The sequence below is a fragment of the Aquarana catesbeiana genome, linkage group LG10 (genome assembly GCF_042186555.1).
Source record: "Aquarana catesbeiana isolate 2022-GZ linkage group LG10, ASM4218655v1, whole genome shotgun sequence".
NCBI lineage: Eukaryota > Metazoa > Chordata > Amphibia > Anura > Ranidae > Aquarana > Aquarana catesbeiana.
The window spans coordinates 177,088,343-177,160,431 of NC_133333.1; positions in this window are offsets into that span (position 1 = coordinate 177,088,343).

Here is a 72,089-nt window from a genome sequence, read left to right on the forward strand (position 1 = left end):
AGCCTGAGGCTTTTATTGGCTCTATAAAAGTTGGGCTCGGGACACAGAGCCCACCCACTTGTGACATTAGCGAATCAACATTTGCTATTGTCTTCCTGCTTCTCCTCCCAGCCAATCAGGACAGGAAGCAGCCCGCCACTTGGATGGGTTAAGTGCGGACCTGGCGGGGGGAGGGTTTGTTTGCCACCCCCCAAAAAACGGAGCACCAGCCGCCACTGAATGATAGGGTCCTGAAGACTTGCACACGTCTACAGGTCTTCATTGCTACAACCCTTTGCTTTAGGGTCAGTTCACACTACATGCAGTCCAGTGCGTTTTTTTTTTTTTGGCATAGTTCACACCAGTGTGGTCAGTTCCAGGGCTTTCCAGTTCCAGAAAAAAAAGTAGAACATGCTGCATTTTTCCTGCACTGGACTGTATTGGAAAGCAGCAAAATGCATGAAAATGCACTGGAATGCACTGGAACGCATCAAAAATGCACTGGACCCCAGTACAGTGAAAAAAAAAAACAGGAAAAAAGAAGAAAAAAAGAATCTGAAATCCATCAGGAAATGCATCAAAAACGCACCGGAACGCACCACAAACTCCCTAAAAACATGCATACAGCATCTGGAACAAATCTGGGGTGTGCTTTTGTGGTGTGAACCAGCAGAACTAAACCCATCAATTTAACTGTTTTCCAAAACAGTTACATTCAAGGGATGCCGTAAACGATAACTGTCACAGTTAAATTGGAACTTTAGTCAGAACATTAAGTCCTGCTAGATCACTTCAGGCTGGCCCTTTTTATAGGTATAGTTGTGTAAAACATTAATAATAAGTGTCTATACTGTTTAAAATCCGGTAATACACTGTCTCACTTCGCTCTGCACATGCTCAGTTGCTCTCCATTTTTAAGCATTGCTGGGTTTGTAGAGGCCGATATGCTGACAGCCTTAATGCAGAATTAAACCCTCCTGTCTTTTACAGCCAAGGAAGCTGCTTATGTTAGATCTGCAACTGCCATGGTGCTACACATATGATCAGTAGGGATGAGAGGAACATGCGAACAGGCAAAAAATTTGTTTGAACACGCAAACACCGTTAAAGTCTATGGGACACGAACGTGAAAAATCAAAAGTGCTAAATTTAAGGGTTAATATGCAAGTTATTTTCATAAAAAGTGTTTGGGGACCTTTTGTCCTGCCCCAGGGGACATATATCAATGCAAAAAAAAGTTTTAAAAATGGCCTTTTTTTTGGGAGCAGTGATTTTAATAATGCTTACAGTGAAACAATAAAAGTAAAATATTCCTTTAAATTTCGTACCTGGGGGGGTGTCTATAGTATGCCTTTAAAGTGGCACATTTTTCCCGTGTTTAGAATAGTCCCTGCACAAAATGACATTTCTAAGTAATGTAAAAGTAATAGCAGCTATAGTGAATTGTCGGGTCTCGTCAATACAGTCATTGAAAAAAACGGCATGGGATTCCCCCCATGGCTTTCCTGGGGTGACAGAGAGGGGAGGGGCCACCGGTTACATAAATGGATGGCCCCGCCCCCTCTGACGCCCCAGGAAAGCCATGAGGAAGTCCCTTTGCGTCAGAGGTTATATAATAACTATATAAGACGCATCATACGGCAGATGCCTCCCATGGAGGCGGGTCGGTCGCGGTTTTGTTTTTTTTTTCTTTTTCGGTCTGTCGGCGGAGAAGAAGATGAATGGACTTTGTGGGACATTTTTATTTTTTTATTTCTTAATAAAGGACTTGTCCCAAGCTGTGTCTTGTCTTTTGTATCGTTTTGACACTTTTTTTGTAAAATGGTAGGGGTACATTTGTACCCCGTTACCATTTCACACAGGGGGAAGGCCGGGATCTGGGGCTTGTTGTTAAAGGGGGCTTCCTGATTCTGATAAGCCCCTCACCCGCAGACCCCCACAACCACCTTGCAAGGGTTGTGGGGATGAGGCCCTTGTCCCCATCAACATGGGGACAAGGTGCTTTGAGGGGCTACCCCAAAACACCCTCCCCATGTTGAGGGCATGCGGCCTGGTACAGTTCAGGAGGGGGGGCGCTCTCTCGTACCTCCCTCTTTTCCTGCGGCCTGTCAGGTTGCGTACTCGGATAAGGGTCTGGTAATGATTTATGAGGGGCCCCCAAGCCATTTTTTTTTTTTTTTTGGCGCGGGGTTCCCCTTAAAATCCATACCAGACCTGAAGGGTCTGGTATAGATTTTGAGGGGGACTCTATGACATTTTTTTAGAAAAAAATTTGGCGCAGGGTTCCCCTTAATAGTATGGAATCTGGGGGGACCCCCACGCAATTTTTTTTTTTAAATTTTGGTTTGGGGTTCCCCTTAATATTCATGCCAGACCCAAAGGGCCTGGTAATGGACTGGGGGGATCCCATGCCGGTTTTTTCAATGACTTTTATCTGTATTGCCGAGACCTGACAATTCACTATAGCCGCTATTACTTTTAAATTAATTTCCTTTAGAAATGCCATTTTGTGCAGGGACTATTCTAAACACGGGAAAAATGCACCACTTTACAGGCATACTATAGACACCCCCCCGGGTACGAAATTTAAAGGAATATTTCACTTTTATTGTTTCACTTTAAGCATTATTAAAATCACTGATCCTGAAAAAACGTCCGTTTTTAAAACTTTTTTGTATTGATACATGTCCCCTGGGGCAGGACCCAGGTCCCCAAACACTTTTTATGACAAAAACTTGCATATTAATCTTTAAAATTAGCACTTTTGATTTCTCCCATAGAGTTTTAAAGGGTGTTCTACGGCTTTTGAATTTGCCGCGAACACCCCAAATTGTTCACTATTCAGCGAACAGGCGAACACCCGATGTTCGAGCTGAACTTACCCCTAGTGATCAGTTATGACACCAAGCATTTCATTGTTTGACAGTTTGGTTAAGGACACAAGCAAATGTGACAGTTAGCAATCCCAGCACTCCAGGAACACTTTTTGAAAACTGTTAAATTGATGGGTTTAGTTCCACTTTATGATTTACTTCTGTTGAAGGACTTTGGGCTTCAGCAAAATGGCAGCCTCCAGCAAGAAGAAACAGTTCCTTGCTAAAGAACATTCTTTTATTATCAAGTTGATATGGGTAAAGTTCGGCTTTAAAGTGGTTGTAAACCCTTTACAACCACTTTTTACTACAGGCAAGCCTATAATTAGGCTTACCTGTAGCTACACTGGATATCTCCTAAACCTGCACGATTTATAATGTTATTCCCTGTATTTGCATGTGCCGACGTCTTTGGCACACGCGCACTTAAGCAAACTGAAGCAATGGCATGTACGTGCCGTTGCTTCAGTTAGACTGTGCAGTTACCGGCGGCTCCCGTGCGCACGCATGGGAGTGGCGTCATCATGGCTCCGGCCAAACACAGCGATGGAGCTGCGATACCCGAAAGTAGCCCCTGGGAGCGATGTCAGCCGCCGGAGCGGTGAACAAAGACCACTGCGGGGGCTTCGATCTCAGGTAAGTAATTCATAATGAGATAGTATGCTATGCATACTATCTCATTATGCCTTTTGTCTTGCAGGTTTTTGGGGTTTTTTTGGTATTTTTTTTTAGGGTTTACAACCACTTTAAGCTGGCTATACACTTATAGAATTTCATCCAAAACGAATAGTTTTCGGAAAGATCGTTCGACATTCGTGCAGTTAGTGGACTTAACTTTACCGTTGATTTTGACAGTAGGCCCGGCTAATGTGGATGGATCCGAAGCGAAAACTTTTACCAAAGTGTATATGTTATATTCTAAACAAAAAAAAATCCCCTGTCTTGTATTGTGCATGTCCTTGCAATATAGGTAAACCGGAATTACATATGTGTATATTGTAGATCAGCATCTGACTGTGAATTTGTGCCACATCCAAAATTATTTATACATAACAGCAAAGGGGGTCCCCTAGTGGTGGACTTTTCAGGCACATGTAGCAATCATAAAAGAGGTATACTTGGAGTTTTGAAGCAGTACTTTTTCACCCGATGCGTTTCGGAGTCAATTAAACTCCTTCCTCAGGGGTAGTGTACGCTTTAAATGGTTATTAAACACTGTATTGGCTGATTTGACATTCCATAAAATTTGTGATTAAAAACAACGACGGTGACAAAGTCTGTCTGCCCAGTATGCTCTTGATTCCAATATGAACAAACATCTATGTGTTGGAGATGATGTAAACAGGTAGAAGTGTTTTTTTTTACTCCACCAAGAGTATATATATGTTGTTCTCTTCAAAAAGAAAAGCCCAAGAAATATGGACGTAAACTAAATGCTTGAGGCTCCACTGATCCATAGTTACATAGTTACATAGTTACATAGTAGGTGAGGTTGAAAAAAGACACAAGTCCATCAAGTCCAACCTATGTGTGTGATTATGTGTCAGTATTACATTACATATCCCTGTATATTGCGGTCATTCAGGTGATTATCTAATAGTTTCTTGAAGCTATCAATGCTCCCCGCTGAGACCACCGCCTGTGGAAGGGAATTCCACATCCATTTGCTCTTACAGTAAAGAACCCTCTACATAGTTTAAGGTTAAACCTCTTTTCTTCTAATTGTAATGAGTGGCCACGAGTCTTATTAAACTCTCTTCTGCGAAAAAGTTTTATCCCTATTGTGGGGTCACCAGTACAGTATTTGTAAATTGAAATCATATCCCCTCTCAAGCGTCTCTTCTCCAGAGAGAATAAGTTCAGTGCTCGCAACCTTTCCTCATAACTAAGATCCTCCAGACCCTTTATTAGCTTTGTTGCCCTTCTTTGTACTCGCTCCATTTCCAGTACGTCCCTCCTGAGGACTGGTGCCCAGAACTGGACAGCATACTCCAGGTGCGGGCGGACCAGAGTCTTGTAGAGCGGGAGAATTATCGTTTTATCTCTGCAGTTGATCCCCCTTTTAATGCATGCCAATATTCTGTTTGCTTTATTAGCAGCAGCTTGGCATGACATGCCATTGCTGAGCCTATCATCCACTAGGACCCCCAGGTCCTTTTCCATCCTAGATTCCCCCTGAGGTTCTCCCCCCAGTGTATAGATTGCATTCATATTTTTGCCACCCAAATGCATTATTTTACATTTTTCTACATTGAACCTCATTTGCCATGTAGTCGCCCACCCCATTAATTTGTTCAGGTCTTTTTGCAAGATTTCCACATCCTGCGGAGAAGTTATTGCCCTGCTTAGCTTAGTATCGTCTGCAAATACAGAGATTGAACTTTTTATCCCATCCTCCAGGTCGTTTATGAACAAATTAAATAGGATTGGTCCCAGCACAGAACCCTGGGGAACCCCACTACCCACCCCTGACCATTCTGAGTACTCCCCATTTATCACCACCCTCTGAACACGCCCTTGTAGCCAGTTTTCAATCCATGTACTCACCCTATGGTCCATGCCAACGCACCTTATTTTGTACAGTAAACGTTTATGGGGAACTGTGTCAAATGCTTTTGCAAAATCCAGATACACCACGTCTACGGGCCTTCCTTTATCTAGATGGCAACTCACCAATAGATTGGTTTGATAGATTAGGTTAATAGATTGATTCACTCCAAGGATTCCTCCACAAGCTGCGGGATGTTACCAGCCTGAACAGCCTGAACAGCTACTTGATCCGATTCACTCTCATGTCATCTATCAATAGATACACCTATGAACATCAACTTTTGAGCCACCTTCAGGATTTGCCTCTCAGCCTCAGTGGAGCCTCAAGCATTTAGTTTACGCCCATATTTCTTGGGCTTTTCTTTTCTTTTTGAAGAGAACAACATATATATACTCTTGGTGGAGTAAAAAAAAACACTTCTACCTGTTTACATCATCTCCAACACATAGATGTTTGTTCATATTGGAATCAAGAGCATTGTCAAGCCATCAAAGGGCTGACATCATAATTGATCACGTGTGTGGCATCTTGGCAAATGTAGACCAAACAGACGTTAAGATGGCAGCTGTTAAGGATATGGGGGTTTATTTCCATTTTAAATACAATCATAACAACTAGTGATGTGCCAGGGTTTGATTTGCCAAGGGTTTGATGAATCTTGTTTGAAATTCAGCAAACCCAATTTAGAGATGCATCCCATTGAAGTCTGAATTTTGCTGTAAAGTTCTGGCCATTTTTAGGTCTAATAGGCAAACCACTATAAAAAAAAAGGGGCAAACTAAAAAAAAAACAAAAAAACTGGACAGCTGGGAGAGGATCTTATCATTCGACTTTGAGAGCAACATTGAAAATACAAATCCTTTAAAGAATCTGTGAGTGCTTGTTGAGAAATGTAACTTGGGCTAGTTTTACAGCTTATAGAATCCACACAAAGATAAATACATCAAGTGAGACAGTATGCCTGTTAAATTTGGTGCCAGGTGCTGGGGTCTCCAGTTATGAGAAATCAGAGTGAGTTAAAGCTGGTCTGTATCAGCAGAAAATCCTCCCCCCCCTTCCATTCACAGAGCCCATTCAGGCAAATTTGGTTGGTATCTTGGAAGATATGTTTTGAAGTTCAGAGCTAGGGTAGTGACAGAAGAAGAAAATAGGGATGATCACACTGCATACATCCAAAACTGGAATTGTTTCCTTAATAAATAAATAAATATATAAAAAGACACACTTGCATTTTCTCACAACGTACTGCATGGCAAGAATGTGGTCAGTTGAAAAATAATGTATATTTCATTAGTCTTGTGTTTTGCCAGTAGTGTAAAATGCAGCAAAAAATGAGGCACCACCACTTTGGATTTGTTGGAAGATGACTGGGCAAGAATTAGAAAAGTAACCTTTGATGAGAAATACATTTAAAATGAATCACATACAGTGTCTTCAAGAGTGTCTGAAGTGTCAAAATCCACACGCTGACCCAGTCATCTTTTGTGGCTTTGCCGCCAAGCATTTTGACAAAAAGCATTTGATACTATAAAAAAAATTACTCACCATAATGCAATCGTCAAAGCTATTTATCACCAACCACTATACAACATTATACAGGTGATTGTTTATGTTATTTTTACATCACACCCTTTTTGTGAATCTTCAAATGGATAGAATCATTTGATACATTATTTGTTAAATGTAAACAAGAGGATAATTTGGTGGGATTTTATGGGTGCCAAGCAAATGTAATTAAACATACACCAAAGTAAAATAATATTTATCACATTTTATTAAACATAGAACAAGTTTAAAAGTTGTGCTGGCTATACATAAATAACGCAAACAGCAGTACATATCAAATTAGATGATAAAGAGGGTCACTCAGCATTAATATCCCGGCATGTTTCACCCGCTAGGGCTTCCTCAGGGGATGTTTGTTGAGAGACCAAGGTAGATATGTCACTGCATGAAACAAAGTACAATTAAGGACCATAAAAAAAATGCCATCGACCGTTCAAAGCCAAAAATCCCACTGCCGGCCATTGGACAGTTACCTGCGATAAATGTAGAGCCGAACTAGGAAAACGGACACTGCGCTGCACAAGAAGAAGTTGGCCGAGATGAGCCCAGGAAAAAGGCCATGGGACCAATCTCTGCCCAGTGGAGAAAGAAATAGTGTGATGACCAAAATTAAGGAACGGAGAGAGGGGAGTGGGGGTATGGAAAAGGAAGGGGAAGAGGAAGGGAAGGGAGGAATGGGAAGGTAGGGAAGGAGGGGGAGAGGGCGGGGAGGGAAGGAAGGGAGGGGAAAATTAGTGAGGTGCAGAAAGGAAGAGGAAGGAAAGAAGGGGAGGACACATGGGAAGGGGAAGGGGGGGGAGATATGAGGGGAGGGGATAGTGTAATGATGCTTGGATATATAGATCCCACCAGGGATAGGTGAACAGGAACCAGTGTGAGGAGAGGCAATGACTGTGGAGTGAGGAGGTGATACCTAGGATTAATGGGCAAGTGGGAAATGTACTTACAGGTCACCCGGCTAGGTATAAGAGAAAACGAGGGCTGCCAAGCAAAGATGTTATCTAATTGGGAAGGAATAAACCATAATAAATATCTACTTCAATTAGTGATGAATATAAGAAAACATATGGGGAAAGTACACACTGCAATGATGGGGTTGGTTCAGGGGAGATTAGACTTACAAACAATGTAAGGGGACGTATACATTGGTCATCCACATATAAGAGGACCATAGTCCTGTGTACAGATCGTCTGTCCCCACTTTAAAAGCAAAGGGTGGAGAAAATTACAGATGGTAACAGGTAATTATAATGAATGAATGGTCAGCGTACTAAGTATAGCTAATCAAAAGCAGCAAGGTTTAAACATAAAACACAGGAATTGAAACGGAATCACACCCAGGGGAATGATGAAGACATGTTGAATTCAAAGAATTACCTAACTTACCTTACCTAACTTATCTAACTTATTCCATTCCAATTCACTTTGCATCCACCGCCCTGTGAGCGGAGACAGAGGCGCGCCCACTAATTGGGGCATGTCAGCTGCTCGAGCGCCCCACCCCCATCCGCTCACAGCCCGCGGTGTTCTATGGGTAGTGTAGTTCCCTACTACTCGCTTCACTGAGTTCCTTCGCGCTGTTCACCCCCCCCACCCCCCGCCTCATAGGACGCGGGTCAACACGTCCACGGCGCGCACACACATTTAAACACCTTCTCTCATACACCATGTTAGACACTGGACGTGCTGCCAAACTGACACGTCTCTTCTTACAAGGTAATTCTTTGAATTCAACATGTCTTCATCATTCCCAAGTGTGATTCCGTTTCAATTCCTTTGTTTTATGTTTAAACCTTGCTGCTTTTGATTAGCTATACTTAGTACGCTGACCATTCATTCATTATAATTACCTGTTACCGTCTATAATTTTCTCCACCCTTTACTTATAAAGTGGGGACAGACGATCTGTACACAGGACTATGGTCCTCTTATATGTGGATGACCAATATATACGTCCACCTTACATTGTTTGTAAGTCTAATCTCCCCTGAACCAACCCCATCATTGCAGTGTGTACTTTCCCCATATGTTTTCTTATATTCATCACTAATTGAAGTAGATATTTATTATGGTTTATACCTTCCCAATTAGATAACATCTTTGCTTGGCAGCCCTCGTTTTCTCTTAGACCTAGCTGGGTGACCTGTAAGTACATTTCCCACTTGCCCATTAATCCTGGTTATCACCTCCTCACCCCACAGCTGTTGCTTCTCCTCACACTGGTTCCTGTTCACCTATCCCTGGTGGGATCTATATATCCAAGCATCATTACACTATCCCCTCCCCTCATATCTCCACCCCCCTTCCCCTTCCCATGCGTCCTCCCCTTCTTTCCTTCCTCCTCCTTTCTGCACCTCACTTCTAATTTTCCCTTCCCTCCCTTCACTCCCCGCCCTCTCCTCCCCCTTCCCTACCTTCCCATTCCTCCCTTCCTCTTCCCTTTCCTTTCCATACCCCCACTCTCCTCCCTCCGTTCCTTAATTTTGGTCATCACACTCATATTTCTTTCTCCACTGGGCAGAGATTGGTCCCATGGCCTTTTTCCTGGGCTCATCTCGGCCAACTTCTTCCTGTGCAGCCCAGTGTCCGTTTTCCTAGTTCGGCTCTACATTTATCACAGGTAACTATCCAATGGCCGGCAGTTGAATTTTTGGCTTTGAACGGTTAATGGCATTTTTTCTGAGTATACACTTTTTGTTGCATTTTGTTTTTTATGGTCCTTAATTGTACTTTGTTTCATGCAGTGACATATCTACCTTGGTCTCTCAACAAACATCCCCTGAGGAAGCCCTAGCGGGTGAAACATGCCGGGATATTAATGCTGAGTGACCCTCTTTATCATCTAATTTGATATATACTGCTGTTTGCGTTATTTATGTATAGCCAGCACAACTTTTAAACTTGTTCTATGTTTAATAAAATGTGATAAATATTATTTTACTTTGGTGTATGTTTAATTCCATTTGCTTGGCACCCATAAAATCCCACCAAATTATCCTCTTGTTTACATGTATCATTCAGGGATGGTGGTGCCTCTTTGTTGACACTGTCACCTATCCATACCAATCAGTCATTATTTGTTAAATATTTTTGAGATTTGATACCACATTATCTAGAATAGAATATGGCCTGTTGTTAAATATCAAATGTTCATTATGTGATTTCTTTTCCTGTGTACTGTTTAATTGGATCGGAGGCCCTGACAAAGCGGGTCAGCCTGCGAAACGTGTTGGAAATACAAGTTGGATCCTAAACCCAGGACTACATCACTCTGAATAATCAGTGTGAACTTGTTTTTAAAATAAATAACAAACCCATTTTTAGAAATTGTATAATACTTTGAACAAAGTTATTTGAATTTTTATAATTTTGGTCAGTGTTTCATTAGACCCAAGGAGATACATTTAAAGTCCCAAATATTTATGTTTCATAATATTCACTTTCATAGAGATGGTATCTCCGTAGGGTAAGAATTGCTTTACATTCTATCCCCGCATACTACTTTTTTACTCACCATAATAGAAAATCTCATCCTGTCAGCTTTCTTCCAAATGGCCAGAGTCAATGCTAAAGATACAAATGCAGAGCAGATACTTTCAAAATTTGAACAGATTTGCATTTTGGCAGCTAGAGAGTACATCCTTACAAGCTGGATTGATTCACATCCATCTTACCTGAACAAAAGAATTTCCTCTGTGTTCTTCAGAAACTTATGTATCTTGATAAATTAGACATTATCTGGTCCAAGCAGCCTATAACTTCTAAATTCTTTAAAACATAGACCCTATTCCTTTTTAATTCCACCCCTATATACATTCAATTCAGACTTTACTGAAGCACCCCGGCTGTACCCTTGGTTGGTTGTTGCCACATTATCTTAGTTTATTGATACACATTAAACTTTATTATCAATTGCTATATATGATAAATACATATTAAAAAAAAATTGAAAATGTTTAGGACAGGCCGCTAGCTCGGGATGCATTATATTCTTCTATATTTGTTGGATTCCTTTTTGATGAACCTGTACTGTTTTCTTGCTTTTTTCATGTGTAAGGAATGTTGTCATCTCATTTTGATGTGATACGTCTGTAGGTGTTCTATATTATTACCATGATATTCCTGTATGCTTTGTATCTTGTTTCCCAAGTAAAAAAAAAAAATGAAATAGCGACAACAAGTCCTGAAAAATATGCTGGCATTGCAACACAAACACATAGAATAATGTCTAAGTATAAACTGTACTAATAAAATCTATATGCTGTTTGATGTATGCAGTATGATTGAGCCCTTAGCAATGTCACCACACCATCATACAGTCATATGCTTGTAAAATATTATTTATATTTCTGAAATTTTTTTCAAACTACTCTTGAAACCTTTTTTTTTTAAATGGCATTTTATTGAAGTATTTTTGCAATTTCGACAAAAAGTAAACATTGAAACAACACACCCCTGTTGAACTTTTGTACTACTGCTATTATTGCTTGTACTTAAACAAACATACATCAGTCTTTTCACCAATAGGTTACCTATGTCTTTGTGTGCTTGCAGACTGAGTCTGATAATGCGTGGCACCATCCTATTCAAAATGAAGAAAACAAGTACAGAATGTATAGATGGGAAATGCTTGTTAGTTATATATACTGGGGATAATAATAGGTTGTAGATCATTTTCATTTGGTTTATGCATCCCACTAAGTTAAACGGGAAGGAATACCACGCCTTAAAGCGGTTGTAATCTCCCAGGGTTTTTCACCTTAATGCATTCTATGCATTAAGGTGAAAAACCTCCTGTGATGCAGTTTCCCCCCCCCCAGAGTCCCCATTTTATTTACCTGAACCCGGTCTTTCCAGCGATGGGGATGAGCACATCAGCTCCAGCCGATGTCTCGGCTACTGATTGGTTAGATTGATAGCAGCACGTCTATCGGCTTCTGCTGCTGTCAATCCAATCCAATGATGCGGGAGTCGGAGGGCGGGGCCAAGTCCTGCTGTCTGTGTCAATAGGCGCAGCAGCAGGACACAGGAGATCACCCATAGGAGAGCCCCGAGGGAGAACGGCTCTCCAAAGGGGCACTCAAGAAGAGGAGGAGCCAGGAGCACTGCTGAGGGACCCCAGAAGAAGAGGATCGGGGCCACTCTGTGCAAAACTGCACAGGGGAGATAAGTATGACATGTTTGTTTTTTAAAAAACAAACCTTTAGATATCCTTTAAGTTTGTTAGTCATGTGTTGGGTTATAGTGCCTAGATTCAGTTCATAGTCATTTTAGATTACAATCCCCACGTTTTTGAATTTGTCAACCATTGAAACATGGTGTCTGATGGGAACACTTCCAGATGTGCTGGAATCATTGATCTCCCAGGTTGACTTTTAGACCTAAAAAGGTACTGAATTTTTCCACTAACCTGAGCAATAAATCAATTGTGACTTTGTTGTTCTATTTAGTTATATTAAGGTGTCATACAGTGGGGCAAAAAAGTATTTAGTCAGCTACCAATTGTGCAAGTTCTCCCACTTAAAAAGATGAGAGAGGCCTGTAATTGTCACCATAGGTATACCTCAACTATGAGAGACAAAATGTGGAAACAAATCCAGACAATCACATTGTCTGATTTTTGAAAGAATTTATTTGCAAAATATGGTGGAAAATAAGTATTTGGTCAATATCAAAAGTTCATCTCAATACTTTGTTATATATCCTTTGTTGGCAATGACAGAGGATAAACGATTTCTGTAAGTCTTCACAAGATTGTCACACACTGTTGCTGATATGTTGGCCCATTCCTCCATGCAGATCCCCTCTAGAGCAGTGATGTTTTGGGGCTGTCGCTGGACAACATGGACTTTCAACTCCCTCCAAAGGTTTTCTATGGGGTTGAGATCTGGAGACTGGCTAGGCCACTCCAGGACCTTGAAATGCTTCTTTCGAAGCCACTCCTTCCTTGCCTGGGTGGTGTGTTTGGGATCATTGTCATGCTGAAAGACCCAGCCACGTTTCATCTTCAATGCCCTTGCTGATGGGAGGAGGTTTGCACTCAAAATCTCACAATACATGGCCTCATTCATTCTTTTATGTACACGGATCAGTCGTCCTGTTCCCTTTGCAAAGAAACAGCCCCAAAGCATGATGTTGCCACCCCCATGCTTCACAGTAGGTATGGTGTTCTTTGGTTGCAACTCAGCATTCTCTCTCCTCCAAACACGAGTTGTGTTTATACCAAACAGTTCTACTTTGGTTTCATCTGACCATATGACATTCTCCCAATCCTCTTCTGGATGATCCAAATGTTCTCTAGCAAACCTCAGACGGGCCCGATACACTGATAACAAGTTCAAACAGGTGCCATTAATACAGGTAATGAGTGGAGGACAGAGGAGCCTCTTAAAGAAGAAGATACAGGTCTGTGAGAGCCAGAAATCTTGCTTGTTTGTAGGTGACCAAATACTTATTTTCCACCGTAATTTGCAAATAAATTATTTCAAAAATCAGACAATGTGATTGTCTGGATTTGTTTCCACATTTTGTCTCTCATAGTTGAGGTATACCTATGATGACTAAACACAAACAGAGATACCGAAGGATGGGCTGTGGAGACTCAATAGGTAGAGCAGCGCCAACGTCCTAAATCTAGAAATTTTCAAAAACTACACCCAGGAGAGTGAACACATGGACTTTGTAGGCACCAGTCATACAATATGGTAAAAAAAACAATTTTTATTATACATAGAAATACAAAAATCAACAAACATATATATTAAAAAAGGAGGGCGTTGCAAAGTATAGCAAAGCCATGACTCATACTTTCTCACAATCAAATAGCAGCATATAGAGGGATAACCTTCACCTAAAAAAGGGAGGCTATAATCCTCAATTCAAACAAAGAGACACCAAACTAAAACAAGGCTCTACATGTTTCGCAATTAAATGCTTCTTCAGGAGCAGTTTGAGTCGCCTGTGTTGGAAAGAAAAGAGAAATATTAATGTTCAATTGTGATTTTGTTCATTGCGTTTGAAATAGCATTTATGGACATAGTAGGGCAGCAAACCAGTGGGATTATCAACCAACAAGCATATGGTAGCAAGCAGTCACATGCGGGGACGGTAGAGAAAACCATAAACTGTGTTTGAGCCTGAAGTCATAGTGGAGTGTTAAATCCCAGTGAGCAAAACAGGAAAAAACAAGGAAAAAAGAAATAGAAAAAGGAAGAGACCAAAAGGGAAAAAAACAATGGGGAAGGAAAGAAGGAAGGGTAGGGGAAAGGGAAAGAAAGCGGGGGGGGGGAAGGGGGGTTATGGGAGGGGAAGGGAAAAAAATGAGTGACAGGGAAAGGAAAACACAAGGGAGGAGACAGTGAGGAGGGAAGGGGGGGGGAGTGGGGCGGAATGCGGCTACCCAGCCGCACATGTAACTGAGTTAATCCGGCAAGCTAGTGAAGTCCCAAAGTTGGTATAGCCCAAGTCCAAAATACGGGCCCAAAACGCATGGCCCGTGAACACATCAAATAGGAGTAAAAACATCCATGGTGCAAAAGAGCTCAAATAAACATAGTTTCACCATGTATACATACAGTATATACAGCCGCATTCCGCCCCACTTTGGGGATGAGTTTTGCGGCTATAGGTACAGGCCTGTGATTATTTCTCCCTCTGGCTATAGGTTCTGGCATTCTGTCAGCCTCTGTTTACACCCTCTGGCTTAATCCATCGAGCCCATGCGGTGTTTCTACACTGCTTGCTAGGTGGTACCACCAGGGGGGGCTCTCAGGCCTGGTTCCTACATGGAGGTGCTCCATCCTCCTGTCTGCATCGGCCGCAGCTGACCTTCGGTCACTGCGCATGCGCGGACTTACAGGGATGTGCGCGCAGCCCTGGTCGGCCGAATCAGGTGTCGCACTCTGCGTACACCTGATTGGGGCGGGTACTAAAGGCTCTCAGCGTAGCCGAGTACCACGCCACTCCTGTCTATGGCACTTTGTCATGTGGACGGCTTGTCCATTACTTCCTGAGCTGGGTAAGTGTTTGCTCCCCGTTGCCCTGATTTGAGGTATTATTCATTTTGATGCTATTTTGTTGTCTGGTAATACTGGGCTTCTATGTTACCTCTATAGATGATCTGGTCTGATCAGGGTACAACCACATTGATGGATGTTTACATCACTGCTGCTTAAACCAGTTTATCATATGCTGACTACTTGGGCACTACAATAGCACAACCCATGATCTCTATACTGGACTAGTTCTCTAGTATTTATCTCTACATGGAAGGTGAGACCCTTTCTGTCTGCAGTGCTGGACGCACCTCTTCAGTTATGACTGTGTGGAGTGGTTAGTTAACACTTTTGTGTAAAACTTGGTTGCTGTGCTGCTTGAGGCTCATACAGCTTTAGTAACTGGTGGTATTATTTTTCTATACTATATTGTTTGTATTCAGATTTTTTACCATCCACTGCGGCCAAGCCATTCTGAGGCTGAGTTTGGCTGAGTTTGGCAGCAACTGACGTTCAGCGATCTGCGCTTTTTTATCTGTTATTGAGGTAGGCCTCACCATACAGGAATCCCCATGTCACCAGTCCTTTCTGCCTTCACCCCCCCCACCCCCCCCCCCCCCTTTCCCCTACCCTTCCTTCTTTCCTTCCCCATTGGTTTTTTCCCTTTTGGTCTCTCCCTTTTTCTATTTCTTTTTTCCTTGTTTTTTCCTGTTTTGCTCACTGGGATTTAACACTCCACTATGACTTCAGGCTCAAACACAGTTTATGGTTTTCTCTACCGTACACGTCCCCGCATGTGACTGCTTGTTACCATATGCTTGTTGGTTGATAATCCCACTGGTTTGCTGCCCTACTATGTCCATAAATGCTATTTCAAACGCAATGAACAAAATCATAATTGAACATTAATATTTTGTTGTATGTCTTCTTTCTCTTTTCTTTCCAACACAGGCGACTCAAACTTCTCCTGAAGAAGCATTTAATTGCGAAACATGTAGAGCCTTGTTTTAGTTTGGTGTCTCTTTGTTTGAATTGAGGATTATAGCCTCCCTTTTTTAGGTGAAGGTTATCCCTCTATATGCTGCTATTTGATTGTGAGAAAGTATGAGTCATGGCTTTGCTACACTTTGCAACGCCCTCCTTTTTTAATATATATGTTTGTTGATTTTTGTATTTCTATGTATAATAAAAATTGTTTTTTTTTACCATATTGTATGACTGGTGCCTACAAAGTCCATGTGTTCACTCTCCTGGGTGTAGTTTTTGAAAATTTCTAGATTTAGGACGTTGGCGCTGCTCTACCTATTGAGTCTCCACAGCCCATCCTTCGGTATCTCTGTTTGTGTTTAGTCATCATAGGTATACCTCAACTATGAGAGACAAAATGTGGAAACAAATCCAGACAATCACATTGTCTGATTTTTGAAATAATTTATTTGCAAATTATGGTGGAAAATAAGTATTTGGTCACCTACAAACAAGCAAGATTTCTGGCTCTCACAGACCTGTATCTTCTTCTTTAAGAGGCTCCTCTGTCCTCCACTCATTACCTGTATTAATGGCACCTGTTTGAACTTGTTATCAGTGTATCGGGCCCGTCTGAGGTTTGCTAGAGAACATTTGGATCATCATGAAGAGGATTGGGAGAATGTCATATGGTCAGATGAAACCAAAGTAGAACTGTTTGGTAGAAACACAACTCGTGTTTGGAGGAGAGAGAATGCTGAGTTGCAACCAAAGAATATTATCCTCAAGTTTGGGCTGGGTAAGCCCCTTAAATATTGAGGACTGTCTTAATAAATTAGAAAATAGCTATTTTGCCAATGAAAATAGGAACAGGGATAAAGGGCATCTTTGTCTTATTCCCCCTTTTAAGTTAGATAGTTTGTTTGTGCACACTGTAGCTACTAGATTGCTTTTTCCATCTATTTTATAAATCAAGGTCTAAATCTCATTCTGGTCAAAACCACCCAAAGATTCCACAGAATAATAGCCTTGGGTATGTCGAGGGACCCCACCCGGCAAGCTTCACTGGTCTATTTACACTGGCTGCTGGGGGATCTATTGTTGCAGGAGGGATCTATTGTTGTGGGGGGTCTATTGTTGCTGGGGGGGTCTATTGTTGCTGGTAGAGGGTCTATTATTGCTGTGGGGTCATTTGTTGCTGGGAGAGATCTACTGTTGATGTTAGCTGCTGAGAGCTCTATTGTCGCTGGTGGATATTTGGTTGTGGGGCATCTATTGCTGCTGGGGTAGATCTATTGCTGCTGGGGGGGGGGTCTGTTGTTGCTTGGAGGACTATTGATTGTTGCTGGGGGGGTCTATTGTTACTTTTTTTTTCTTCTGCTTTTCTTGTCATCATTAACAAAATCCATACAAAGTACTAAGCACCCCAATATGATACTTGGTTCTGTATTCTCCAATAGGGGCAGTACTGGGAAGTGGGTAGGGGTGGAACCAAGAGATGGTGCTCGGGGGTGGGTAGCGGTGGAGACAAGTTGTGACTCAGAAGGGGGGTGTACCTGCACCTATTCTCCGAGAAAATGAGCCCTGATCAAAGATGTCTTTGTCTGGTTTGAGGAGAACAATTATTAATGCTTCCCTCCAGAGTCTGTAATGAACCTTGGGTAAGTGCTTTCTGATAGACCTCAAAATGTTTAGAGATTATGAAAACAGTGTTTTTACCACTCACTGGTTAAAGCGATAATAAAGTCTTTTATTTTTTTTAAATAACAAACATGTTATACTTACCTGCTCTGGGTAAGGGTTTTGCACAGAGCAGCCCGGATCATCCTCTTCTCGGGTCCCATGCTTGCTCTCCTGGCTCCTCCCTCCTTCCCGGGTGCCCCCACAGCAAGAAGCTTGCTGTGAGGGCACCCAAGCAGGCATGCTCCCGACCTGCAGTTCCGTGTGTGAATGGTCAGCTCGGCTCGGCCCTGCCCCCTCCGTCTCTTGATTGGCTTACTGGCTTTGATTGACAACAGCGGGTGCCAATGGCTCCCGCTGCTGCCAAAAGCCAATCAGGAGTACGAGTCCCCAGAGAGGCAAGGCTCTTGTGGACATTGCTGGGTCGAGAGGGGACTCAGGTAAGAATTAGGGGGGCTGCTGCACACAGAAGGTTTTTTACCTTTGTGCATAGAATGCATGAAGGTAAAAAACCTTGTGCCTTTACAACCACATTAAGACATTGGGGTCTGACATTTGGTTTGTAGGGAAAAAGCAAATGGCTGTTTTATTTAATTCCCCTGTAAACAGGACCCCAAAGAGGTACTCTGGGCCTCATCCAGCTGTAAGAACTAAATGATGTCTAAAAACCAAGCTAGGTCCTGTTGGGTGTATGATATTTTGATCATATACAGGGCAGAATAAAATGTATTGAATTGTCCTATCACTGGCAGAAGCAGATTAATACTTTATTGTGATGTGTTATAAAGCCAGGGATGTGACTTCTGGGGCACTTTGCTTTTGTCAGAAAAGCAAGCATGCCGTTTTTTTTTTTTTCCTCCATGTTTAAAAATCGAAGCAGCCGGTAGAACAATTTTTTGTGCTAGGGTTATTTACTGAAGTTCTAGTTCCCCATGGTGTTTTAGCAAGTTTTTAAAGGTTATTTTATTGGAGTTGTTATTGTGCTCTATTGCACCCTAGTGTACTTGCTCTGTAAAACTATGAGGGTTTGGCATTATTGCTTACAATACGTATTTATGGATTTTACAAATGATGCCCATGTGTAATCCCTAAAGGCCCATTCAGCAGTAACATTTACTGTTTCCTCTTTCACTGCCCAGTACTGTTGTTGGTATTTGTCTACATTCTCATGTACCTCCTTCATGGTCAACTACAGTGCGCTCACTTTTCATAAACCATCAGTTGCAAATAATGCTGCTGTATGGGCGACCTTAACAATGAAGTGGTTGGAGATAGTTTGAGGGATGCAAGTGCTTAATGTATTCCAGACAAAGCTCTGTAGGTTTTTTTTATTGACAAGAGTATATTTGGTGATATTTCCAGCCCCATAGGTCTGGATAGGGCTTTACACCGATCAGTTAGGAATTGAGGTTTGGAAGGGAGGAGTCGCAGTCTCTTCAATTGGGGATCTAGGGTCAGGTTATAATCCCCCAAAGGGAGCGTGGGTTTGGAAGGAGGAGAAAAGAGTTTGTGCTCAACTTTTTAAAATAGATCCCTATCTAAGTATGAGGAATGTTAAAGTGCAACCAGAATTACAGGTTTGTTATACACCTTACATTGTAGCAATATATAATGATATTTTTAATCACTGAAAACTGAGACATTCAAAGGGTAAAATTTTGTTTATCAGTATTGACACACCCCTGGAGTAAAAAAAAAATGTGGAGTGGAATTTTCTGGCATATGAGATGTGTTTCTTGTAGACAGAAAACATTATTTCTAAACCTTTATACAATTAAATGTTAAATGTCTATGTTATATAAGCCAAGTTGTAATTTAGATTTACATCCTTTAAACTGCCAGTTCACCTATATAACGTTGTCTTACATTAATTTACCAAATATACATTGACCTCTGTTTTCTGTCTCATATTTTCAATTACTTTTTTCACGGTTCTCATACTGTCCTGCAGGTCCCTACCACTTTTTCTAGCTTCTGTGATTGCCACGTGAGGTCTTCACACACAACAGACCCCTTGTAAATGGAGCAAACTGGCCATTGAACCACACTATGTGTTTGAAAGTGCCAATTACACACAGTGAAGTATGCTGCAGCTCATAGCAGCTTCATGAGAGAAGCAGTGGATTCATGAAGATCCAAAAACCTTTCATATGGACCCTGTCCATATGACAACCAAATTAAAATAATCAGAAGAATCTTAAGCAGTTCATTTAAAAGTAAACTCACCAGCCACTTAATTGGGTACACCTTGCTAGTACCGGGTTGGACCCGCTTTTGCCTTCAGAGCTTCCTTAATTCTTTGTGACATAGATTCAACAAGGTGTTGGAAACATTCCTCAGAGATTTTGGTCCATGCTGAAAGTAGCCATCAGAAGATGGGTACACTGTTGTCATAAAGAGATGGATATGGTCAGCAACAATACTCAGGTAGGCCGTGGCATTTAAATGATCCTCAATTGGTACTAAGGGGTCCAAAGTCTGCCAAGAAAATATCCCCCACACCATTATACCACCACCAGCCTGAACCGTTGATACAAGGCAGTATGGATCCATGCTTTCATGTTGTTTATGCCAAATTCTGACCCTACCATCTGAATGTTGCAGTTGAACTCAAGCCTTATCAGACCAGGTAACATCCTTCCAATCTTCCATTGTCCAATTTTAGTGAGCCTGTGTGAATTGTAGCCTCAGTTTCCTGTTCTTAGCTGACAGGAGTGGCACCCAGTGTGGTCTTCTGCTGCTGTAGCCCATCTGCTTCAAGGTTTGATGTGTTGTGCATTCAGAGAAGGTGTTCAGCATACCGTGGTTGTAATAAGTAGTTATTTGAGTTACTGTTGCCTTTTTATCATCTGAAATCAGTCTTCCCATTCTTCTTTGATATCAACAAGGCATTTTCCTCCACACAATTGCTGCGCCACTCACTAGATATTTTCTCTTTTTCACATCATTCTCTGTAAACCCTAGGAGAAGGTTTTGTGTGAAAATCCCAGTAGATCAGAAGTTTTTTTAAAATACTCAGACCAGCCCATCTGGCACTGTCAGGGATCTTCCCGACACACAGGTGTGCGCATGCGCGCAGGCGCATGCACACGCACGGCCATGCACGCCAGTGAGACTGGCGCCAAAGACTTCCTATTTAAACACCCCAGCTGCACAGATACTTTGCTGTCTGATCTGCAGCTTGTACCTGTGAAACCCGTTCCTGAGATCCTGATTCCTGTGTTTGACCAGGCTCACTCTGACTATGCTTGCTCTCTGTTGCCCTGATCCTGGCTTGCCTTGTTGACTAAGTTTACCTCTCTACTGCTTGATATCCTGTTGCCGAACTCTGGCTGTGTCCTGACGATTCTCTGCCTGTTGTCTATATCTGCATCTGATCGTCTGTTACCAAACCCGGCTTGTCTGGCTACGCATTCAGTGTCTCCACAGCTCTGCACTTACCAGCCTGCTTCCTGTTCCTGTCTCCTGCTGCATCAGCTGAACTGACTACACCTGCTGTTTAACCTGCTGGTCTATCCTGGTGGTACATCTACTACACTGAAGACGACGCAGGCACCCATACACTGCCAGTGTCTTGTGGCCACAGTTGCAACATCGGTGGTCCTGGAGTCGGGGTTGTACGAGAAATCCTTCCCACTGCACGTCAGGCTCATCCGTCAGGTAATTGACAGGCACCAACAACCATGTCACGTTCAAAGTCACTTCAATCGCCTTTCTTCTCCATTCTGATGCTTGGATGAAGTTCAGCAAGTGGTCTTTGCCACGTCTAGATGCCTAAATGGATTGAGTTGCAGCCATATGATTGGCTGATTAGCAATTTGTATTACCAAGCAATTGAACAGGTGTATCTAATAAGTGGTCGGTGAGTATAAGAATAACATACATTTTATGTAAATAATATCTATCAAGAGTTGATAAACGTTTTTAAATTCAATTTAGGTAAACTCTAACTTTACAGTAAGGTATAAAGTAGTGCATGCAATACTTCTTTCAGTGCACACCACCACAAGTATTGCATGCACTACTTTTCAGCGCAGTGCGAGTCAATCTACTGCTTTGCATCATGATGCAGCCAATATAACTTAATAAAATGTCATGGTGTGATATTTCAATAAAGTTTGTTTAAAAAAGGTGAACAGTGTGATACGCTGCAGTTGGTGGCACTACTATCATCCCACCACACACCAGCCGCTGCAATTTAATATAGCCGTTGATGTGAATGTGCCCTAAAAGTTCATAAAAGTTATTTTATATTTCTGTTTTTATAAAAAAATTGTTTTTTACATTTAAGAGTGGATGCGTGGTTGTTAGCAAATCCTTTCATAGTTCTGATCTCTGGAGTAGAGTGGTCAGTCACCATTGTCCTCACTTAAGCTTTACACATTCATATGAATGGCTTTGTTTACCTTCAATTCCACTCATACATAATCAATAGATATGAATGTATTCAAAGCCATTCATACCCTCAGAGGTTGATGTTAGATCTAGGCAGCACTGAGGACAGTGCTGTTGTCTTCTACAGTATATACATTTGCACTAAGAGATCAGGTTTTTCTTACCAGCCCTCCAACTACAATTTCTGCTGCCAGTGTGGAGAGGAGGTAGGCAGGTCAAGTAGGATAACAGAAGAAATATGCGGGTGGGTAAAAAAATCCTGCAAAGTTCCAAGCTGTTAGTGCACTTGAATGCAGAAACCAGCATCTGTGTTTACAGGATACAGGAGCACTGCACTGACGGGAGTGTAGGCGGGCGTGAGGATGGGTGGTGGGCACCCATGAGGGAAGGAATGACAAACAGGGGTCCGGTTTAAAAGGAAGTAGATCATCAAGAACAATCCAAATGTAGCACCCTTTACCCTAGGTAGGTGCTAGAAATATATATTTTTTTGAGTGCAGGTAAATTTAGGCAGGCCTAGCTTAAAGCTAGGCCTGTTTGTTTTGATCTGTGGCGCTGGGAGTGACTTAGAGTAGGCTGGTGACTCACAGCTAGTTTCATCTTTCGTTTACCTCCCTTCTGCTTCTAGAAGGAAGGAGGGGGAGAAGGGTGGAGCTGTCTTGGGTGTTCCAAGGAGCCCTGACCAATCCCTAATCTAGATTGGAAGGGGGCAGGCCTCCTTAAATACCTAGAGTCAGCCCAGTTGGGGAGGAGTTGTTTGGGTGGAAGAATTGGAGATGGAGTATTAGGCTGTCGGGGCCTTGGAGGAAGCCCCCCAGTCTGGGAGGGTGACCTTGGACCAGGGGCTCTGAGCTGAACAGGAACTCCACACAACCCAAGGGGTGTCCTGAATGAGAACAGGAGAGGACAGTGGGAAATACTGCCGGGCAAGTCTCCAGGAGGGATCCTTCAGGTGTCGGTGATTGACAGGCACAATCGGGAGAGCTGGGAGAAGCATGCCGGAGTGGACTGGGAGTGTGCAGTCGGAGATAGATGTAAAGCCAGTGGGAGAGACTGATGTTACTGGCAGTGACGTCAGGCCTCTGCAGCTGAGAGAGCTGTTAGGGTCTGCAACGGACTGACTGGGATCAGTCCACCAGAGAGGCCAGCTTGCACCAGGACTTTCTTTGCTACACAATAGGGGCCCACTGTCCCTACCTGTAATAAGGTACTTTTGCTAAGGCCTGACTGAAACCAGAAGTCAGGCCAGCCATGTGCTAGCTGCTGGCTGATGCAAGCACGCTGTTGAGCCGAGGACCATTTCTTTTATTCTGTGATGTTTTTCCATTGACGTATGTAAGTAGACTACAATAGAAACGTGTAATTTACCCATACGGGCTTCACTATTGTTATTTTCTTCTTATTGGGGTATCCTGCTGATGATCGTACCATTATTCATCATCCCATGTGATACTTGAGTTCCTGGTGATATGTGACAATTCAAACTGTCTATTCATTATGGAGTGTGCCAATTGGATCCACTGCTGAGTTTTTTCACCATACAAATACATTGCTTGCTTTTCATATTCTTCTGGTAAGCAGATTGGAAGCACTTGGGTGTGAGGTGCTTATCCCTTGCACACAGAAGTTTTGGTGGAGGTTTCATCTCCTCTCTAATCTTCATTGGCTTCTATGGACTATTATATTTAGTTTTAAGCTATTGTTTTATGTAGCGCTGCATTTTTTTATTTTTATTTCTGTGTTTGACGAATCAACAAACTATGCTGGCTGCTTACCAAATTTATATCTATTTTAGTTATCGCAGATATCGGTTTATATTCATGTGCTAGCTGCGCCTGAAGAACTGTGCTGGAGGGAGAAGGAGAGATTGTCTGCAGCAAGTGTTGTGCGGGAGGAGAGAGTATCCAAATTGTCCCAAACCATACAAGAATCTTTTTCCTGGACATACCATGAATTCCTTAACCCTATCCAATCCCTCAATAAAATACAAAAACAAAGCGGATGGACTTGTTCATTGTCTTGGAGTGACTGGAAGTAAATGCCAGCTGGGTGACAGGTGGGCCACAATCACTTTGCAGCCCCTACGGGGGTACCGCTACACAAACATACTGTAACAAAGTTTGTGCAGATGTTTAAGCTGTTAGAAACACTCACATATGATATTGCAGTACTCGCGGAGAGTGATGCTCATGAACCGACAGCAGCTGACATAGGAGGCCGCATGTAATATGGAACTAGAAGCGGAAAGATTCCACATGGCAGTGATATAGAACAGTCCCTAAACTGTCCCTTCTCCTCTGGGCACTTTCCCTGCACTATGCTCACTATCCAGCGGGTTCTTGTCCCTAGCCTATCCACATGCAAAATGAGTGCCAACTGCTGTGAGCCAGTACTTTTTATAAGAACTGCCCCCACTAAAGATGGCCACAGGGCAGTGGCATCCAATTGGACAGCTGTTCACCTGATGAAATATATGAAGGCCTGGGAAGAACATGAGTTCCTCCTGTCCTCCATCCTCCCAGTATTGTGGTTGCAGACAATGTCACCTGTGTAGGTTGCTCAATCTACACCTACCTACAGGAGGGAGGAGCTGAAGGGAAACAGAGCACACAGCCCTGCTCACTCCTGGCTCTCTCCTCCATTCCTTGTTCTCTCCTCCTCTCCTGGCTCTTTCCTGGACACTTCTGCGCTCGACTGTGCGGGCTGTGTTTTTTCTCCCCCTCTTCCTTCCTGCTGGCTTGTTAATACAGGAGCGCTGCACTGGTAGAAAGGAGGAAGGGAGAAGAGAACACAGCCCATACTGCCTCCTGGCTCTCTCCTTTTCTCCTCGCTGATCCCAGAGATGGGCTGACAGAAGTAGTGATGTCACTGTCACTACTCCTCTCAGCCTTGAAACAGAAGGAAGGCACCCCCATTCCTACAGTAAACCATTGCACCCAGGGCAGTGGCCGCTCCCACCCACCCCTTGCCCCGTCTCTGGACAAACATCCTTTTACATCCAAATACCTCTTACATAGTTACATAGTAGGTGAGGTTGAAAAAAAGACACAAGTCCATCAAGTCCAACCTATGTGTGTGATTATATGTCAGTATTTCCTTGTATATCCCTGTATGTTGTGGTCGTTCAGGTGCTTATCTAATTGTTTCTTTAAACTACCGATGCTCAAGACCACCGCCTGTGGAAGGGAATTCCACATCCTTGCCGCTCTTACAGTAAAGAACCCTCTACGTAGTTTAAGGTTAAACCTCTTTTCTTATAATTTTAATGAGTGGCCACAAGTCTTGTTAAACTCCCTTCTGCGAAAAAGTTTTATCCCTATTGTGGGGTCACCAGTATGGTATTTGTATATTGAAATCATATCCCCTCTCAAGCGTCTCTTCTCCAGAGAGAATAAGTTCAGTGCTCGCAACCTTTCCTCATATTTAATATCCTCCAGACTCTTTATTAGCTTTGTTGCCCTTCTTTGTACTCACTCTATTTCCAGTACATCCTTCCTGAGGACTGGTGCCCAGAACTGGACAGCATACTCTAGGAGCGGCCGGGACCAGAGTCTTGTAGAGCGGGTAAATTATCATTTTATCTCTGGAGTTGATCCCCCCCTTTTTTTTTTTTTTTTTTTTTTTTTTTTGAAAATTGAACATTTTTATTGATTTTCCAAGAAAATAGAGAGTTGACAACATAAAATACAAGGTAATACAATTAGTAGTGTCGTAAGTACTTCTGAGATAGAATCCATAAACAGTTGGTGAAAGGAACATGCAAGTATAAGCTAGTTAGTTTAACAACCATCAAAATGATACATTGACAAGACATTATTCAGATAGTACTGCATTTATACCTTGCATAATTAAACAAATTTAATCAAAGAGAGAGAAAAAGAGAAAAAAGAGAGAGAGAGAAGAAAAAGGAAGGGAGGAAGAATAAGATGATACAAGTGGAGATGGAAGAAGAATAGTAGAGAGTGATGAAGATGAAAGAGCGACCATCCGCCTCCGGAGCCCAGAATCTCTTGAAAGATGAAGGAACCAGTTAAAAATGACCAGGGGTAAGGAACATTAAGTTATGGGATTTTCGAAGAGGACCCCTAGTTCCCATATTTGATTATGTTTCTCAAGAGTGTCATTCATGGAGGCCGTCAGGTATTCCATTCTCTTGACATCTCTGATCCTGGAGTGCAATTCCGAAAGTGAGGGTGGTTCTCTCTGTTTCCATTTTAGGGCCACCAAGCATTGTGCGGCAGTTAGTATATGTGACAAAAGTTTCTTGGACATTTTAGATAGAGACATCGGTGGGAGACCCAACACAAAAGTCTTCGGATCAAAGGACACCTCAGCATCAAAGATGGACCGGAGCAAGGAATGCACCATTTGTCAATACTTAGTGATCAGAGGGCAAGTCCAATAAATATGAAATAGCGTCCCCCTATCTTTACAATATCGCCAGCATCAAGAATCAGCCAATGGATATATGGAGTGGAGCAAGTCTGGGGTCTGGTACCAATGGAACAGAATCTTATATTGATTCTCTTTATATAGCGTGCATACTGAGCTCTTAGAGGGCTGAGACCATATGAGCTGCCATGTGTGCAGGGGCAAGTCTGCACCCAGGGCCCGCTCCCACTTTCTCATATATGCATGACGCGGTCTGGTTGATGAAAAATCAAAAGTCAAAAGCTGATAGGTTTGTGAGATCATACCTTTAGGGGTTGATCCCCTTTTTAATGCATGCCAATATTCCGTTTGCCATTGCTGAGCCTATCATCTAATAGGACCCCCAGGTCCTTTTCCTTCCTAGATTCCCCCAGAGGTTCTCCCCCCAGTGTATAGATTGCATTCATATTTTTGCCACCCAAATGCATTATTTTACATTTTTCTACATTGAACCTCATTTGCCATGTAGTTGCCCACCCCATTAATTTGTTCAGATCTTTTTGCAAGGTTTCCACATCCTGCGGAGAAGTTATTGCACTGCTTAGCTTAGTATCGTCCGCAAATACAGAGATTGAACTGTTTACCCCATCCTCCAGGTCGTCCAGGTCCTGATCTGGAGGAAAAAAAAAAGGGAAAAAGGTTTGTGTCCTTTTCCATTTTCTGGATCTAAGTGTTACAGATCGGAGGTAGGCCACCCATAGATCCAACATGGGTCCAGGAAGCTCTAGTTTTTAAATTCAGAATAAAAACTGAATGGGTGCAAATGTAACAAAAGTGACATAAAATTGATCGGCTCAGATTCAGCAGGGGATCTGTTGTGACATAAAATTGATCGGCTCAGATTCAGCTGGGGATCTGTTGTGACATAAAATTGATCGGCTCAGATTCAGCTGGGGATCTGTTGATGGATCCCCTGCTGATTGGAATGGACAGCACCTTTGTGAAAGGAGTCCAAATCATCTCCATTTGTATGTTATAAAGATTCTGCAGGCCTCACATTGTTATTTGAGATTTATGCCACATTGAAGCATTTGATAAACACTTTTTATTAGACAATAATATGTTGCGTAAGATACTATGGCAACAACAACTGCAACAAATGCTTTGTACTTTGCCCCCCACCAAACATAGCTGACGCACACACACACAAGAAAACAGCTTGTACAGAAAAATATGACATTCTATAAAAATAAGCAAGCTACGAGTTATCCAGCTCACAGTAGCGTTTCTGATATGTGTTTGTTAGGTATTTTGCCATATTTCTGTAATGTCATATAGGGTGAGGGCTGTTCACAGACTTCTGCAGACCCAGACTTCGATAATGGTTTTTTTTCTGCCTTCCTCTGTATTAAATGTGGGTATGGGATTGTGTACTGTATATATGATTGTAAAACAATTTTTATTTTCCCTTTTATCTGTTTAACTAGATGGACTTGTGTCTTTTTTCAACCAGACTAACTATATAACTATGCAATTTCAACAAGTATTTGCAGGGATCTTAACAAACAAAAAAGTCTTGTCGCTAGCAGATAGAGTTGGGTGAACAGCTGGATCCAAGCAAAATTCGTCCCGAACATCGCCTGTTCACCCATTCAGCAAACACTCGAATTTGCGGAACGCTTGGCTTGCTGAGCGCCCCACAATGCACTGTGTGCTGCACAGTCTATTCTAACCTGATTTGGTAAAGCTTTGTCCAATCAGGGCACAGTGAATAGCTGGTCTTAAGGGAGTTGGCCAGGAAGCCGGTCGTGGCATGTTAACAACGGATGAGTCATCAGCTGTCAATGGGCTTTCCCACTGACAGCTGAATGAAAAAGAAACATTGCCAGCAATAGAAAAATGTTTTTTAAAAATTGTGAGGGGGACCCCTCCCAATCCATACCAGGCCCTTTGGGTCTAGTATGGATTTTGAGGGGAACCCCCATCCTAAATTTTACCTTTATCCAAGCATGCAGCCTTGCAGGCCAAGAAATGGGGGGGGTACTAGCGAGCACCCCCTCCTGAACCATACCAGGTCACATGCTCTCAACATGGGCGGTTCTTTTGGGCAGGAGGCTCTGCCCCCCCCACCCCAAAGCACCTTGTCCCCATGTTGATGGGGACAAGGGCCTCTTCCCCACAACCCTGTGCTGTTGTGGGGGTCTGTGGGCAGGGACCTTATCTGAATCTGGAAGCCCCCTTTAACAAGGGGGCCCCCAGATCCCACCCCTCCCACATGTGAATGAGTATGGGGTACATTGTACCCCTAGCCATTCACCAAAAAAAGTATCAAAAAGAAATAAAACACAGACACAATTTTTGACAATTCCTTTATCAAAGATTAAAAAAAAATGCCCCCCGATGTAGAGTAGGTCCATCGCCAATCACAATGCTCGCTGCCACACCAGCAAAAGTTTGGAATTTGATAGGGCTACCAGTCTCCAAGTCACATAGTAATGAAAATTTTGTGAGGCCGTTATGCTGCCATGTGACGTAGGGTTGATTTTCCAGACCTGGACGGAAGCTTGGGTTTCCTTGTATTGAAAGGTTGGTGGACATGAAGGGTGAGAGTTTGAGGCTTTTCCTGACTTCTCTCCAAGCAATAGCTATGTAGTAGTGGTGGAAGGGATTTCTATTTGCACGGGAGGAGGGCTACCAAGGAGTATGGGTATACCATTTCGGGTTCCAGGTGATGATTGGAGTAGCGAGACGTTTGGGCTATCCAGTCCAGACCTGTCCTCAATAGACAGGCTAAATTGTAGATTCTGATGTTTGGTATACACCCTTTGCGTCTGGGAAGATATAACTTCTTGAAAGCTATGCGTGGTCTTTTGTTTCGTCAAAGGAATTTAGAGATGGCAGTATTGAGAAATTTTGTGTCTTTATGGTGCAAAAGCAAAGGAATGGTTTGAAGTGGGTAGAGTAGGCTGGCAAAATTGACCATTTTCGCCAGATGGCATCTTCCCAGGAGCCAAAGGGGGAGATCCATGCAGTTATCTAGTTCCTGAGAGATTTTTGTGAGTAGGGGGGGTAGTTGAGGTGGTAGAGAGAGGAGGGTAGTTTCCCTATTTTTATTCCTAAGTAGGGGATGTGGGATTTAGCGACACTGAAGATGGATTGGTGGGTCCAGGGGGGGTTGGAATGAATGCCTATGAGGAGGATTTCACCTTTGTTGGAATTTATGCAGAGGCTCGAGCATAGTCTAAATTGGTCAAAGACTGATTTAATTGTGAGCATTTAGGGCAAAGGCCTCTCTAAAGTAAAATATAAAGGTAGCAAAGGTGCATATGTACCATCATCCAGAAATCAATATCAAAAAGGCGGTTGGAAGCCTGATCCCCAGTCAGGCGACCAAAATGGGGCATATTGGACTATTACGGTACAGTAATTAAGGGTAACCATATTGGTTACCCTTAATTACTGTACCGTAATAGTCCAATATGCCCCATTTTGGTCGCCTGACTGGGGATCAGGCTTCCAACCGCCTTTTTGATATTAATTGTGAGCATGTCAGAGGTGGGATTCGCTGAGAAAATAAGGACATCGTCAGCGAAGAGTGAAGTTCGTAATTCGTGTTTCGTGCCGATGTTGATGCCATGTAATGGGATTTTGTAAGATAGGTACCTGGACAGGGGTTCCAATGCAATGTTGAAAAGGAGTGGGGATAGGGGACAGCCCTGTCTCGTGCTTTTGTGGAGGCGGAATTCTTCTGAAAGGAGGCCTGACGCTACAATTCTAGCCACCGGGGCCGTGTACATGGTATTGATAAAGTGGGTGAAAGGGCCGGAAAATCCCATTTTAGTCATGACCATGGAAAGCCATTCGAAACGAACGTTATCGAAGGCTTTATCTGCATCTAGGGTGATAATTGTGCGGTCTCCCTTTGGATTGTATTTGGCGTGTTCCAGGGCCATCATCACCTTTCTGATGTTCATGGTGGCAGTCTTGCCCTTCACGAACCCCGATTTGGGCAGGGTGTATCAGAGAGGGGATAATGGAGGCTAGTCTAGTGGCAATAATCTTGGAGAGGATCTTGACATCAAGGTTTAAGAGTGAAATAGGTCTATATGAACCTGGTTCTTGTGGGTCCTTTCCCTTTTTTGCTAATAGTTTAATGATGGCTTGGTTACCCGTGGGTAGGTAGGGGCTGCCTGACCATATGTGATGATAGACTTCATGGAGGGTGGGTTCCAGGAGTGATTGTAGGGATTTGTAGAATTCGCCCGTGAAACCATCTGGGCCTGGGGCTTTAGAAGGGGCTAGGTTCCGAATGGCAGTTGATATTTCAGGAAGGGAGATGGGTGCGTTTAGAGCATCCAGTTGGGAGGGAGAGATTTGGGTGAGGGTTATTTTCTCAAGAAAAGTGAGTGCTGTCGGGTTGTCTATGGAGTCAGCCGCATATAAGGAGGAATAGTAGTGTAACAATGCTTTGTTTATGCCTTTTTGTGAGGTTTTAATGGTACCCAATGTGTCTCATAGGAAAGTAATATAGGTCGGATGGTGGGGGCCCTTACAGAGTCTTGAAAGTAGTTTACCTGCCTTGTTGCCGAATTTGTGGAGGGTGGCATCCATGTGCACTTTTTTGGTTAATTCCAGGGTTTCAGCCCAAGTATCAAAGGATTGCTTAGCTACCTGCCATGTCTTCCTATTGTCAGGGAAATCATCCGTGTACAGGGAACGTGGTGCTTGGTGCAATCGGGAGCTGGCCGTTTTGTAATTTTTAAGTGTGTTACTTTTGAAAGAAGCTGCATAAGAAATAATACATCCCCTAAGTAAGGCCTTGCCTGCTTCCCAGAATACATTAGGGTTGTTTGCATGTGGTGCATTGGTCAAGGTGTATTCAGACCATGCGTTTTCCATGTACAGTCGGAAATCAGAATTGTTTTGAAGGTAGGAGGGGAAGCGCCAAAGTTTGGGACTTGGGTGTAGGTCGGGGTTGTCAAATGTCACCAAGATAGGTACGTGATCGGATATAGCAATGTCGTGGATGTCAGCGTCAGATATCAGTGGGACAAGGTTGTCTGAGCAGAAAAGATAGTCAATTCTAGTGAAGACATTATGGGCAGTGGAGTAGAATGTGAACTCTCTATCAGCAGGGTGATGGAGGCGCCAAATGTCATGAAGGTGGAGGGAGTTCATCGTGGAGGCCAGAAGTGTCAGAGCACTGGGGTCTTGGAGGGATCGATGGCGTTTGGGAGAAGATCTGTCATCGATTAGGTGTAGGGTAGTGTTAAAGTCCCCGCCGATTATGTTTGGGAGGTGTGGGTCATGAAGGAGCCAGGTCGATAGTTCACTAAAAAACTGTTTAGTGGGGTTGTTGGGTGCGTAAATGTTTGAGATTATTAAAACTCTGGTCCCTATTTGAACATGTGCAGATAAAAAGCGTCCCTGAGAGTCTGAGTCAACAGATAGGACCGTACAGGGAAGGTTTTTATGTATGAGTATTAGAACCCCTGCTTTGCGGCCATTTGAGTCAGAGCCCAGGACCGTGCCCACCCAGAGTTTTTTCATACAGTGAAAGTCAGTGGTGGAGAGGTGGGTTTCCTGGAGCAGGGCAATGTCTGTTTTAAGCCTTTTAAGGTGGTGAAGAGTTATCATTCTCTGGGTGGGGAAACAAAGCCCTTTAACATTCCAGGGGACTATTTTCATATTGGGGGGCCATAAGGTAGGTATGGGCTGGCATTGTATGATTTGATTGGAAGATCATATGTAGGTGAGTTGTGAATACAATCGGGAATATGTAGGAATCTACGCTATATGAGAGTACGGAGCTAGGGTCTGTTGGTGCAAATGAGCCACAAAAAGGGAGTACTTGGGGAAGGGAGGGATTCAAACGGAAGGGGGTAAACAGTAGAGACAATAAGGCATTACTGTGAAACTTCACTTTTTTTCCGCATGGAAGTCACTGTTTAGTCCAGCTCCCATTACAAGACCCATTGACTGCAGCTTGGATTGGAGGGTGGTGTATGCTGGCAGCACGGGTTGTGGACGGGAAGTGTGGTCTGATCTACACAGGAAGGCCAGGGGAGAAAATTGCCTTTTAAGAGAAAAAACTATAAACAAGCAATAACATTTTAACATTATGCGTATCAGTAGAAAGGTTTGGCCCACCAGTATATGGAGTATATGATGAGGGGTAGAGAACAAAGCGGAGAGGGGAATAGGTGAGAGTCATCTCAGCCTGGGATGATCCGCAAGGCCGGTTGAGGAGCATTAGCAACAGAAGCTGTAGTGCTGTCGGAAGAGTTCTCTCAATGTGGCGTGGAGCAACATTGGTCTGGGCCAGAGGCTTTTTATCATTTTGGGGAGTCTTTTCGTGGGCTCTTTTGGTCCAGAGCACGGTTGATGGGAGCCGTTCTGGATGTGGGGCTGAGGTGTGAACCTGTGCGTAGTGATCTTAGGAAGGCCTCCGCCTTGGATGGATCATGGAAGGAGAGCTGGTTGCCATTGAGGGCTTTGAGCCGGAGGGTAGCTGGAAAGGCTAAGGTAAATTTGATTTGTTGCTAGTGTAGTTCCGTGCATATTTGTTGAAATGCTTTCCTTTTCTTGGACATTTCTATGGAGTACTCTGCGAAGATCAGGATCTTTATTCCATCGATCTGAAGAGATCTGGATTGTCTGTACTTCTGTAGAATGAAAGCTTTGCCGAAATAGTTCAGATATTTTGCGATAATTGGTCGGGGCAATTTGCGATCAGAGTTAAAGGTTCCCATACGGTGACTGAAGGTTGTAATGATTCTGGGATACCCACGAAACGCAGGTTACTCCTTCTGGACCTATTTTCTAAATCGTCCAATTTCTCTAGAATATATTTGTTTGTCTTGTCTTGGGCTTGTTCTGTGGATTATGCCTGGTAGAGTTCCTCTTCAATGTTGGCTATGCGGTGCTCAGCCTCATTCAACTTGGAGGTATGTTCCCCTAGCTGGGCCTGGAGCTGCTGCATGCCTGCGCTGACTGCCTTCTCCACAGAGGCAGATATCATGGGGGAGAGGAGAGCTGCCACTGTCTGGGCAATGAGCTCTGTGTGTTGATCACCATTTTGCTGTGGGGCAGTATCATGCTATGAGGAGGAGGGGGCCGGGCCGCCACTTACCTCCATGTCAGGCGCCCTTTCTGTAAGGGGATCTGTGTAGGCCGAAGCAGGGACCTCGATTTGCAGCTGTGCCGAGCGCGCCGTCGCGGCCGCGTTTGATCGTGGGCTGGTTTTCTCCACAAACCAGTCCATATTGTGGCCGGGTGTAAGGGGAGAAGGTGCCGGTTTTTGGGGCGAGTTCAGCCGTTGTTATAAGCCGATTCTGGAGCCTAGCTGTGGGAGCTGGTGAGAGAGCTGGCAAGAGAGCTGGCGAGAGAGGCAGCTACTCCAGGTGGCGCCGGAATCGGAAGTCTGCACGTTTTTAATGCCACCCCAACCACAAGTAAACGTGCTCTCTTATGCCGCGTACACACGGTCGGACTTTTCGTCTACAAAAGTCCAACGGACGCTGACGGACTAAAGCTGGCTGGTAATCCGATCGTGTGTGGGCTTCTCCGGACTTTCAACGGACTTTTTTAGCCTCAAATCCGACGGACTTTAGATTTGAAACATGCTTCAAATCTTTACGTCGTAAGTACGACGGACCCCGAAATCCGCTCGTCTGTGTGCTAGTCCGACGGACAAAAACCCATGCTAGGGCAGCTATTGGCTACTGGCTATGAACTTCCTTATTTTAGTCCGGTGTACGTCATCACGTACGAATCCGTCGGACTTTTGTGTGGTCGTGTGTAGGCAAGTCCGTTTGTAAGAAAGTCTGCCGCAAGTCCGCCGAAGGTACGTCGGAAGTCTGTCGGACAGGCTGTCGGACTTTTGTAGACGAAAAGTCCGACCGTGTGTACGCGGCATTAGACATCTCCTTATCACTCACCACCTTGTGACTTGAGAGTGAAATGAGAAGCAGCAGATTGATCTCTCTGTCACTTTGCTCTCTCCTCCTTTGATAATGCAACAGCTTGTTGGGGTGGCACATAGAAGAACTATATGCCCCAATTATTTTTATCTAGTGTTAGCATGATGAAATTGTTCTCTCAAGCACTATAACTGGCCCCACACTAGAAGGCTAACAGTCCTGTCTCTTTGCCTCAAGAGTCTGGAATAAGAATTAAGGCAGGCCATAGATGGTGCAAAATTTACACAATTCCCCCCATCAGCACAGACAGCACTGACAGGGAAATCCCTCCTGCTGAGCAATTGTCTGCTCCTGGCAGGGGGGCAAAGGGCGGGCGGGGTAACAATCGCTGAGGGGAAAAGACAGTGACTATTGCTAGCGGTTATAGCAACAGCTAGCGATAATCGCAAGTGAATTTGGCAGGCTGGTTGTACCCAAATTGATCCATCAACTTGGAACATTCAGCCTGCCCATACACGGTTCTAATCGAACCGTCTATGGCCGGCCTTTTGCAGGTATGAAAACTCATAACCATACTGTGATATAACTACTCTGTTAAAGTATCCCTGAAGCCTGGAAAAACGTGTAGGGTATAAAACTAGTTTTCCTCCTCCAGTCCTTTAATACTAATGTTAAACTCTACATTTGCTCTTACACCCAAAGGGTTGTGAGGCCTGACTACAAGCTGATTGGCTCCTTGTGCTACTTCTCCCTCCCCAAGACTGCTGTACAGGGACTGCAAGATGCTAATGCCAGGTCAACTTCAGATACTTACACTACTTACAGTGCATTTAAAAGATAACTAAAGGGTCATTTTAAAAAAACAAAAACAAAAAACAAACATGTCATACTTACCTCCTCTGTGCAGTTGGTTTTGCACAGAGTGGCCCTGATCCTCCTCTTCTGGGGTTCCTCAGCGGTGCACCTGGGTCCTCCTCCTCTTCTCGAGTGCCCCGTTGGAGAGCCGCTCCCCTGTGCTGCTTCTACGTCTATTGACACAGACAGCAGGACTTGGCCCCACCCCTGGCTCCCACATCATTGGATTTGATTGACAGCAGCAGGTGCCAATGGCTGCACTGCTATTAATCTATCCAAACAGGACCCGAGACACCAGTTGGAGCTGGTGTGCTCGTTCCCATTGCTGGAAAGTAAAAGGGGGGCTCTGGGGGGGCTGCTGCATCACAGGAGGTTTTTCACCTTAATGCGTAGAATGCATTAAGGTGAAAACCATGAGGGTTTACAACTCCTTTAAAGAAAATATGTTTAATGATGTATTAAAGTGGTTGTAAACCCTCACCCATACCCAGTGAATAACCTAAGATGATACACAGAAATTAAACAAATATCCTGTTGTACATGTATATCTGCTGTCTTTCCCTTTCTACGCTCTTTGAAAAGTGCAGATTATGTTAGAAATCTTGTTTCCTCTTTCAGCAGTGGGTGGAGAGTCTGGACTTACACTGTGTGACAGCTGATTTGAGGAAAGGGATACACCCCCTCCACATTGGCAGAGGAACGAAGGAACATGCAGAGCTGTACTCTGAGTAGACAAGCTCTCTGCTTATCTACCTCTTAGCTCCCTCCCCGACACAAATTTTCAGCTGTTGTTATCTCATGTTTCGAAGAACTTATTAGAAGTGACTCTGCTGATAACAGAGGAACGGAGCAGCAGAAAGGAATGGCGCTTAAAGCTTTTGAGAGAGATAAACACTACATATATATGTGCTTAGGTCAAATTTCATGAATGGGGTTTACAACCACAACAGTTGTGAACATACAATCCTATACACACATTCTAATACAATTATAACTATGCAGTCATCATAACTGCATTTGCTCAGTTTCATAAATGATTGTTCTTACTTACTTTTACAAGGTTAAAAAGTTCTGTCATGGGATCATGCATCTCTTCTTCCTGATAGTGGGGGGGGGGGCAGGGTTACAAGGTACTGTATAGACACACGGAGTGCCTATATTCTATAGTCTGTGCAGCCTAAGACAAGACTGATCTGTGATTGGTCAGCGAATGTGATGGCTAAACAACCTATCCAATACAGGTATGCCGTGCATCTACACAGTGTCCTGTTCCTCTGAATGGCCAGCCAAAGGATGAAAACTGATCACAAATACACAGATCAGCTTCTGTGTTTTGCAGGATCAACCAGATACCTCAGACAGAAGACGTACTTGAAAACTAGAAATGTACCGAACGACCCCCTGTTCGGTTTGCGGCAGAACTTTAGAACCTTACAAAAGTTCGGAACCGAATAACGAACCCCATTGAAGTCTATGGGACCCGAACTGGAAAAATCAAACGTGACTATTTTGAAGTCTTATATGCAAGTAATTGGGCATACAATGGTTATGGGGTCTGGATACTGCCATGGGGGAAATGTATCAATGAAAAAAAAGTTTGTAAAAAACATCATTTTTAAATGAGCAGTGATTTACTGATGCTTAAAGTGCTTAAAGTGAAACCATCATAATGAGAACTAACAAAAAAATTGAAAAATTCCTTTAAATAGACAACCTGGGGGGGGGGGGTCCCTTTAGTCTGCCTGTAACGTGGCACATCTGTACCATGTATAGAGCTTGCTGCAGCAATAATGACATTTATAAAGCCAAAAAATTACATTTTCCATTCAAGCTTTCTTTATTTTAAACAACAGTTTGGGGGGGGGGGCAGTCTGTATGATGAGGCTACAATTTATTGCACCCAGAACAAGATTAGAGATTTTTTGGATAAATGTTGGTGTCTCTTTCGCAGAGTTTGGATAGAAGTAACAGGTGCAGAAAAATTGTGCTCTGGGTGTTGGTGGTGCCTTCTCACCGTAACCCTATGGAGACACTCTTGTTGAAAGCAAGAATTGGCCTTGCTGTCAAAAATTGAAATTATATGCACTTGTCAAACAGGTGCGGATAAATTGGTCTTTGGGTGTCTGTGGTGCCTTCACACCATAACCCTATAGACGTACTCTTGATGAAAGCAAGAACTGGCCTCACTGTCAAAATTTGCAATGATATGCACCTATCAAACAGGTGTGGAAAAATTGGTCCTTCGGTGTTAATTGTGCCCATGAAAGCTACACCAAAAAAATTCTTCCAGATGAAATCAACACCCATAGAGCTAGGCAGCCTAGACAGTCTTTCAGAGATTTGAGATCCAGAAAGCACTTAATCAGCAACATCGACATCAGGGCCTTGATAGCTGCTGCTAATCCAGGACTGATTCATTTTGATAAATGTCAGCTGGTCCATGGAGTCTGTGGACAGACATGCTCTCTTATCTGTCACAAAACCTCCAGTAGCACTAAATACCCATTCAAAAAGCACGCTTGATGAGTAGCCCAGCAGCTCTATTGCATACTGGGCAAGTTCTGGCCAGTGGTCTATTCTCATGACCCAATAACCCAGTGGATGGTCAAATGGAAAGCTCTCCATATCTGTTTTCGCCCCTAGATAATCTGATGATGAAAACGCTGTCGATGGGATGTGAAAGCTGACAGCCCTGGGCGCAGAGGACTAAAACAAATTTGAAATGCATCACTGAGGCAGCCCCCTTCTCTGCCGCTCCTCTTTTTACCAACAGATGCTTCAAAAAGATGTTTTCCACCAGACTGTAACCTATCTGTCATGTGCCTGGGTGTATTTGAACCGGGATGTTCCAGGTCCCACAGCTACAGTCTTACTTGTTGTGCCACAGAGGAGCTCTGGAGTTATACCTATGTTCTCTTAGTTTGATGCATTACCCTGGACTCACTAGCCCCACCTGCTGCCAGCTGTGGACAATCTAAAATCAAAGCAGCCCATAAATAGCAGCACTTCCTATCTCTCAGTGCCTGTTTGGACTAGCTTCCTGGGTGTTTTGACTGCTTTTTGACTCTGAATATCGTATTTGAACTTCTGCCTGAATTCCTGACTACTCTCTAGCCTGCTGATTTTGTACTTCACCGCCAGCTCGTATATGTCCTTTGCTTGCCTGACCAATCTCTGGATTTCGATCACGTACCTCTTTGCCTGATCTGTTGCCGTCCTGATCTGCCTAAGTTTTCTCCTGAATCCTTAGCACACAAGCTTCACTTCAGATACTACCTATCACAGGTACCTTACACTACCAGAGGCGGGAAAGGCGTTACATAAACTCCTCTTTAAGGTGTCCTCAAGAGATTTTATCTTCTGCTTCCTCTGTGGGGACCAGATGGGTTCCAAGACTTTCCTCTTGTAACGGTGGTCAAGAAGGGTTGCCAAACAATAGTGATCCTTCTCCTTGTCCTTTCACAGGCTTTGAAGAATAAGGGAGCCCATGCACCCCAAGTTTGCGGAGGCATGAGAAGCAGACTCCTCAGGGTCACTGAGGATTGCAGTATGTGGAACTGCCTCCTCCCAGGCACATACTACACCTAAGGGTTCTGGGGATAAAAAATCATCTGTTAAGGGTTGACATATGTCTTGCTCTGCTTCAATGCATCCAAAGCTGCCAGAATCTTCTTCCTCCTCCCTCTGCTCTTCTGTGTTCTGTGGCATAGGAAGAATGGTGTCTGCATAAAGCGGGCTGTGAGATGAAAGGAGGTCCTCCTCTTCCTTTTGCTGCTCTGCCTCGAGTGCCCTGTCCATAATGCCATGGAGAGTCTGCTCCAGCAGGAACACAAGAGGGATTGTGTCACTGGTGCATGCATTGTCACGGCTCACCATCCTTGTTACCTCTTCAAATGGTAACAGTACAGTTCATGCATCCTTTATCAGCAGCCATTGGTGTGGGGAAAAAAAGCAGAGCCGGCTTGAGCCTGTCATTGTGCCATACTCACATGGATATATACTGCGTTAAACTTACAATAACGCACTGATATATACTGCGTTAAACGTGCAGTAATGCACTGATATATACTACAGGCAACCTGCCCTGAAAAATTAAACTGACACTAAAGTAAAAATGAATGGTCACACTACACTCACACTGAACTATCACTAGAGTCACACTAAACTTATTCTACACTGACAATAGAATCAGAATTGCACACTATAGCACACTAACTCTCTAGTAGCACTGAACAGAGCCCTGTTCTATTTCTCTCCACGCCAATATCACACTGCAAATGGCCTCTATGGGGAGAATATTTTTATAGTGTGGGGAGGGACTAAGAGCAATGAGCCATGATTGGATAGAGTCATCATTACTTTCTCCAATTATGACTCTGGAAGTGCTCTGTGGCCTGATTGCATACTGCTCTGTGGGCAAAGCTTTCATTGCTTCAGCCAATCAGGGCTTCCAATGCGCACTGTGCAGCGGCGCAGTGCAACGTGGTGATTTGGCGGGTCGACATAGGCGTGTGCACAGGGTGTGCCAGGTGTGCCTGGGCACACTCTAATCACGCTGTGCTGCGCAGATTCACCTTACTGCTTGGCTGCAGAGAAAGGGACTGGGAAATCTCTGTCCTCAGTCCCTTTCTCTGTCTCAAAATGAGGCTGTTCAGACCCTTGATATTTCACCAAAGTCCCCCAATGGGGCTCCTAATAAATTGTAAAAAAAAAATATAAAATAATAATAATAATAATACACTATTGGAAAAAATAATACAATGTAAAAAACTTATAATAATAAAAAAATAAAAAATAAATACTGACACCAATCCCTGCCCTACTGACACCATCTACTGCTCTACTTCCATATATATATATATATATATATATATATATATATATATATATATATATATATATATATATATATATAGTGTGTGAGTTTAAGCTTTGGGGTGCACACCCTAATGCAACAGGCTGTGCACGCCTATGCGGGTCGAACAAACAGTTGAACACCCCCATTATTCGTTGAATGGACAAACAGCCAATGTTTGGCCCCAACTTATGCTCGGGCCAAACCATTCGCCCAACTCTAGTAAAGACAATAAAGACTATGAAATATACATATGTGAGAACACACATAGAAAAAAAAATATTTAGGGTAACATACACTTTATTTTATAGAGAGTTGCATTAAAATGTGTATGTAATACAGAAGTTTACAGGTCTCTTTTTGCAAACATGTATTGCAGGACTGAACACAACAAACAAGTGCATATGGATAGTTTATCAAAGCACATAAATTACTTGTTTTCCTAGCCAAAAGGTATTAATTCAGCCCATTTTTCACTGTTTGGTGGAAGTATAAACACTCTATCTGCAAGAGACATTTTCTGGGCATTCCTATCTTTTGGAACACATTATGTGGGAGAGGAGATATGAAGTGTTTGGCAAAGAAATCATAAAATAGACTAGGCACATTTTTCTTACTAGAAAGGAACCTTCCCCACACCTTCCCCAGAAATGCATTACAGGCTTCTCCAGAGAGAAGATGTGATCAATGTATATTTATTCTAGGGAAAGCACACAGCACACACTACTTACACTTTGCTAAGTTGTCATTTTATATTGAAAACTTGTGGTATTGTAAAGCTATCCATGCATTGGAAGTTTATCATCTAATTTTTGTAATCTTAAAGTCTAAAGCAGGTTTTCTCAACTTCTTAACACAAACCCTTGAAATAACGTTTAGGTGTCAGGCAACCTCCCACCCCTGAAGCATTAGCATGAACACTAAGTCATACATACAGTATAGGGATAATTAGAAGGAATGTAGAGTATTTAGGGCTGTACAACTATATTATTTTCAGTAGTAATAATGAAATAAAACAATTGATAATAATTGCAAAAAGAGTAATACAGTAAAAATTGCAGTGTTCTCTTGCAGAAACATGACCCCTGACATTGATGGCCATGGGATAAGTGTCCCCTTACATTGATGTTCATGGTGGAAGTGCCCCTTTCCATTCGTGACCAGTGGAAAGAATACACTTTACACTGGCGATGTTGGTCAATGTGAAGACAGAACTTTACATTGATGGTCAGTATTAAGAATACATCTTAAACTGAGGGATGGGTTTCCGCGCTCACAGACCTGAAGGCTTGCAGCCTCCCCTTACACTTACCCCCGAAGGGGTGAGTTAATTGGTGAAAAGAATGTTAATTTAATGGTGAGTGGCGCTACCTCTACCAGGGTACCTTAAATAATATATATAATAATATATATAAATACCCAAAAAGAAAAAATATGAAAATAAAAATAAAGAATATTCTTAGGTGCAAAAACCTCAATCACTCAAATACATTGGGTAGTGGATGTGAATGTGCAACTCTAAAATAGTGTACCATGGTAACGTGTCAGTCTCGAGACCTACATAAAAGTGTAAAACATGTGACTGACCATCACAATTGATTAATATGTGATATTAGAAATTGATAAATAACAGTGAATTAAAAGATGACAGTAAATTAAATTAAACACCACAGACTCTGACATGGACGGGGATCAGTCCAATAGGGATCCCCCCCTCAAAAAACAGTGTGTGATCCACTTTAAGGACTTAATGATCAACCTGCAGCCTGAGAAGGATTTAGTTCTACTAAACTTTTTGCAGTGAGCCAGAAGGTACCAAAGGATATACTGACGGACACTTCACAGCTGGAGCTGGAGCGGGAGCACCTGGGGACCCAAAACATCATATCGCTGCCTGGTACTACATGCCTACTACCCCTGCAGGGGTGCAGGGAGTTGGTGAGTGGGGATCTTTGAGGGGGAGCACCGCAAGTCACTGGATCTGAACAGCTGTTTCCACGAAAGTCACTTATCACAGACGTTTTGTCTTTTGTCTTTTGTTTTTTGCTTATGCTGGACTCTGACACATCCAATTTTTACACCATTTTTTCACTATAAAAAATTTTTTTAGGTGTGCAATGTGTATTTTATGCCTAAGTTGGGACTACTTATGATACACATATATATTTTTTTAGCTGGTGTAGTTTTTTCACCTTATGTATTTTGGACATATTTATGGATCAACATAGGATTTAGACATGTTGTTGAATGCCATTTGAAAAGTGGATCACACACTGTTTTTTGAGGGGGGGATCCCTATTGGACTGATCCCCGTCCATGTCACAGTCTGTGGTGTTTTAATTTAATTTACTGTCATCTTTTAATTCACTGTTATTTATCAATTTCTAATATGTTGTCACATATTAATCAATTGTGATGGTCAGTCACATGTTTTACACTTTTATGTAGGTCACGAGACTGACACGTTACCATGGTACTCTATTTTAGAGTTGCACATTCACATCCACTACCCAATGTATTTGAGTGATTGAGGTTTTTGCACCTAAGAATATTCTTTATTTTTATTTTCATATTTTTTTCTTTTTGAGTATTTATATATATTATTTAAGGTACCCTGGTAGAGGTAGCGCCACTCACCCCTAATTTACATTCTTTTCAAGAATACATCTTACGTTGGTGATCAATGAGACAAATGCACTTTACATTGCTGGTCAGTGAGAAGAATACATCTTATATTGGTTTTCAGTGTGAATAATACACCTTACATTGATGGTCAATTTGCAGAATGCTCCTTACAGTGGTGGTCAGTGAGAAGAATGCTCCTTACAGTGGTGGCCAGTGAGAAGAATGCCCCTTACTTTAGAGGTCAGTGAGATGAATGCACCTTGCATTGGTAGCCAGTGGAAAGAATACACCCTACATCGGTGGTTAGTGGGAAGAATGCTCCACTTACTTATACTAGAAAAGATTATCGCTGTCAGTGGTAGCTTATCTGAGAGGCAGAAATTACACTTTGCTCAAGGAACGCCTAGCAACATTTGGAAGAGCTCTAGGATTCGCTAGAATCCTATTTGAGAAAGACTGGTCTAAAGTGAAGAGAAAATCAATGGTTGTTAGATTTACTTTTTTAATGTTCACAAGAGTTTACAGCAGACTTTTAAATATCTTCCTTGTATAAAAAAAAACCCTTTAGTTTAAAAATAATGCTTGTAAAGCCCTGGCTAAGCCGTAGTAAGAAAGCCCAGCATCAGCTGCTCACTTTTTGTCCCTTTCTCTTTAAGTGAAAACATACAATATACAGTATATAGAGCAATATGAGCTAGAGATGGGTAGTGCATGCCCCTTCTCTGACTCATCCAGTTTTGGAAACAACTAAAGGAAAAGCAACACTGACACAAAACTCATGATTCCAGAAAGGTGGACTACTGGAGGACTGACTGCTGGTAGTACATAAGGGACTGCTAGAGTTTCACAAGTGGATAATGTGAAAGTAAGGAAAAAAACGCAAAAACTTGGGGAGCTCTGCCAATCTCCAGATGAACATAAGTCAAGCAAGAATAATACTGAACATTTACGTATCTTAAGATAGTGATTCTTTATTTGAAAAACAAAGTACTAGAAGTCAATGTATTGTGGAAGTCAAGCACTCCTTTCATCAGGGCAGATAGGCTAAAAAATGCAATAGATGTATCTGAAGAAAATAGAGAGAAGCAACCCCCATAAGAAAGCATCCAGTAATTTATCATTCTTTCTATAACTTGACGTGACCAGAAGAAATATTGTCCTTGCTTTCCCTGTCTGCATAGCCAAAACACCAGAGGCCCCCCAAAAAAGTAATGGAGGGCATACAGCCAGAGATACTCATTTGATGGTTAAGTTAGTCAGTACCTAGTTTGCGGAAACCTTGTGTCTTCCTCAAAAGAATGCAGTACATAGGGAAAAAAACAGAAACATAGAACTCTACTAAGAGTATTAGTTTCATCTAAGAAGGTGTAACACGGGATAATTACCACCGCTCTAGGTGATCGGGTTCAAGCTTCCCGTCCTCCGCTATGTGGATGATTGTGAGAGCCCCAGGTGCCGGCAATTGCTATTCCAATGGTATATGTGTGATGGAAAAATCTGGACAGCCGCACTCCGGATTAGAAAAGTGAAAAATAAAATCCTCTTTATTGAAAAAGTAATAACATGATTAAAATCCGTACATGGCTTTGTTGGGATAATGCAGCATAACCGCTAACGCGTTTCACGCTCCCATAGAGCGCTTACTCATGAGCGCTTACTCATCACTTTTCTAATCCGGAGTGCGGCTGTCCAGATTTTTCCATCACACATATACCATAAGAAGGTGTAACACAATCAGAGTTTGATGATCAACTAAAGTGCCTGAGGTACACTTGTGCATACAACAGCTTTAGCGCTTTCATAATAAGGGTCACTTGCAGAAGGTTGCCGCTGAGTGAGATCATAAATCTAGGAATTCTATAAGGTGTGTCTAAAAAGATTGGTGAATGGTCCGATATCTCAATAGCAACATGAGACACGTCGAAACGCCACCTAGCGTGGATTACACGTGACTGTCAAGGCAAACCTGCTGTGGGCAGTCAAATATAATCAGTGTGAGAGGTAGGGTCACAATGCAATTGAGCAACGAGTGAACATCAAGTTGTGCTACAAATTGGGGGGAGATGGTGACGGAGACACATAAAATGTTGGTGCAAGTGTACGGGACAGAAACCACGAGCAGAAAATGTGTTTATGGCTGGTTCAAACACTTTTACTATGGGAAGGACATGACTGAGGATGAGCCCTGTTTGGGTCGCCCATCAACAAACAGAACCCCAGACATAATCGAGCGAGTGTGACAAATGCTGGCACGATATCAGCGACTGACTCTAAGATTTGGGTAGCAGAAGATCTATTCCAGGTTTGTGCCGCACAGCCTGATAGAAGAACAGAAAGCAAAACGGATGGAAGCCTCTGGAGATTTCATTACCATGTGTGACCAGGATCCATCCTTTCTGCGAACCTTCCTCACAAGGGATGAGACCTGGTGCTACCAATTCTTGGCTTAGCATGGCGTACATGTTCTCCATCATCCACCATACTCCCCAGATCTGGCGCCTGCGGTCTTCTTTCTATTTCCCTGCCTGAAGAGTATCATGAAAGGCAAACATTTTGTGGATAGCAATTCTGCAATCGATTCCTAAAGAGGCCTTTGCTGACAGTATCCAGAAGCTTTATGAATGTTGCCAAAAGTGTGTTGTGAAGGATGACAATTATTTTGAAGGCCAATAAGGGTAACTTGTTTGTATCTTCTGTTTTGTTTGTTTTCTGATACCATTCAACGAACACGCCTTGTATTTCACTCTATTAGGTGACTGAAGTAAAACCATGTGCCAAACAACTTCAGTACTTCAAATATAAAGTTCTCTGACTGAATGGTACTGTCCTTCAGGATCCTTGGCCCAGACGCCCTATCTACAAACTAGTAAAGAATGTCCTCTACAGAGCATCAATTGCATCATCTAAAGGTATAAAAGCATAAAAGCTTACCTGATGTAAAGGTCAAATACCATTATCTAATAAACTATCCATTACCTTCTAAACAACTTTTATTTTCTTGTGGTTGTAATTCCGATTTGAAGAGATGTTGCCTCACAAAATAGTAACACCCAGCCATTACATCAGTTGAGCATTTCGATTTATGTTTTTATTATCTGCTGATGATATGATTGATGGTCCTAGAGGAGAGTTCTCATTTGTTTGTAGAATGGACTGGTAAATTGTCATACAAATACTCATACAAAAAATCTAATAAGTACATTCGATAATGCAGAATGTTATTTGAAAATACTTTAAACTTTTGTTTGCTTTGGGCAAACGATGTCATACAACCCCGGAGTCTTCAGGAAGGGAGGAGGGGTTTTCTCAGCTAAGCACACCCTCCTGCCTGCATACCTGACCTAATGGAAGATGGATTCCACAAAGTAAATGCTATATAATTTATCTGTTCTTACTCAAAATAGCCACGGCCATAAATGCTAGGGGGTGTTTTTCAAAGTGATTTCTCAGCAAAAAAAAAAGCATAAAGACATGTATTGGCAAATTTTCTTTGAATATTAAAAATTAAAATAGAGTTTTTGGCTTGTGGTGCTCAGATGCAGTGCAGTTCCACTTTAAAGGAGAAGTAGGGCCAAAGCTCTTTTGGCCCTACTTCTCCTGTAGATCACAGAAGTGCACTTCGTTCTGCAATACTGTGACCATGATTCGACCAACAGTGGGCTAAAGTCCTCTGTCAGCTGACTTCACTCAGTTGGTCTAGACTCCAGACTTTAATCTTGGGATCCACCCAGATGCCTGACTAGCAGCTGGCTCAGCCTCTCAGTGTGCTGCTGAGAGCCTGAGCCAGCCACTCCCTCCCCCTCCACAGCCTGGCGCTCCAGTCAGTGCCGGTGGCTCTCTGCTCACTGAAAACTGACAACCAAGCGTTTTCAGTCTTACAGGCAGCAAGGGACAGCCTAGGTATGTAGGGTTGTTTTATTCAAAACCTCATACTTCTCTTAAAATTCACATGTTAATTATGTCTTAAATGCTAAAGTCTTGTTTTTTTTTTTTTGTTTAAAAATAACAAACAAGTTATACTTACCTCCTCTGTACAGTGGTTTTGCATAGAGCAGCCCGGATCCTCCTCTTCTCGGGTCCCTCACCAGTGTTCCTGGCCTTTCCCTCCGGCCTAGTGCCCTACAGCAAGCAGCTTGCTCTGGGGGCACCTGAGCTGAGCTGCTGCTCTGTGTGTCCATTCAGACACTGAGCCATTGGCTCACTTACTGTGATTGACAGCAGCGGGAGCCAATGGTGCATTTTTCAGACAATCAGGAGGGAGAGTCCCAGCCAGCCGAGTCTCTCATGCACAATCGCTGGATCGAGATGGCACTCAGGTAAGTATTAGGGGGCTGCTGCACACATAAGGTATTTTTATCTTACTGCATAGAATGCAGTAAGATAAAAAAAAAAAAAAACTTCTACCTACCACTTTAATTCCCCTTTGCCAAAAATCTAAGCTAAGAGGGTGGCAACACTTTTTGTATTAGTTAGGGAATACAGTGTCCCTCCCCTGCCCAAGCCTGCTGATTGGATAGTGAAGGAACAGCATCAGGCTGATAAGGCATGAACTCTGCTCTCTCCTTCTGTAATCTTGTTTACTGTTACCACAAATGCAGGCAACAGTGTATGACTGGCCTCTCTCACTTTTTGAAAAATGTTTAGATATTTATGCTATATGTAAAAAAAGAAAACTGAATTGTTATAAACAAATAGGCAAGTAAAATAAATCCTGTTTTTTACATGTGCCTGGTGTTCAGCTTTACAAGAAAAAGAAGTGATAATTTCCTGTTCCAGAACACATCTGCGGTTTTACTTGCAAAGATATTGAAAAAATTCTAAAAAGTAAAAAAAATAAAATAAAAACACATCTGTCCCTTATTTCTCATCCAAAGTCACATCTATTCAACTATTATATGGCAGCTCTCAAGCAACTCATTTTACAGCATCTTCAGCCTTGCTAAAACAGTTTTCCCAGAAGTTCATGCAAAAAAAAAAGCATGGAAGTTTAGCACATTAGAAAGCCCATGTTGTATTTTGGTAATAAAACATATAATAACTTACAAACAACATGGCCAGGCATAAAAAGAAGCATTTATGAAAAGTTTAATATTTCGCATTAAAGTGTATTCCACTCTGTGCTTTTTTGTTTCTTTGTACAGAGTTTTAATAAAGCCTTGTGTCAAATCTCAGAATCAAATGTGTTATGATTTTTGGGATCTATGTCGAACAATCCAAACTTTTAAAAGGATCTGGAAATACCATTACCAAGGCTGGGATGTGATTCTCACACCTCTGCCTGGGAAAAGAACCACAAAGCAGAGATGTAGCCTTAGAACCTGCTAAGCTCGGATTACATATTCTTTCTCCAGTGACACAAATCGCAGAATACGTTGGCTGGAATTCTATAAGGAAGAAAAAGAAAAAAAAGGTGGACCAAAAAATCTGTTTACTTTCTTAGCTGTTCTCATGGCTGCAGAATTCCCCAACCGTGGAAAAGTTACACTCAAGCAGAGGAAACTATGGTGATCTTTCAGTCCAGATGTTTGTAAAGTGGTGCTGAAAGGAGGAGGCCTCAATCCAAGCGGGAGAAGTAGATACTAACCCAAAGGCCCTCCCAAAGCTGGCCACTGGCCAAGTATCCCTCAGCATGGACAGCAGTCCCACTTAACCTTTTTTTTCGCAATGTAATTAGTGCTATGTTTATGTTTAGGCTCATCTCCAGAAAGATTTCTTGGCATGGTCTAACAGAAATCTTTCTAATATGGGGCTTGGTGCAAAAATATAGGATTTATTGAAGCTTAAAGTAAATCTGTCACAAACATAGGAATAGGCATTAGCAAAAGTTAGCTTCACAAGAAAAAAAAAAAAAATCACATGTCAAAACACCCAGCAGATTTAAAAATAAAAGTAGTATGCACATCTTTCCAGAAAAAAAAAATCTATTGGGGCACTAGAGTTGGCTTTAATGTGGCCACATAATACAAAGGAAGGCACTGTGGGTACAAAGGGTGGGGCTCTTTCTTGCTCCTCTCCACCATACAAAAGCCAATGAGAGCTCTTGGCTTGGGTGCAATGGGGAAGGGTGGGGAAGGAGTTGGGAAATTTGAGTTGTGTATACAGTGTGAACCCAGGATTAGAGAACCCCTCAGGCTGCATAAATAAATATTATATTATAAATATTTTGAAGTGCTGCATACATATAAAGGCACCTAATAATGCTTACACTTAACGTGTAGCTAAACCCAAAGTCAAAAATGTAACATGTTGCAGCTTCCTAATCCTTTGTATGGTGGCTGTATTTGCTTTCTTTTTTCAAGCTATTGCTTTATTTTCACCTGGTAATCCTGCAAATAAAGCACTTCCTGTCCCTGGGTAGCTAATTCTTCACTGTATCTATGGAGGGATCCATGGTTGTCACTCGAGGCTGCTCTCCTGATATGGACTAAAAACATGTCCATACCTTTTTATCTTCATTACAAGTGGAACAAGGTAATAGGTAGTTTACAGAGAACAGTTAGGAAGGAAGGTATTCTTCGGTGCAGCTCACAGGAAGTGATAAGGACACTGCATTTCTGTCAGGAGCAATAGGTATTTTCTGTATGCACTGAAAATGTTCTTAGCTTAAAAAAAAGAAAATGAATGCAGCTCCCACATCTAAGGATGGTAAGCTGCAGTATGTTGCATTTTTTGTTCTTGGGTTTGGTTTTTCTTGAAGCAGCAGTTATTTTATATAGTTAGCTTAAAATAGGCCAAAATTGACCACCAGAATGATACTGACCTTCCAAAACAACTCTGATCCTCCCTTTCACCTGAGATCCCATGACTAGTGCCTAGGCAGTCATGTAAACAGCTGTGTAATAGTAATTTTCACAAATTACTATTACAGCATATTAGGTTGGTCAGATTAGAAGGTGGAAGACAATTTAGGAATAGCTGCCCTTTCAAATGTCACAAAATCAGAGTATACAAAGTATGTCTAAATAACAAGACTGTTTAAATAACTCACCTTTATTTATATGTATTACAAATGTAATGCTTGTCCCCTTCATTATATTCTTCATTTGCACTGATATATTGCTGCAGTTTTGTTTTCCACTGGTCGAAGGCATGGAGAAAATCAGTTTCTGTCAGCTGTTTCAATATTTCCGTTCTCTTCTTTACAGCATCAACTGACTCAAAACGTGTCCCTTTAAGCACTGGTTTAACTTTTGGGAATTCATTCTCACGTCCTTCGTTGAATCTTTTGTGCCACTCAAACACACGCGCACAAGACAGGCCGTCATTCCCATAAGCTGTAGTAAGCATTTGAAAACATTCTGTTGGTGTTTTGTGCAATTTTAGTAAAAATTTCAAATTGACATGTTGTTCAACTTTTAAACTAAGCATTTTTCCGGCACAAAAAATACAACCAAACTAAATGGCGACTCACAATCAACTGAACGTCATAGAGTGTTGCTGCTTGTCACGCAGATTCAAACATGTTCAAGGTCACCACGCATGCAGTTATAACTGATTCTTACATAGTTACATAGTAGGTGAGGTTGAAAAAAGACACAAGTCCATCAAGTCCAACCTATGTGTGTGATTATATGTCAGTATTACTTTGTATATCCCTGTATGTTGTGGTCATTCAGGTGCTTATCTAATAGTTTCTTTAAACTACCGATGCTCCCCGCTGAGACCACAGCCTGTGGAAGGGAATTCCACATCCTTTTGCTCTTACAGTAAAGAACCCTCTACATAGTTTAAGGTTAAACCTCTTTTCTTCTAGTTTTAATGAGTGGCCACGAGTCTTGTTAAACTCTCTTCTGCGAAAAAGTTTTATTCCTATTGTGGGGTCACCAGTACGGTATTTGTATATTGAAATCATATCCCCTCTCAAGCGTCTCTTCTCCAGAGAGAATAAGTTCAGTGCTCGCAACCTTTCCTCATTACTAATATCCTCCAGACCCTTTATTAGCTTTGTTGCCCTTCTTTGTACTCGCTCCAATTCCAGTACATCCTTCCTGAGGACTGGTGCCCAGAACTGGACAGCATACTCTAGGGGCGACCAGACCAGAGTCTTGTAGAGCGGGAGTCTCTGTAATTGATCCCCTTTTTAATGCATGTTAATATTCTCTTTGCTTTGCTAGCAGCAGCTTGGCATCGCATGCCATTGCTGAGCCTATCATCTACTAGGACCCCCAGGGTCTTTTCCATCCTAGATTCCACCAGAGGTTCTCCCCCAGTGTATAGATTGCATTCATATTTTTGCCACCCAAATGCATTATTTTACATTTTTCTACATTGAACCTCATTTGCCATGTAGTTACCCACCCCATGAATTTGTACAGATCTTTTTGCAAGGTTTCCACATCCTGCGGAGAAGTTATTGCCCACATTAGTGCCACGTGTCATCAGTGCCATGTATCAGTGCCATCTGCCAGTGCCACGTGTCATCAGTGCCACGTATCAGTGCCATCTGCCAGTGTCGCGTGTCATCAGTGCCATGTATCAGTGCCATCTGTCACCAGTGCCATCTGCCAGTGTCACGTGTCATCAGTGCCACGTATCAGTGCCATCTGTCACCAGTGCCATCTGTTGTCAGTGTCACCTATCATCAGTGCCACCTGTCAGTGTCACCTGCCACATCAGTGTCACCTGCCACATCAGTGTCACCTGTCAGTGTCACCTGCCACATCAGTGTCACGTGTCATCAGTGCCACGTATCAGTACCATCTGTCACCAGTGCAATCTGCCAGTGTCACATGTCATCAGTGCCACATATCAGTGTCATTTGTGATCACTAAGAATGTCACAAATATTGTTTTCAGCCGAGGAGGCATACAATATTCTTGCGGCCGACGAGAGCAACGGGGAGCTTTCTGCTTCGGATTCCTCATATTCATATTCTGAGTCTGACATGGACTACGAGCCTGTCCTAACCAGTGGTACACTGATAGCCTCAGAGGAGGAGGATGAGAGTCCACCCACCAGACGAAGGCATACTGCTAAGGAAGCAGTGCCATCCCCCAGCACCGCAATGCCATCCCCCAGCACCGCAGTGCCATCCACCAGCACCACAGTACCTCGGCAAAGGCCACGTACCGGTGGAGTGTCACCTCAGTCCCAAAGGGTTAGGTCCCATGCCAGCCTTCCCTATTCCCTTCAGAACCCCTTATGGCTTCCTCCTAATTCAGGAGAAGCTATCATTCTCCCTTTCACTGCCCAGCCAGGAGTCCAGGTGGACACAGAAAATTTTTCACCAATCGATTTTTTCCACCTTATTTTTCCTGAGGACATGCTTGCATCAGTTGTGGCCCAGTGCAACCTATATGCCCAACAATTTATAGCAAGTAACCCAACGTCCTATTATGCCCGTCCCTATGAGTGGAGAGCCCTAACAGTGGAGGAGTTTAACATTTTTTTGGGCCTCACATTCTGTATGGGACTAACCAAAAAAAATGTTTTATGTTCATATTGGTCTACCCTCCCCATCCACCACATGCCCATCTTTTCCTCAATAATGACCAGGACCAGATATGTTATGATTATGAGATTCCTACACTACAATGATAATACCCAGTGCCCTCCCCGAAATGACCCAAATTTTGACAAGCTTTATAAAATTCGGCCACTACTAAATTCTTTTTCTGATATCTTCCCCCAGTTGTTTACCCCAGACCAACACATATGCGTGGATGAGTCCCTTGTCAAATTTACTGGCAGGCTGGGCATAAAACAATTTATTCCCACCAAAAGGGCCCGCTATGGGGTGAAGATGTATAAATTGTGCGACTGAGCTATAGGGTATACCTATGCCTTCATGGTATACGAAGGGAAGGACACCCAGCTACATCCCCCCAATTGCCCAGAATACATTGGATCGAGTGGGAAAGTCATTTGGGAACTCTTAAACCCACTCCTGGAGAAAGGCTACCATTTGTATGTGGACAATTTTTATACTAGTTTGCCCCTGTTCCGCAACCTTCACAGAAAGAACACTCCAGCATGTGGCACCATAAGGAACAACCGGAAGGGCTTTCCTCAAAGTCTCATCAACAAGAAGCTAAGAAGAGGGGAGACAGTAAGCTTACGGAATGAGGAAATTCTGGCTGTGAAGTGGAGGGACAGAAGGGATGTATACGTTCTTTGATTGATCCACAATAATACCTTTGTGGAGATCACCAGGAGGAATGGCAGAATCCAAAAGCCAACATGTATCCACGAATACAACATGTTCATGGGGGGTGTTGACTTCAACGACCAAATGCTCGAACCCAACCTTGCCACAAGACGAACATACCAGTGGTATAAAAAAGTTTCCATTTATTTGTTTAATTTGGCCATATACAACAGCTACGTTATTTATCACAAATCCACTGAAAGCCCCAAATCCTTCCTTGGCTACCAGGAGAAAATCACCACTGCCCTTGTATTCCCAAACGGCCCACCAGAAACCATTTGATCCAATGTGATTAGCAGACTCTCCGAACACCACTTTCCCGAAAAAATCCCTCCCAGACCAATGCCGGGTGTGCACCAAAGGAGGAGTGAGAAGAGACACCACTTTTTATTGTCCCCAAAGTCCTTCCCAACCAGGCCTCTGCATAGTTGACTGTTTCCACCGTTACCATACTTCAGTAAATTATTAGTGAAGTATGGTAAACATAACCCTCACTTCCTGCCATTTACCTTCACACCCCTTTTGCCTCTACTTGCTCTGTAACTGACCCTGGCTTGTTATTCGACCACACTTCTGCCTACCAATTCTTTCATACCTCTGCCTGATCTGGAACTGACCCTGGACTGTTTGACCTTCCTTTTTGCCTGCCACAGGACTAGTGGGATTCATAACACAGGGGTTTCACATATGTGAGGGGCTCCAGAATTGTTTTTCTGGATGAAGAAAACATTTTTTGTTTTTTTCATTCCTAGATTAGGGTCTGGAGACTCGGAGGCTTCAAAGAGATTTGGGTGGGAGAAGCCTCTACCCCTGTCCCCATTCTGTCCTGAACAAGGCCCTACTTCTGCCTGCTGCCTGGACCAGTGCTATCCTCCTGTGGACAACTGTGCTACTAAAACCACAGGTAATCATTTTTTTTTACCCTTTGCTCAGCAGAATGTATTTTGGGGTGTAAATCTTGGTATGTGCATGCTATGTGTCCCTAGAACACCTGACGGTGTTCCTTGTATGGGGCCAGGCTGTGTAAAAGTCTCACACATGTGGTATCGCCATACTCAGGAGGAGTAGCAGAATGTATTTTGGGGTGTAATTTTTGCTATGTACATGCTATGTGTTGGAAATATTTTATAAATGGACAACTTTGTGTTAAAAAAAATGCGGTTTTATTTTTTTCCCACATTTTCCAAAAACTTCTGGAAAATAATGAACCGTTCAAAAGACTCATCATGCCTCATAGATTATACGTTGGGGTGTTAGCTTTCAAAAATAGGGTCATTTTGTGGGTGTTTCCATTGTCCTGGTGCTCCAGGGCCTTCAAAAGTGTAATAGGTGATTGAGAAATGAGATGTGTAATTTATGCTTCTAAAACCCTTGAAGGTGCTATTTCAGTGTTGGGCCTCTGTATGTGGCCAGGCTGTGTAAAAGTCTCACACATGTGGTATTGCCGTACTCAGGAGGAGGAGCAGAGTGTATTTTGGGGTGTCATTTTTGCTATGTACATGCTATGTGTTGGAAATATCTTATAAATGGACAACTTTGTGTAAAAAAAAAAAGCATTTTAATTTTTTTTGCACGTTTTCCAAAAACTTCTGGAAAAAAATGAACCGTTCAAAAGACTCATTATGCCTCATAGATTATACATTGGGGTGTTAGCTTTCCAAAATAGGGTCATTTTGTGGGCGTTTCCATTGTCCTGGTGCTCCAGGGCCTTCAAAAGTGTAATAGGTAGTCAACAAGTTAGATGTGTCATTTATGCTCCCAGAACACCTGATGGTGCTTCCTGCATTTTGGGCCTCTCTATGTGGCCAGGCTGTGAAAAAGTCCCACACATGTGGTATCACCATACTTAGGAGGAGTAGCAGAATGTACTTTGGGGCATCATTTGTGGTATACACATGCCATGTGAGAGAAATAACCTATTACAATGACAATTTTGTGGGTAAAAAAAAAAAAAATCTTCATTTTGCAAAGAATTGTGGGAAAAAATTACAACATCAAATGCCTCACCATGCATCTTACTAAATACCTTGGAATGTCTACTTTCAAAAAAGGGGTCATTTGTGGGGTATTTGTACTTTCCTGGCTTGTTCGGGTCGCAAGAAATGAGACAGGCCACCAGTACATCAGGTGTGATCAATTTTTTATGATTTGCACCACAACTTGTAGACTCTATAGCTTTCACACAGACCAAATAATATCCACTCATTTGGGTTATTTTTACCAAAGATATGTAGCAGTATAAATTGTGGCCAAAATTTTTGAAGAAAAATTAATAATTTGCTAAATTTTATCACAGGAACTAAGAAAAATGCGTTTTTTAAAAAAAATTTTCAGTCTTTTTTCATTTATAGCACAAAATATAAAAAAACCCACAGGTGATCAAATACCACCAAAAGAAAGCTCTATTTGTATGAAAAAAGGACAAAAAAATCATTTGGGTACAGTATTGCATGACTGAGCAATTGTCATTCAAAGTGTGAGAGCACTGAAAGCTAAAAATTGGTCTGGTCACGAGGGGGGTTTAGGTGCCCAGTTGTCAAGTGGTTAATAGACACACCTTGTACACACAAGACTGTGTACAAGAATGCAAATGGGTGATTCTACTTACAGAAAGCTAAGCTACAACTGACCCAGTTGTATCTTGTGTTGAAAAAGTGTTTTGCTCCCCATCCCCCCCCCCCTCACTATGTATGATACATTATTATAAGTAAGTAGGGATAGGTAGAGGGTTTTTTTTAATTTTATTTTATTTTGGGCATATTTATAAAGTGCCCTGCTGTGATGGGACAGTGGGAAGCTCACTTCACGGCATCACACTGTTTACTTTGTTTATTTTTATTTTTTATTTCTTTATTGCTTTTATTTATTATTTACTCTTTTTTTTAATCTTTATTTGAATTGTCGCAAAAGGGACAATTCATTCATGTCTCTGTACAACAGCACAGTGCATTGCACTGCTGTGTGGTGATATGCAGTGCCTCTCAGTGTACTGTGGTAAAATGGTAAATGTCTGCATTTTACCACAACTCACCATACGGCACCTCCAGGCTGCATTGCAGTGTAAACAGCACACTTAGAAAATATCTGTTTTATCCAATGGGGAAAAAACGCCAGTCACTGCACTGAATGAAATGATCAGGGCTTTTTTTCTCAGAGAATAGGTGCAGGAACTGCTGCCTTCTGAGTCAGCCTTCATTTCTGCCCTCTACTCACCTCACCTCTGAGCACTGTCCCTTGGTTCCACCTCCTACCTACCTCCCAGTATTGCCCCTTTTAGAAAATACAGAACCAAGTGTCATTTTGTACTTCTAAGTAATTTGCACGGAATTTGTTAATGATAACAAAAAAGACAGTAAAATAAATCCCCTGCTGTGAGCAACAATAGACAGCAACAGTAGACCCCCCCAGAAACCATAGACCTCGCACAGCAACTGTAGATCCCCCACGCAACAATAGACCCCCACCAGCAACAATGTCCCCCCTGGCAATAAAGTACCACCTAACAACAGTAGACCCCCCAAAAGCAATAATAGATCTCCCAGCAGCCAGCATCAATAGACCCGCCAGCAGCCAGCATAAACAGACCTCTCCCTCAACAGTTGATCCCTCCCAGCAACAATTGACCCTTCACCAGCAACAATAGAGATGTTATGGACATTTATTGCGCTGCACTTGTTTACTTTTTATACTGATTTTTTATAGGTTTTGTGATTTGCCTTGTAGTGTTCAGCTTGCAATTAATTATTTTTATATTCGTTTTACCAGTGTGCGCTGATTGGTTTTTAATTTTAGTACCAGCAACAATAGACCTACTCAGCAACAATAGACCTACCCAGCTACAATAGCTACAATAGACCCCCCACGCAAAAATAGATCCCCACCAGCGATAATAGACGAAGAGCAGCCAGCAGACCCTCCAGCACACACCAGCACACCTTTCCATTACATACATTTATTGCAGGAGGTGCCGGAACTGCGTTCCCTTGCATTTCTGCTGAAAAAAAGCTCTGGATATGATTAAGTGCAGCGCCTTAAAACAAATATAAACAATAATAAATGCATTCATATGTGCAAGCATGAAGTTCTAGAAGGTGCTAATTAAATCGCCACTATAACATATAATGTAAAAAAGTCCATTCAAACATCCTTTTCTCCCGTGCTGTCTCTTTCCCATTGTGGTCCCTATATTTAGGATTTTTTTTTTTTAAATTGAATGTGCACTTTTTTCTCTTGGACACAAGATGGTGTTGTTAATGCCTCGCTGTTTGTCTTTACTATCTCTCTCTCTCTCTCTCTTGTGGATCCTTTCTTATTGGTCGGTCCTGGTTTCCTGGGCAATGTAATTTGTTGTTATCACGCTACCCGCTAATACGAGCACGCATGCTGTTACACTCCCCATTCCCAGTGACTATTTAAAGCCTGTTGCATGATGCTGCCTCCTGGGCACTCCCCCTGATGACATCTGCTGTGAAGAAACGCATAGGGACAAAGGAGGTGATGCGATCATGCAAGTCGGGATGCAGAAGTGGGCTGTTGTGAAGCAGCAGGAGAGAACTAGATGTTTCCATTGCTGTGTAATGTGATTATTCTAGCTTTATCCTTTTACTCTGAGTATTTTTAATCTTTTTAAATAAAATTGGAAGACTTATTTACTACACTATGAGGGTTCTCCCTATTCATCTGTGATTTTTGTGTAGCTGTCTTCTGAAGGAGATGTACAGTTGTGCTTATAAGTTTACAGAGTTTACAGAATTTATGATTTCTTGGCCATTTTTCAGAGAATATGAATGATAACACAAAAACGTTTCTTTCACTCATGGTTAGGGTTTGACTGAAGCCATTTAGTATCAATCAACTTTAAATTTAAAATGACAGAAACTACCAAAATTATCCTGAAAGTTTACATACCCTAGTGATTTTGGCCTGATAACATGCACACAAGTTGACACAAAGGGGTTTGAATGGCTATTAAAGGTAACCATCCCCACCTGTGATCTGTTTGCTTGTAATTAGTGTGTGTGTATAAAAGCTCAATGAGTTTCTGGACTCCTGACAGACCCTTGCATCTTTCATTATTATTATTATTATCCAGGATTTATATAGCGCCAACAGTTTACGCAGCGCTTTACAATAATAGGAAGATAATACAGTTATAATACAATAAAAGACAAGAGAATTATGTGGGCCCTGCTCAGAAGAGCTTACAATCTAATAGGGTGGGGCAGGTGGTACAAAAGTTGTAGCTGTGTGGAATGAGCTGCTGGAAGTGGTAAAAGATTAGTTGGAGACGTGATAAGTTTCCCTGAAGATATGAGTTTCCAGGAATCGCCTGAAGGTAGCAAGAGTAGGGGATAGCTGGACAGGTTGAGGTAGCGAGTTCCAGGATAGGAGAGGCTCTGGAGAAATCCTGGAGACAAGCATGGGAGGAGGAGATGAGAGAGCTTGAGAGTAGGAGGTCTTGAGAAGAGTGGAGAGGATGGTTTGGGTGATATTTGGAGATACGGTTGGATTATGTAGCACAGGGCAGAGTTGTAAATGGCTTTGTATGTTGTGGTTAGTATTTTGAATTTAATTCGCTGGGTGATTGGGAGCCAGTGTAGGGATTGGAGGAGAGAGTTGGCAGACACTGAGCAGTTGGTAAGGTGGTGCTGCACTGACGTTTCTGGATTCTGAGTCATGGGGAAAGCAAAAGAATTGTCAAAGGATCTGCAGGAAAAGGTAGTTGAACTGTATAAAACAGGAAAGGGATATAAAAAGATATCCAAGGAATTGAGAATGCCTATCAGCAGTGTTCAAACTCTAATCAAGAAATGGAAAATGAGGGGATCTGTTGAAACCAAACCACGGTCAGGTAGACCAACTAAAATTTCAGCCACAAGTGCCAGGAACATTGTTCGGATGCAAAGAAAAACCCACAAATAACTTCAGGTGAAATACAAGACTCTCTGAAAACATGTAGTGTGGCTGTTTCAAGGTGCACAAAAAGGAGGCACTTGAAGAAATATGGGTTTCATGATCGAGTTGCCAGAAGAAAGCCATTACTATGCAACTGCCACAAATTATCCCGCTTACAATACGCCAAACAGCAAAGAGACAAGCTTCAAACCTTCTGGCACAAAGTCATTTGGAATGATGAGACCAAAATTGAGCTTTTTGGCCACAACCATAAACGCAACATTTGGAGAGAAGTCAACAAGGCCTACGATGAAAGGTACATCATTCCTACTGTAAAACACGGAGGTGGATCGCTGATGTTTTGGGGATGTGTGAACTACAAAGGCACAGGAAATTTGGTCAAAATTGATGGCAAGATGAATGCAGTATATGATCAAAAAATACTGGAGGAACATTTGCATTCATCAGCCAGAAAGCTCTGTGCATGGGACGTACTTGGACATTCCAACATGACAATGATCCAAAACATTAGGCCAAGTCAACCTGTCTTTGGTTACAGCAGAATAAAGTGAAGGTTCTGGAGTGGCCATCTCCTGACCTCAATATCATTGAGCCACTCTGGGGAGATCTCAAATGTGCAGTTCATGCAAGATAGCCCAGGAATTTTCAGGAACTGGAGGCTTTTTGCCAAGAGGCATGGGCAGCTTTACCATCTGAGAAGATAAAGAGGCTCATCCACAAATACCACAAAAGACTTTGAGCTGTCATTGATGTCTACGGTGGCAATACACTGCATTAAAAACTGGGGTATGTAAACTTTTGATCAGGGTCATTTAGGTAGTTTATGTTGTCATTATGATTTAAAAAGAGTAAACACAGTTGATTGATAATAAATGGCTTCAGCCAAACACTAACCATGAGTGAAAGAAAAGGCTTTTGTGTTATCTTTCCTATTCTCTAAAAAATGGGCAAGAAATCATAAATTCTGCCAGGGTATGTAAACTTATGAGCACAACTGTATATGGAAGTTCCCTTGGAGACCTTAGGATGTCCTGGCATTGATTACACTAAGAGCGTATTTTGACCATCCTTCATTGGTGGTCTTACCAGTTGGTAAGGTGGATCTACATGCACTGTGGCGTTTTGGTGAAGTGTTTCCTGTTTTCTTGGCTAATGAAGGAATCTTCTGACTTATTAATTAGCACCTTTTATAACTTTATACTTGTACATATAAATGTATTTATTATCGTTTACATTTGTTTTTAAGCACTGCACTAATCACATCATTATCTATATTTTGGGTTAGTATCAAGACCTGTGGTATTAGCTGCTATTCTTTCACATATATTTATATCTAAGTGCAGAGTTCCCCCTTACATATACGTTCATGTGTGAATGAGCCCTTAGGGCTCATTTACAGGGGTGGCTGGGCGGGGGGGTGTGTGAAAACAGGCAGTTGAGCAGAAGCTGTACCCATGACACAGCCACAAAAGCTTTGCTTCATCCCTGCAACAAAAGTTAAATTACAGGACACATTCAGCAGGTGATACTGCCTGATGCAACCAATTCAAGTGAAAGGGACTGTACCACAACCACATGCAATGCATGCAGTTGTAGCATGATGGTTCAGCATTTTGTGGGTTAAATCATGCGAAGAGGCCACCCATCACCTCCTCACTGCCTATTACCTGCCGCAGTATAGCCACACATGTGAATAAATCCTTATTGCCCTATAGATATGCCCCTTATTGGTCTTCATATTTGTGCTTTTTTTTTTCCTTTTTTGTGTATTTGATGGTTGTGTATGGCTACTTAAATTTATTTGATTTTATTCATTATTCTTTTCCCACTTTTTCTGTTTAAAAAATGAAAATTAATAAATCCTATGAGGGACTGTTGTTTTTTCACATCTACTAATCTAGGATAGTTCAAAGAAGCTACAGTATTTTTCGGTAGACTTTTAAAACCGATCACGTTATTAACCACTTGCTTACTGGGCACTTAAACCCCCCTCCTATCCAGACCAAGTTTCAGCTTCCAGCGCTGATGCACTTTGAATGACAATTGTGCGGTAATGCTACACTGTACCCAAATGAAATTTTTATCAATTTTTTCCCCACAAATAGGGCTTTCTTTTTGTGGTATTTGATCACTTCTGCGGTTTTTATTTTGTGTTAAAAAAATTTAAACAGACCGAATTTATTTATTTATTTTTTTTAATATTTTTTATAAAATTTTGCCAACGTGTAATTTTTCTCCTTCATTGATGTACGCTGATGAGGCGGCACTGATGGGCACTGATAGGTGGCAATAATGGGCACTGATCGGTTACACTGATAGGCAGCACTGCTAGATGGCACTGATTGGCACTACTGGTGAGCATTGATAGGTGGCACCATTGATGGGTGGCACTGGTGGGCACTGTAGGCAGTGGCAGGTGGCACTGGCAGATGGCACTGGCAGGCAGGGGGTAATGGTGGTCACAGATGAGGCATAATTGCCTCTTCCTCTTCGGGACCAATGTCCCTTGCAGATAAGCCAGTGATCGGCTTTTTTTTCTCCTCACACTGTCAGCATGAAGAGAAGATAAAAACGATTACAGAGCTTTTGTTTACGTCATGTGATCAGCTGTCATTAGCTGACAGCTGATCACCTGGTAAGGAGCCGGGACCGGCCCCTTACTCGGATCTGTGATCACCCGAGTCACAGTGACTCGGTGATCACAGCGCGCATGAGGCGCGTGCACAGGGGAGACCGTCATATGACGGCCTCCTGGAAATTCAGGTCCACGCTGTGGCCGTCATTCGGCTATAGGGCAGATGCCAAGAAGTTAAATATCACTAAAAATCTCCTCAATTTCACCTTTCATATTAAATCCAATGTATTTCCCCAAAATTTTGCTGAACTCCTCTGATTTTTTTTTTTAAAAATTGAGAAATTAAATCTCTTAATTTCACTCACCCCTTCTTGGGAGGTTTTGTATGAAATCAATAAGGAGTGATAAGGTTGCAATTTTGGCACAGTCATTTTATATTAGCCAGCCAGAAGAGTGGCTTCTTTATGATAGCACATGGCTGTAGCCCTGTGTTACCAGGTGTCAGCTCTCCTTAAAATTCAGAACATAAGACTATACACATGCATACATGATGCTCCTCCTACATCACCCCAACTGTCCATATTCCTGTCAGCACTAGGGTCACCTGTTCGAATCCCAACCATGTTAATACCTGTCTGGGGTTTGCATGTTCTCCCTGTGTCTACATGGGGGTTTCCCCTGGGTACTCCGGTTTTCTCCCACACTCCAAAACATGCTGGTAGGTTAATTAGATCCTGTCTAAATTGGCCCTAGTATGTGCATGTAAGAATGTGAGTTAGGGACCTTAGATTGTAAGCTCCTTGAGGGCAGGGACTGATGTGAATGTATAATACATATACACTCACTGGCCACTTTATTAGATACACCTTGCTAGTACCCAGTTGAACCCCCTTTTGCCTTCAGAACTGCCTTAATTCTTCATGGCATAGATGGCATTTCAGTGTTGAAAACATTTCTCAGAGATTTTGGTCAATAGTGACATGACAGCATCACGCAGTTGCTGCAGATTTGTCGGCTGCACATCCATGATGCGAATCTCCCATTCCACAACATCCCAAAGGTGCTCTATTGGATTGAGATCTGGTGACTGTGGAGGCCATTGGAGTACAGTGACCTCATTGTCATGTTCAAGAAACCAGTGGTGAGATGATTTGAGCTTTGTGACATGGTGCATTATCCCGCTGGAAGTAGTCATCAGAAGATGTGTACACTGTAGTCATGAAGTGATGGATATGGTCAGCAACAATACGCAGGTAGGCCATGGCATATAAATGATGCTCAATTAGTATGAAGGGGTCCAAAGTGTGCCAAGAAAATATCCCACACCCCATTACACCACCACCAGCACCAGCCTGAACCGTTAATACAAGGCAGAGTGGATCCATGCTTTCATATTGTTTACGCTGAATTCTGACCCTACCATCTGAATGTTGCAGCTGAAATCGAGACTCATCAGACCAGGCAACATTTTTCAATCTTCTTATGTCCAATTTTGGTGAGCCTGTGTGAATTATAGCCTTTGTTTCCTGCTCTTAGCTGACAGGAGTGGCACTTGGTGTGGTCTTCTGCTGCTGTAGCCCATCTGCTTCAAGGTTCGATATGTTGTACATTCAGAGATGGTATTCTGCATACCTTGGTTGTAACGAGTGGTTATTTGAGTTATTGTTACCTTTCTATCATCTCAAACCAGTCTGCCCATTCTCCTCTGACATCAACAAGGCATTTTCCTCCACACAACCTCCACTCACTGGATATTTTCTCTTTTTCAGGCCATTCTCTGTAAACCCTAGAGATGGTTGTACGTAGAAATCCCAGTAGATCAGCAGTTTTTAAATATTCAAACCAGCCCGTCTGGCACCAACAACCATGCCACGTTCAAAGTCACTTAAAGCGGAAGTAAACCCTTCCATAAAACAGTTTCATTTCCGGCACATGCCGGAAATGTAACACTCCTATTGGTTGTGCTCTCAACCAAACTGTCAAACCATCCAATGGCTGCTGTCTAAACTGATCACATGTGCAGCATCATGGCAGTTGTAGATTAAACCGAGGCAAAGATGGCAGCTTCCTTGGCTGAAAATGATAGGAGGGTTTACTTACACTTTAAATCCCCTTTCTTCCCCATTCTGATGCTCGGTTTGAACTTCAGCAAGCCATCTTCACCACATCTATATGTCTAAATGCATTGAGTTGCTGCCATGTGATTAACTGATTTGCAATTTGTGTTATCAAGTATTGATGGTCCAGATGTTCAAGTTCAAGTTTTGACTCTGACATTGGGTGTTCGCGTGTTTGCTGAACACACAAACAATAGGGCATTCGTCGGGCGGACCCATAAACTGTACAACTCAACTGAAAATCAAACTGAAATCTTTTAGGGGAGGGGAAGTAAAAATAAAAAACTAAAATAATGTGGTCCTGAACCCTACCAAGCCGCTTGCCCTCGACATGGGGGGGTACCCCCCAAAGCACCTTGTCCCCATGTTGATGGAGACAAGGGCCTCTTCCCAACAACCCTGAGCTGTGGTTGTCGGGGTCTGTGGGCGGGGGGCTTATTGGAATCTTGAAGCCCCCTTTCACAAGGGGGCCCCCAGGTCCCGGCCCCCCTATGTGAATGGGTATCGGGTACATCATACCCCTACCCATGCACCAAAAAATGACCATGGCCATGGTCGACCAAAATGTTGAGTGCATGTGCTCAGCGTCCTATCCAGAGGTTGTCTTTGGGAAATAGATGTATGAGTGCTGCCAGCATTGCTACAGAGGTTGAAGGGGTGGGGGGTCAGCCTGTCAGCCCTCAGTGGCTTCTCGAGACCCCCTGAGGAGCCGAAACATGATCCTGCATGGCTGGATGACCCTGCTGAGCTCCTTTGGGACACAGTGAATACCCCTGCTATCCTGGTCTCTGATACTGATTCCCAGCGTCCACAGTGCTCAGGACCCTGAGCCTACACTCAGAGAGATCTTTGCTGCAATCAACTCCTGGAACACTAATTTATCTAATCTCACCACTGAGTTTAAAGGAGTGAAAATAGAAGTTGCATTGATCAGACAAGATATGCAGAAATTAAGGGATTGCACGGCTGCATTAGAAGGCCATGTAAGCACTATTGAAGACGATGTTGCCCCCTTACAGCATGAGATGAGGCAAGTACAAGCCTAACTTCTGGCCACGCTGCACGCCTAGAAGATATGGAGAACAGGCTTAGAAGGAGTAATGTGAAGGCTGTGGGCATTCTGGAAAAAACAGAGGGGAAGAACCCAGTAGCATTCATAGAACGCTGGCTTGTGGAAGCTTTTGGCCGGGAAGTGTTTTCTCCTATGTGTACAGTTGAGAAGGCGCATCGTGTACCTGGGAGGCTTCCGCACCCTGGGGAACCTACAAGGCCTTTTCTGTTTAAGCTTCTGAATTTTAAGGATCCTGATGCTATCATATACCAGGCCAGAATGTAGGAGAGCTAAGTTCACAGATGTCAAGAAAATATTGCTCCAGTATAATGTTTCTTACGTAATGCTCTATCCTGCAAAATTGAGGGTAACGGTGAATGATCATACCCAGTTTTTTGAACATCCTGCTGCTGCATTCGACTGGCTGGATAGAGAGGAACATACCTTGCGGAAACCTCCACATAACTGAGCCACTAACACTTGGCCTCTTTTCCTGCTTATTGTTCTATTTCCAGGTGGAATGCAAGTTGGGTATTTTCGTTCTATTACCTATACCCCTTTAAGACAGTAAGTTTACCTACATTTGATGTAGAAAATAAAAGGTTTTGGGTAGAGAAAAAACGAAAAAGGCACCACATCCCTGGGCACGAAGAACTTCAAGGATACAGGAAATGGGACTTTTAAGGTGCCAATAAAATAGACAATATATTTAAAAATATATATACATTTTATTAGAATAACAATATTTTTTTTTAAAAGATTTTTACATTCAATAATCAATTGTATAAATTTCATACACATTGCAGCCACTTGTACTCAACATGCTTTGCTCTAAAAGAGCTTCTTCAGGAGTTTTATAGTACTGCATGAAGTTTAATACTGCAACAAGAATACATAATATTAACATCATCAATAACATTGAAAATATTAATAAAGTTTTATTACACTAATTGTTGTTTTTATATATCAAAATAAAATATATCATATGCAAATTATTGTCAGGCTGAGAGGAAAACCTACCAATTAATCTAAAATCAATTCTTGAGACGATCAGATAAATCTTCCAAAACCTGGGTCAAGGCATAGGGTTGCAACCATAGGGAGAGGAAACTTCTTTAAAACTATATGAAGAAAGTATTTTAAATATCATTGAATAAAATATAATATATAATAAATACCTAATATGCACATATCCAATTGACCCGAATGTTAGGATTTACTTTAATCATCTGGATATTTAAATCTGACCAATACGTTTCCTCATTTCAATAGAAACAAGTCAAAATAAAGTGACGTAGGGACCCCCCTAACTGTCTGTCCCATGTGGACATACCGCTCATCTTTGACCCCATCCGTTTTTGGGGATTATGTCTGTTTTTTTATTCAATTCTGAGTTCTTTGGCTCCCTCAGTTATGTTGGTCTACATTGGACCCTTGCAAAGTTTGCTGAAATGTGTGCCTACTGCATCGTTGAAGGGACTGCCTCCCAATCAGCTACTCTGACTATGTGCTCCCTATTTTCCTCCGCCTTTTTTGGGAATAATTACCAATTGCCTGGCCCCCCTCCCTGTATCATAATGGGGCCTATGACTGGCTCAGTGCAGTGTTTTTCTTTTATTTTATGCCACCCTCTATGGGGCTGCTATGTCTACTGTTATTGTTAAGATGTCATTATGGCAGTTGACTGTAATCTTATCTCATGAAATGTGTGGGGTCTGAGTGATGTGGTGAAACGTCAGGCACTTTTTTCTATACTTAAATCGTACCGCTATGCGGTTGTGTGTTTGCAGGAAATGCACCTACAACCCACTACTTTATCTACACTGAAAAGCTCTGCCTATCAAGTGCAGTCTTGCTCCACTCACACCGCATTTTCCAGAGGGGTTAGTATGTAAATCTCTAATGATGTCTCTTTTGAACTAATACATTCTCAGGTGGATGATCAAGGCAGATACATTTTTCTACTATGTACATTAGCTGGCACGTTGTGTACTATAGGCAATATTTATGTCCCTCCGCCCTTTTGTGCAGAAAGCCTCAACTGCTTAGCACAATTTATGGCTCCGTATCCTGATATACCTGTTTGGGTTTTGGGGGATTTTAATCATCTCCTAGAGAAAAAGCTAGACAAGTTCTCACCACCTGGCAGACCCTCCGGAAGTCCTGGGGGTGCCACCTCATTTGCAAGGCTGATCTGTGAGCTTGGCTTGAGAGATGCGGGGAGGGACAGATATCCTGACAGGAAGTGTTATTCATGCTATTCTGCCTCACATAGAGCATTATCCCGCATTGACTTTTATTTATGCAACCCTTTGGCCATACCCAAAGTTACTCTGATTGAATATGCCCCTCAAAGCATTTTTGATATTCTCTCTTACGGGCATTGATTTCCATCCCGGGTGTTCCTGGGGTGAGACTATGGAAAGTCAATCCCTTCTGGTTCCAACTTTTCACTGCCGATGATCCCCTGCCTAGAACACCTACCACCTTTATTAGATGCAATAGGGGTTTTGCAGCTCCGGGTGTTGTCTGGGACACCCTAAAGGCACATCTCTGAGGCCTTCTCATAAAGAAAATATCTGTTATCAAGTCTAATACTAGGGAAAGGGAGACTCTGGTATCTGCTGAAGCTTGGAAAGATGAGGAACATTACATTGTTAGCCCTCACCAGAATCTGAATGAAGCTGGTTGGCTGCCCAGGCCCTATATCAACAAGCTGTTACCACTGCTGCAGAAGAAACAATTTTTTATGCAACAGCAGTATTTGGAAGAGGGTGAAAATACTAGGCATCGGCTGGCAGTGATAGCTCGGGCACAATTGGCAAAGTCGCACATTGATGCCATTAAAACCCCTTCAGGTACAATTGTTCATGGCTCGGATCGGGTGGCATCAGTTTTTGGGGACTATTTTGAAGATATGTACACCTCTAAGGTCTCTCCCACGGAGATGGAATTGTAGGACTTTTTAGATCAGTACCCTCTTCCAGCTCTGTCTGTGAGTGGCCGTAAGACATTAAATGTTCCCATCACACTTGAGGAACTTACTGAAGCAGTAGCTTCTATGGCTAACAATAAATCCCCGGGTACAGATGCTCTCCCAGCTGAAATTTATAAAAGATATAGTGAACCACTCCTCCCTCTCCTATTAGATACCCTGAATGCCGCAGCTAGATCTGGAAGTCTTCCCCAATCAATGAACGAGGCAGTCATAGTGGTCATATCCAAGCCTGGCAAGGACCCATTGCTGCCCGACTCATATAGGCCCATTTCACTTAAAAATTCACACATTAAACTACTGGCTAGGATTTTATACCGGCTCGGTCTACTGCCCTCAACATACATTGTTTGTTCCTGAATATCCAGTTACCTGGAAATAACCCTGGAAATAGGGTGATGTTCTCCCTTGACTCTGCCAAGCTTTTGACAGAGTTGAGTGGAAATACCTTTGGGCAGTACTGATAAAATTCAGGGTTGGAAAAAACTTTCTAGCTTGGGTGCAGCTCCTGTATGCGGCCCCTTGTGCTAGAATACGAATTAATGGGATCATGTCCAGGGTGTTTCCATTGCACAGGGGCACTAGGCAGGGGTGTCCACTTTTACCCCTGATTTTTGCCTTGGCATTGGAGCCACTGGCAGCTATGGTCAGGACCTCGCTGGACAATGCAGGGTTTCTTCGGGGGGAGGGAGGATAATATCTCCCTCTACGCCGATGACACTTTGATCTACCTGGGTGATACGGTTGGTCCCTTAGAGGCTGTTATGCGTCCCATAGAAAGATTAGGGCGGTAATCAGTTTTTTCCATTAATTGGGATAAATCCTTCCTACTATTGCTAGACCCCTAGAATCTCCCATACTGGACTCTACGGCTCAGGTGGAAGTAGTTCACTCCTTCAGATATCTGGGAATTGAGGTGACTGGGAACCCTAGAGACTATATTTCATTAAATTTGAAACCTATTCTACAAAAATTCAAGCAAAAAAATGCCAGCTGGTGCAAGCAGCAATCAGTTACAGGAAGGGCAAATCTTATCAAAATGGTATGGGCGCCACAGCTGCTGTATGTTCTTCATAAGGCACCCATTTGGATACCTGGCTATTGGTTTGCTCATAAAGAGTCCCAATATAGAGCATTAAAATGGAAGAATGGAGTGGCCCGCATTAAATTAGCTATCTTACAATACCCTTAAGACCAGGGGGGGAATGGCTGTCCCGCATTTTTTCACCTATTTTGTGGCTGCACAGCTGCAGCAACTTGCAGGATGGGATTTATCAGTGGTAGCAGACCCTTCCAGGACCCTGTTGATTCACTCCCTTGTGGAGTAGTCTGCAATGTCCAAGCTGGAAATGGGCCTTCCAGGGGCTCCTCAGAGGTGCCCGACTGTCCATTTGCTCTGGAGAATGTGGAAGGAGTTGAAGAGGCGTCTGGGCATTGAGGGCTTCCTGGACTTCACACCCATTTGGTGTAATAGGGCCTGCCCTGGCTTGGAGAAAACTGCTAGACCATTCCATCTGGAAAACTGCTGGGATCAAGTACATGACGCAGTTGGTGGACGGTACGGTGGTGAAGTCCTTTCCTCAGTTGAGAGCAGAATTCCCCTTGTTACCAAATCATTACTTTATGTATCTACAACTGTGGCATGCCATGAGAATTTAAGGTAGATGCTCTGTCATGCACCTTGACAACTCCGACTTCCTCCCCTCTATCTTCGATACTGTGAGTAAGAAGGGGATTATCTCCCGTATTTATACTTGCCTACTAACCCATTTCCAAGCTCCAGACCTGCTGCCCTGTAAGGAGAAGTGGGAAACTGATGTTGGCCCTATAAATGGGGATAGATGGGAACAGATTCTGGCGACCAGTCCCCTAGTTTCTGGCTCACAAGCTATCCCACTTATTTATTCTCCATAGGGTGTATAGGACTCCAATACAATTGCATAATAGGGGAAGGAGAGACTCCCCCTTGTGCCCGAAGTGTCAGCTACATCACTGGAATGAGGTTATTGAGACCATTAATATAATTTACCACTTACAGTTACTGCTGGATCCGATTACTTGGTCGGTTGGTTGGTCTTGAGGAGGAGCTATATCCTGCTTCTACTTATGTTGCCTTGATTAGATTGTTTTACCTTGCTAGAAAGTTGCCCAATGCATACAACAGGTGAATACAATATTGCTTGATATTACACCTGTTGTGCAACTGGCTTATTCTACTTCAACATATCGCTTTGTACATAATACTTTTAGTACACTATGACTTTTACAAGTGTTTGTACCTTTACTAAATTTATTCACAATAAAATATTTTTCTGGTTAAAAAAAAACACACCTCCAAGACGACCACTGCCTTGCTAAAGAAGTTGAGGTTAAAGGTGATGGACTGGCCAAGCATGTCTCCAGACCTAAACCCTATTGAGAATCCGTGGGGCAGTCTCAAACGGAAGGAGGAAGAGCGCAAGGTCTCTAACATTCACCAGCTCCATGATATCGTCATGGAGGAGTGGAAGAGGACTCCAGTGGCAACTCTGCAAGCTCTGGTGAACTCCATGCCCAGGAGGGTTAAGGCAGTGCTGTAAAATAATGGTGGCCACACAAAATATTGACACTTTCGGCCCAATTTGGACATTTTCACTCAAGGGGTGTTCTCACTTTTGTTGCCAGCAGTTTAGACATTAATGGCTGTGTGTTGAGTTATTTTGAGGGGGCAGCAAATGTACACTGTTATGCAAGCTGTACACTCACTACTTTATATTGTAGTAAAGTGTCATTTCCTCAGTGTTGTCACATGAAAAGTAATTATAAAATATTAATAATAAAATAAATAATAAATATTAAAATAAAATACAAAATAAATATTAAGTAAAATACAAAAATGTGAGGGGTGTACTCACTTTTGTGAGATACTGTGTGTGTGTGTGTGTATATATATATATATATATATATATATATATATATATATATATATATATATATATATATATATATATATATATATATTGTATGTAAATGTCTATGAAGTGGTGGGGCATGTCACATTCAGATACTTGTTCTAGGCCTGTAACTCACCAGCTGCCCAAGCAAAAATTAGGATGGCGGCCCCAAAAGTTGTACCTTCAAAATGGCAACACTTATTTATTCTGTTCTGAAAGGCTTTTTATAAAGAAGATACCCATCGCAATAGTCTTGTTGTATGCTAGGACACTAGAAAACGACATCCACAACACCAGTTTTTTTGTTTTTAGCTATTTGCAACCATACAAGTTCATTGACCATTCCTTTAGCAACTGCATTTGAACTTTTTCTCTGAATAATTTTATGTTGTAACACAAATCATATCACTTTAATAACAACTTTGATCATTTGAAACTGTTTTGGATTTTTAGCTGGTAAAGCTTTTAGCATACAGTATGTAGCATTAATACTCTTGGAAAGATCAGCAACAGAATATGTTAAGTTAGTGGTCATATCTGTCAAGCCTTTATTCTTAAAGTTTTAGCATTCATGAACCACCAAATCCCTCCAAGTCCCAGATAATAATTAAAAAAATCCTGTTCACATTAATGAATTCATTCTTGACAAGCAGCCTTTTTTCATCCTTGGAAAAAATATTCCATATTTTAAAGCACTTGCTACTGTTTATGTTCAAATTCTCAGCCAAACTGATGTCACACTGTAAATTGCTTGTAAACAATTCTGTTCTACATTAGAGAAATGGAAGCTGCTGAAGAAAAATAATCAGGAGAGAATAGGACTTGTTATGTAATGGGGTTTCTCCAAAGGTTACTAACTCATTACAGCCACACTGAAGAGTTAAACCAGCAAGTGCTTTATAACTGTGCTATATATACAGATTTGCATGTGACATTTACAGTTCATGGGAATGTAACAAACTTTCTCTAAAAATGTATTTGTCTATTTTTTCTTTTAGGTGAAGCAGTTCAATTGTGAAAATATAGACGCCGCTAAGGGATTAAAGTGGTATTAAACCCAATAGCAAAAATTTAACATATTGCAACATTAGTGTAGTGTTCTGCTGTAGTCGTGCTATATGTAGTCTTTTGTTCTGCTGCATTCAGTGGAGCAGCTATCTATTTTCTAGGTCTGGCCAGGTTTCCCAAAGCTCGGTGGTTGATTGCTTCTGTCTGCTTCTGAAAAAAGCTTCCAGAAAATAGAGTAGGAGGGTCAACCACTGAGTTATAAATATTTATTTGGCTTCAGCCAATCCCTGGGAGGGGGTATCCAAAAGGTGGCTGGAGAGAAGACAAATATTTGGGAAGTCTGTTCAGAGTGTTCATGTCCTGGGGCTACTGCTGAAGGAAAGTGAGTGCCAAGGGTTACTGTATAGACTGAATCTGCTTTTACAGAAACCTAGAATTACCAACCATTCCCTATCACCTCCAATCAAAGCTGTTGCTACAAATTTTGTGCTAAGAACTTTGTCCTCCTATTGATTTCTGATATTGTTTTGGAGTATCCTGCACCCTTATCCCACTCCTGTTCAAGTTTTCTGAAAATTAAATTCACATAAAGACATCCCCTAGACTTAGTCTGTGTGTTGGTGTGCTCAGAACGGTGTCTGTGGCCTCTGTACTACTTTAGAATAACCTGTCTATTTCCAGTGTTCCCTTTGGGAGTGAGCGCAACATTTGTTTT